The sequence below is a fragment of the Xenopus laevis genome, chromosome 3S (genome assembly GCF_017654675.1).
Source record: "Xenopus laevis strain J_2021 chromosome 3S, Xenopus_laevis_v10.1, whole genome shotgun sequence".
NCBI classification, from domain to species: domain Eukaryota; kingdom Metazoa; phylum Chordata; class Amphibia; order Anura; family Pipidae; genus Xenopus; species Xenopus laevis.
Genome location: NC_054376.1, coordinates 81,583,919 through 81,644,866, shown reverse-complemented (window position 1 = coordinate 81,644,866; position 60,948 = coordinate 81,583,919). Strand labels below are relative to the sequence as shown.

General features: G+C 38.3%; 2 protein-coding genes across 5 annotated transcripts; one reads left to right on the top strand and one right to left on the bottom strand.

Moving 5' to 3' along the window:
* Positions 1–405: 405 nt before the first annotated feature.
* Positions 406–33,080, bottom strand: LOC108713117 (kinesin-like protein KIFC3). Of its 4 annotated transcripts, none has more exons than XM_018255888.2 (14): positions 32,944–33,080; positions 26,654–26,880; positions 22,770–22,904; positions 22,617–22,679; positions 21,818–21,940; positions 19,391–19,504; positions 19,138–19,301; positions 13,336–13,978; positions 12,225–12,367; positions 7,043–7,103; positions 6,738–6,946; positions 4,298–4,484; positions 2,313–2,408; positions 406–747 (listed from the first exon to the last, which is right to left on the bottom strand). In XM_018255888.2, exons 1-14 carry the CDS (start codon positions 33,023–33,025, stop codon positions 607–609), a joined length of 2,388 nt encoding a protein of 795 aa, XP_018111377.1. In that variant the 5' UTR covers positions 33,026–33,080; the 3' UTR covers positions 406–606. The 4 variants fall into 4 exon arrangements, with proteins under 4 accessions (XP_018111377.1, XP_018111378.1, XP_018111379.1 ...); XM_018255889.2 differs by having other exon boundaries at positions 32,940–33,077; XM_018255890.2 differs by lacking the exon at positions 32,944–33,080 and adding an exon at positions 27,808–29,125.
* Positions 33,081–33,089: 9 nt separating this feature from the next.
* Positions 33,090–57,985, top strand: ifrd1.S (interferon related developmental regulator 1 S homeolog). Its single transcript, NM_001086507.1, has 12 exons — positions 33,090–33,319; positions 39,386–39,490; positions 39,905–39,986; positions 40,410–40,534; positions 47,668–47,825; positions 49,154–49,204; positions 49,282–49,445; positions 51,444–51,552; positions 52,509–52,643; positions 53,227–53,355; positions 54,742–54,837; positions 56,566–57,985. Exons 1-12 carry the CDS (start codon positions 33,286–33,288, stop codon positions 56,653–56,655), a joined length of 1,278 nt encoding a protein of 425 aa, NP_001079976.1. The 5' UTR covers positions 33,090–33,285; the 3' UTR covers positions 56,656–57,985.
* The last annotated feature ends 2,963 nt before the right edge of the window (positions 57,986–60,948 follow it).

Sequence of the window (60,948 nt, the reverse complement as noted above, 5' to 3'; positions counted from 1 at the left end):
ACCCCTCAGGGCAGTCCGCGCGCCACTTTGCGGCGCATATTCCCGGGCCAGTTCCTGGCTGCGCGGGCCCCGCTGCGTGTCCTGCGCCAGGGCCCGCCCCCCTCTAGTTCCGTTTCTGTCTATGGGTTAGTGAACAAGGGCAAATTGATAGTGCGGGGCGAAAATCTCCTGTGCAGGAAAAAAAACCTTAAAAAATTTTTGCCCGAAAACCATGGAATCTTTGGATTATTGCACGAAACCTAGCACAGATCAGGATATAGATATAACCTCAGCAGGTCTGAGATGCCAGATTTTCGGATTCAGACTTTTTCCATCCTCTGGTTATAATAAATCTTGAAAAATTTGATTTTTTTTGTTCCTCTAAAAATTCAGATTTTATAGTAAAAAAAACAATTTTTTTCGAGCTTCTGGCATTCGGACTTTAATAAATAACCCCCTAAATGTCAAGACACAGATGGATGGCAAATTGCATTATGATGAGTGCATTAATAAGTTTTACAGCTTGTGTCGCTGTCAAACATACAATAATAAATACAAACAATAATTTCATGTTACTACACTTGAGATAGTAATGTCACGAATATGTTAACTTTATCCATCGTGCAGTCATGGTCCATGATTGACATTGGTTGTTTGTTGCATAGGCTTGCCAAGCGCTATTTGCTGAATTGATGAGCCAAACTGAAGAGTGCTTATTGTTTCTCCAATATTTTTCATGTCAGGACTAATGTTCACGAACACACATGCCTAGAATATAAAAACGTTACAATGAGTACAGTTTGTTGAACTCAGCAAATGAGCAAACCGTTAACAGGACAATAAGCACCTCTGTTGAACATGAGCCAAGAAGCGAGACTTGTATATAAATAAATATAAACACTTATTGTTTTTTTCATTAAGAAAATCACTTTCCTTTATTCTTGTTTAAAAGGGGCAGAATAGGTCATGGTCTTGTTTTTACCATAAATCTCTACATTGGGGGGGAAGGGAGGGAGTCTTTTATACATGATAAAATCATTGTTTTTTGGCCCTAATAGACCAACTAATGCTTTGTGGGTTTTGGATGCAAGCGAGTCATGGACTCTCTTCTAGTCTCATATGAAAGCACTCTGTTCAAAAAAAACTGGACTGCTAACTCCTTTTCCCAGCACCTGAAATAATAAATTGGTATGGCTGCACCTCCCTGATCCATTCAGAATCATTGCAATTTGAGTATTTACATATTTAGCAAAATTGTATAGAAATATTGTAGGGCTGTAGAAAAGCCTTTTTGATCTCAAAGATTGCTACAATCAAAATGGCATGACCCTTAAAAATAATTGAAATACTCTGGTGCTAACTTACTAACATAAGTACTAAAATACCCCAGTGCACTATGTTGCCCTTCATTTAATCCAGAGTAGATTAATAGATTAGTAGTAGACATTGGAGTCTTTTGAAGTTTTTGCAGCTTTACAAGTAATGCTAATGGACATTCTTTTCCTGCGCTATTTTCAAACGTGTGCTCCATTATCATTAAAGGAACAGTAAAACCAAAAAATTAAAGTGTTTTAAAGTAATAAAAATATAAAGTAGTGTTGCCCTTTACTGGTAAAATTGATCTGTTTGCTTCAGAAACACTACTATAGTTTAATAAACTGCTTAGTAGCAATGGCGGAAATTGAAAAAAGGCTATATGGCACAGGATAATTAATGGATAACAGATACCATTAAGTTCTACAGACCTTACCTGCTGTGTAACTTTTCTCCTTTGAATGGCTGCCCCCATGACTACACAGCAGCTTATTTATATAAACAATAGTAGTGTTTCTGAAGCAAACACACCAGTTTTACTAGTGCAGGCAACACTGCATTATATTTTTATTACTTTAAAACAATTTCATTTTTTGATGTTACTGGTCCTTTAAGGCCTGGACTCTGTAATGTAGCTACCAATGGCCAATATAATCCTGCCTATTCCAGTCTGCTGTGGATTTCTGGTTCCAATCTCTGCTCCATTTATGCTTGCCTGTCCTGACTGTTTATTGGTCTCTGTTTTGCCTGAGCTTGCCCTAACATTGGATCATAACTGGAATTATTTGTACTGGACTGGTCAGTTTGAGTGATTATTACACTTTGTCACTTAAGCAAGGTTGCAGCAAACTGAGATCATCTACAGACATTACAGTATATAGACTCCAAAACATCTACACTCAGTAAGGCAATCCTAATAGTTAGTTTTAAAAAACCTTGTATTTGAAATGAATTATTTTAAGTTTAAAAAACCTTGTATTTGAAGTGAATTATTGTAAGAAAAAAAGATGATACTATACCTTAGCGTGACCACTGAGTGAGGGCTGAAGTAGATGAGTAAGTTTAGAATTTCGGTAGGGTACGTGCAAAGAGTTGTTCTTTAATGCTGTAAACACCTGGCAGTACACAGTTAACCAAAAAATTATACATTGAAGTGCAAGAATATTGACAATAATGATGGTGGGTGAAAATTACTGTCAAAACTAGAGCTGGCAAAAATAATTGACAATGCATATATTTTGTCAATTTTTTCAACAGGAAATGGAATCAGATACAGGAAAGCTCTACTTTACTGGTTCCCTGGACAAAATCTATTCACTATGAAGGTTGAGAAAGGTAAAGGAAAGCCATGTAAGGGCGAGTATTACCCTGGCACTGAGATTAAAAGATATCTGTATCATAGAATGCATTGATATTACTTTCACTTTCATGTGGAGGTGCAGAGCTTCAACTTCTAAATCCTCAATATGATAAGTAAATATAAAAATTTTTGAATTTAGAGCAAAATAGGCAAATCACCCTTTCACAAATATACCAATATACCAAGCATAAGAGCCTCTACATTTGTCTTAAATTCTAACAATACTGGTCAGAATTAAATATTTTAGTTTTAAGAAAGGCTAGGGACCTAGTCAGTCATTTATAATAAATATTATGATTTTTATAAGTCCTGAGAGTGCGGACCTTCTTGTAGTAGTTATGGATAATTTATTGGCACTGCACCCAGGCAAATTTAAGTAACTTTATCGAGAGTGCTGGCAACCCTTGTTTCTGCCTATGACTAAGTGCTGGGTAAGCATGAAACGCGTTAGGCGTTAGAGGGAATACTATACATGTTTTTTAACTACTGATGTGAATAAAATATATATTTTTTATTGAATAGCATGTCTTGGAGAAATTATTGAGATTCTGGCAACCCTTGGACTTATATATATAAGGGGGGGACAGGGGGGAGATTTGTAGGGGGCCCCGAGGGTATGGGGGGCCCCGGACACGCCACACTTACTTGATTAGCCAGGCCCCCCATCTTTCTCAGAGCTGCTGACTTCGGGAAGGCATGGACGTTTAAGGGGCCCTGGCCACCAATTTTCTTATAATGTGGGGGGAGGGCTGGCGACCAATTTATTTTTCTCATGTGGGGTCCTAGCCACCAATATTTTGTAATGGGGGGGCCCTGGCCACAAATGTTTTTTTTATGGGGGGCCCTGACCACCAATATCTTTTATTTTTTATTAACATGTGGGAACCCTAGCCACCAATATTTTTTTTGTTTTTTACTGTGTGGTGGGGGGGCGGACCTGTAGGGTGGGGAGGGCAGACCTGTAGGTGGGGCTTGCGGTGGTCGCAGCCCAGGGGGCCCAGGAAATGTTGTCGTATGGGGCCCTGTGATTTCTGATGGCGGCCCTGTATATATATATATATATATATATATATATATATATATATATATATATATATATATATATATATATATATATATATATATGTATGTATATCTCATAGGCTGCCAGAATGGTGAAAGAGTAGATTTTTAGATTACAAAAAAAATATAAAATCAGATTTTAACTGCTGTAACCTTTGATTTCTCGCTTCTTTTGGTCTATGGGCTGTATTTTTTATAGAGGTCAGCAAATAAATGTTTCTACCAATAACTAATTATACTGAAATAAACTTAGATAGCTATTTATTTAGTATATGATATGTAATAACTGCTGTTCACCCACAGTCCCATCTAACAGAGTTGAGCAGCCAAAATATCTGTAGCTGTAATTGAAAAAAACCTTGGTTTTAAAAAATATAGGCGGGTGAATTTGTTTTTTTTAATAACTTTTGTGTCACATGAAAAGTTGTACCATTAATGTGTTTTATTCAAATGATAAAAATCCTAATGAAATTCATTTTTATTCCAGGTGTAAGACAACAAAATGTGGAAATGTCCAATGGAGGGATGCTTATGCCTGGAGTAGCAGTGCAACTATACATGTTAAAAAAGGCAATGTGTTACCTGTCCCAGTGCAGTCAAAGATTTATTGATTGCTGCTGCCTCCATCAACCTCTGTCCTGTAGCTTCAGTCTTGGATATGCGCTCTGATCCAGCCAAGTCACAAAGTGTCAGAGCAGCAGTAGACACAACTCCAGAGATGCTGTCCACACCATGTACATGCAAGATCACCATAAGATGGGAGCGGGAGCTTGAGTAGCACAAACATAGTACTGTATATACCAGCAAATCATACAGATGAAATTCATATTCTATATACAATTTGTTCTGTCATAAGAAACATCAAAATTCCAACCAGGGTCAAAGTGGCTCACCTAGGTACCATGAGAAATCCCAGTGGGCCCTGCTGCCCCAAGCTTTTTCCCATGAGGGAAGGGGGTGGAAGTTGCTGGTGTGCAGAGACCTGGGTAGTGTGTCCTTGGGGTCATGTTCTCCAGTGTGTCGCAGATATGCTAATCCAACTATTAACAACTCAATTTTTTAACCTTTCCATTACATCAAATAGGTATGGAAAAGGGAGACCGCAAGCCCTCCATTGTACATTAAAATGGTAATTGGCCTTTAAGTAAATTTGCAACAGGTTTTCATTTTTAAATTTTGTATAGTTTTTTGTTTCATTTATTTAAAGGGATACTGTCATGGGAAAACACATTTTTTTCAAAACAAATCAGTTAATAGTGCTGCTCCAGCAGAATTCTGCACTGAAATCCAATTCTCAAAAAAGCAAATAGATTTTTTTAAATTCACTTTTGAAATCTGACATGGGGCTAGACATATTATCAGTTTCCCAGCTGCCAGTCATGTAACTTGTGCCTGCACTTTAGGATGTAACTACTTTCTAGCAGGCTGTTATTTCTCCTACTTAATGTAACTGAATCAGTCTCAGTGGGACTTGGATTTTACTATTGAGTGTTGTTCTTAGATCTCCCAGGCAGCTGTTATCTTGTGTTAGGGAGCTGCTATCGCGTTACCTTCCCATTGTTCTGTTGTGAGGCTGCTGCGGGGGGAAAGGGAGTGGATGATATTACTCCAACTTGCAGTATAGCAGTAAAGTGTGACTGAAGTTTATCAGAGCACAAGTCACATGACTGGGGGCAGCTGGGAAACTGACAATATGTCTAGCCCCATTTCAGATTTCAAAATTAACTATAAAAAAATCTGTTTGCTCTTTTGAAAAATGGATTTCATTGCAGAATTCTGCTGGAGCAGCTCTATTAACTGATGTGTTTTGAAAAAATCATGTTTTCCCATGTCAGTATCCCTTTAACTTTTTGTTCAGAAACTCTCTAGTATTGAATTAGCTATCTGGTTGCTAGGGTCTAATTTACTCTAGCAGTGGTTTGAATAAGACCCCAGAGTATTAAGAGGAGACAGTCTAAATAAAATAAGCAATAACAATTAACAATAACATTAAAATTGTAGCCTTAGAGAGCAATAGTTTTTTGGCAGCTGTGTTCAGTGACCCACAATTTAAAAGCTAAAAAGAAGCAAATGAGGAAGACAAATAATTAAAAATACATAATGAAGACCAGTTGCAAAGTTGCTAGGAATAGGCATTCTATAACTTACATACTAAAAGTTAACTTAAAGGTAAATCACCCCTTTCAATAAATTAGACACCTTTTTAAATGAGATATAAATACTAAAAAAAATGTTGGTAGTGTATTGTATTACTGTTTCAAGACATTCCTGCTTTAAAAGTTGTCTGTAGCATGTCCCCGTCTCAAATTTTGAGTTTGGACATCTTTGAGTGCCAGTAAGTGTGTTTTTGGTTGTTTTGAAAAGTTACAGTTATGGGATGGGAGAAATACTTAAACCATTTGGATAAAGGTTACTGTCACAGAAACTGCAAAGGTGAAAGCTTTTATTTTATTAATTGTGCCTTTAACTAGTATTTTAACACCAAACCTACTATTCTCATACAATCAGGAACAGACATAATGTTATTACTTCAGGTATGGAAATTAGATTCACTAAGTGGTAATATATAGGTACAGGTATGGGACCTGTTATTCAGAATGCTCTGGACCTGGGGTTTTCCCAGATAATGGACCTTTCTGGATCTTATTACCTTAAGTCTACTAGAAAATCATTTAAACACAATAAGCTTTAATTATATCTTTGTTAAGTACAAGTACAATTACTGTTTTATTATTACAAAGAAAAAGGAAATCATTTTTAAAAATCTGGATTATTTGTATAAAACTATAATAAAATTTGTCTACAGGAAATGGCCATCCCATATTTTGGAGCTTTCTGGAGAACAGGTTTATGGATAATGGATCCCATACCTGTATGTATAACCTTACAGAAGCTGCTATATTGCCTCTATTACCCAGCAGACATAACATGCCCAAATTCTGCATGGATGCTTTCTCTTCTTGCCCAGGAATATACATTTACACTTAAAATATTTAAGATTTTTTTAGGGTGTTTTAAATACCTTTCTGTGTTCATTTTAGTTGACGCCACTGTTCTATGTTTCTCACCAAGAGACATGGTTTTTTTTATGTCTTCTTCGGTTAGGACCTCAATTTCTGTCATGCCAGGAACTGTTACCACTTTTCCTTGAGATCTGATCTCCAGTTGAGAGTTGCCATTTTGTACAAGAAGATCCCGAAGAGTTTCATTGTAAATCTCCAGCATTGAAATCTAAATAAGTTAATAAGAACATGAGTCCAAAGCTGAACTGAAATCTATGATAAAGAAATGGCTATAAAGTTGTAATGAGTTATTTAAATTACCAACCTTAGTGGTATATCTAATTTTCTCCCGTTCTTGACAAATTCGTAGCAGTTCCCTAATAGATCTAATTAAAAACAAAAAATAGGGAAATCATTTTTCTATTTATGCTTACACCCGAGATATCCAATATTTATAGTTCTAGCAGTATAATCTCTCTTGTGGCCAAGGGTGTTACTATATTAGAAGCATGGTCTGTAACTGCTAGGGAGCCCAGGGGAAATATGGGGCACCATGGGACACTGACTGCTAAATAGTTTTTATATATTTTTATGAAAGAAGTCCTATTGCCAAAGTTTAGGAGGGGGTAAAAATGATTTTGCTCTGGAGCCCACTTCCTCCACCACTGAGGAAGTCATCAGACAAAATATGTCAGAGTTTGACTCCATCCAAGTCTCACCTTGGGCCTTGTGCTTTTATATGGTCATGGTGGCCTTGGTGACTTAAAATAAAATCCCTTTATTTTATAATAGGAGGTACATAATAGGGCCAGAACTAGGGGCAGAAATATTGAAAATTTAAAACAATAACTTAACATAAAATTGGAAATAGTTTTTCTTTTGTCTTTCTCATACTCCCAAAAGTTATATGATTTTATGTTTTTTAGCGAGCTAATGCTAATGTTTGCCATACACTGGGCAACCCTCCATGGGATCTGAGTGAACAGTCAACAAGGCAAAGTGATGGATTCCATACAACTAGCTATTTACTGGGATGGCAACATGCTATTGTTCTGTTGGCTGTTGGTCTGAATAATCATAACTGCAGGAATTAAGTTACTACTCCTTTCATTTACTCTTCTGATAATGCACCACTGACATGGTATATTGGCAGATGAAATCTCTGATAATTTAAACGGGACTGCCAGATGGTTTGCCGAAAATGACCTTGAAACAAACACATATGTCCCAATGTCCAGGGAGTACAGTTGAAATTGTTGAAACAGCCTGACAAAATCTTATTTTTCCTCCAGATCTAACAACACACAATTACAAATTAAATTGCTTTCAAAAACACACCAGCAAATTCTGTCTGATGCTTGGGTGATATGGACTACCGAGGAACTATGTTACCTCAATGGCAGGATTATAGCAAAATTATAAAGCAGTGCATGAATTAGCAATGTATGTGCATGGAGAGCTTTCCTCCAGCTTTGCAACCTTCTTGGCTCTTCTTCAGTGACTTGGGTGGGCTTCATAGATCTCATATGTTTCTAATTCACAAGAAAAAGCTCTTATTGGAATAGATCAACATTTTGTTGCTGATAAAAAAAAATACTGGACATGATTAGACCAAAAATACCAGATCAGTGCCAAATCATATAATAAAAGCAGTTATTGGGGCTGCTGCAAAAGCACTGGTCTGCAGCAGTCAGATCGAGGAAGGGATTAAAAGTACTGGTGCTTGTTTGTATAAACTCTATATGATTATTTTAAATATTTAAACTAGTTTTGTGCAGGCAACAACATAACTAAACTAGCATATAGTCATGGCATATAGTAAACGTTAAAGGGACTGTATACACCCCTTTTCAGCATTAGCTGAATAAATAAGGCTTGTGCTGAGCATATTGTTTGCCTACTGTTTTAATTAAGAAATGTCTGGCATGAAACAAGAATAAGAAGCCAATTTAGTTTAGTACTTCTTGACACTTTTGGTCCCAAAGAACTTCAGGGGCTAATTACCCATCCACTGAGAAGTCTCTGATAATAAACTGCTTAAAGGCTGAGTGAACATAGCCCAACTTGTGCTTTTGGCAAAGAAATAGGAAACTGTGCATTTTGAATGTAATGTCAACACAAGTTCTACTTATTGTGCTAATTTTTATCCATGGTGTTTTTAAGTGTATATTGTCCCTTTAAAGATACACAATGGGGCAGATTTACTTAGGTCCGAATTTTCGCTTCGGAAAGCTACGTCATACTTTGCACAACTACGACAGATGTTAATTAGCTATGACTACACGTATTCATCAAAAGGCAAAAAATTGTCTTGGCAAATGAACGCTGACATACTTTCAGTAATGAAAATTCATCAGCACAAAAGTTTCTTAGCGAATTTTCTGTAGCGTTATTTTCTTCATAGTGAAATTTGTTAACACACTTACGCTTAAGGTGGCCATACACGGGCCGATAAAAGCTGCAGACAGACCGAGTCGGCAGCTTATTGGCCCGTGTATGGGGGCCCCCGACGGGCTTCCCCGATCGAGTTCTGGCCGAAAGTCGGCCAGATCTCGATCGGATGGGATTAAAAATCCCGTCGGATCGCGACCGCATCTGTTCGTTGATGCGGTCCCGCGATCCGACCGCCCATTTGCATTCGCTTGGATCCGATCGTTGGGCCCTAGGGCCCCCGATCGGATCAGCCCGATATTGCCCACCTCAAGGTGGGCATATCGGAGGGAGATCCGCTCGTTTGGCGACATCGCCAAACGAGCGGATCTCTCCATGTATGGGCACCTTTACGTCATTTTAAATATGGCGGGTACATACAGGTCATATGTATGTATTTATTAGTGATGGTGAAATTGCTGGAAGTGGCCACTTATTATTAAAAATATCCAAGGAAAAAAAAGATCCTCTATTGTTCTAAAATTGAGCCTACCGTAAAACAAATGTGGCATGAGCTTCAAATGCCTAAAAAAGTGTAAATAATATATATTTAACAGTTACAACTTTTAAACAAAATCCCAAATCAAAATATGAAAAAAACTGCGTTTTTTCCTTTTTTTATGACTTATTTTAATACAGGATATGGTGTCACTGACATAGTAATGTTGAAGATGTAGCTTCATCTTAACAATTTGAAAGGTAGAACCAGGTGAATTAGACTTTAGCAAAAAGGGTAAAGTATTGAAAAGTTTACACTTTGATACATTTGCAAATTCGCCTGAGCAAAAAAAAACAAAACAAAAAAAAATTGCCCTTTAGTAAACGGGCCCTTATGTGACTGTCAGTATTCAAATTGTGTAGAAAATAGACTGACCTAAAAATGCCTTTATACTTTTTTTATATATGTAGCTTATTATAAGAGCCTAATTACAGCAATCTGTAACTCTCATTATTTTTCACAAGGAAGTAAAAGAAAAGCGTTTGTCTAAATTCTGTTCTGTTAACATTCCTTTCTCCTGAATAACAATTGCAGCATCACAGGCCCTGTTATACCTTACAGAAGCACACTAATGGGAATACATTAACAGATGGTGCTCCTGGCAACAGCAAAGCTAATGAGTCCTATGGCACCTTTTATATATTGCCTTGCTCTGATGAGCTGTGATTGTTATTGACGGACTTGAATTATGTATTTAACCTCTAGTGTGCTGCTTTCCATTAGTTTCATTTTTTTCAGAAGTCAGAATTTGGAAACTCATACTTCTAGTGGGATGTCCAACATGCTGCCCGCCAGCAGTGGGAGTTATAAAGCCCTTCATCTTCATCTGATGATTGGCTAAATTTGGATAAATGGAGTTCAGCTACAACTGTGGGTGCGAATAAAATGTAGTGCAGCTCCGCCATATTTTACACCTTTACCAGCTGTGTAAGAGTTGGTGCCTTTCCCCTCGTTCTTTAAAGCTCTAGACAAATGAACATGGCAATTCTTTGTTCAGAGCTGCAATTTTTAATTTTGTTATCCACGGCAACATTTTTATTTTTAACATACTACTTACCTAGATTTTTATAATATAAAGACATATTTATTAAAAGATAAAAAAGAGCTACAGTATTTTCCTTTTGGTAAATATGCCCCTTAAAATCTTAAAAGTACTAAGTGAACAGAGAGCTCCATCTGGTGACCTGTGGTGTGTATTTGATAATTTGATAATCATGTCTGCATGTAATCTAACTCAAACTGCTTGAACAAGGATGCAGAGCAAGTCACATCTGACTCCTCTTTAAGTAATGAATGCGAGTGCTTGCTATACCAGTGGTTTTATGACTTTTTTGGCTCTGGTTGCCTATGAAAGGGGTGTTTCACCTCTTTTAGTGTGTTATAAAATTGCAAATTCTAAGCAACTTTTCATTATTTAGTTTTTAGAGTTTTTTAATTATTTGCTCCTTTCTTCTGACTCTGTCCAGCTTTTGAATGGGGGTCACTGACCCCATCAAATAAATAAATGATCTGTAAGGCTACAAATTTAGTGTAAGTGTTAGAAAGCCCTATCTACAATAAAGGCTTTTAACTCTACTCTGTTTGGTGCTGTTAACATGAATCCTGTACACCACTCTATTTCAAATTGTAAAAAAGACTAGTTTGCAACTTTAACACCATCTTTCTGATGATGAAGGAGCTCTAAAATGGACACCGTATGTTGCTGTTATACTTTTGCTTCTATTTTATTCTGCAAGTGTGACTTTTAAAATATTTTTGTTGGAGGTGTTATAACTAATTTATAATGCACATTTACATGGCTATACCCAGCAAATGGTAAATGTATGGAGCCAAAAGGAGAGACTGCCCAACTAATATCTGGCAGGAACTGCCATATCAGGCAGGTGTAAAAATCACTTTGGGTGGGGATTGAATTGGGCCATTGATGTAGTCCCTTTTCTGATGAGAAAGGACATAGGACCAGGTTATGATCCAATTATTGTCTCTGGCATGGTTGATGGCTAACATTTCAGACATGTTTATAACTGTTGTTGTATGCCAGTTGTTACAAATCCTATCTGAAGCACTTATCACGGCCATTTCAAGCCCCTTGTCTTACTTATATTTTGGATCACCGTGACCCTCTCAGGGAGAATGGCAGGGCTCAAAGACATGTCTGTTTTTCTTATCTTAGGGATGTATTTTATATATTTTTTACCTGATGTAAACTAAATATATACCTTTTCTGTGCCCCTAGAAGAGACCACCCACTTGGCCCCCGTATGCCTCTGCTTGATCCTGCATACACCCATGTGCACTACTTGTGTCAATAATATTGCAAATTATTTCCAATATTTCCAATACTAACAAAGTACTATTCCTAAAGGTTCAGATGTACCCACCAGAATAAAGGGATGACCTGTTGCTCCTAATGACTTACCACCCTAGGTTGTCCCACAAACCTGAGCCTGTGCCTGATCTGATGTCCTAAATAGTAAGTTAGCAGTAACAAAAAGCCATACAACCATTGTTCAGTATCGTCAGTTGGTGTTGCTATAAAGCTATTAACAATAACATATATAATATAGTTTTATATTACCTGATATTTACTCCAGGTTTCTGTTCAGTACCCATCATGGTGTATGTCTTGCCAGAACCTGTCTGTCCGTATGCCAAAATGCAAACATTGTAGCCATCTACACATGACTTAATAATAGGGAGTGTCCCTTCAAAGACATCTTCCTACCAAAAAAAAGCATGCTGTCATTTCTTCATGTAAGCATGTACAGAAATAGAGAGATGTATTTATCTGTACTAATGCCCACTTAAGGCACAGAGTCAACCATTTTGCATATGCAAACATATTACTGAATTGCTGATTGCTATTTATAGTCACATCTTTTCATTTTATGCCTCTTGCCAAAACTTCCCTATAGACACATTTTGTAGTTCTGATACTTCTGCATAAGTGACTCCTCTTGCATTTCTCTCATCCTACAACACAGCTGGGGGATCACTCTGTTGGTTAACCTACCTCACCTCTAACCTGTCAGTCCTGTGTCCAGGAGTGTCCCAGTTCTAGAGACTGCCTGCCTACTTCTTGGATACATTAAAAGTAAACTTTCCAAGATATACTACACTGACAATTAGTATCTGCCTGCTCCAATCCTCTGCTAACAATGTTTCTTTCAGTATGTTTTATTCTTCTTTTCTGCTCATTGTTTCCAGAAGTAGTATTTGTAATTCTCCCATTACCTGCTCCCTGTTTAAATAACTTCATCAATTGTTCCTTATACACATTCCCATACCCCTTTTGTGTTTGCAGGCAGGCCAATGCCTTACCTGTCAGGGCAGATACCTGAAGGAGAAGAAGGGCCTGCATGCCATTGAAACCTCAATTTTACAGTTGTTTTCAGAATAATAGCAGTCCAAAATCAATAACCTGATTAATCACTGTTTTTGGTAGAAATTATATTTCTACATGGCAAATAATTTACTAGTAGGTGTAGTAGAGTAACAGCCATGACATACATACTGCTGATTAATCAACCAGCTACTCAGTCGCTAAAACTTGACATTTACATATTGACGTAATGCTGGGCTTTTCCAATAATCCACATGGATCTCCACATCTTATCTCTGTTTTTAAATTACCTTGTTTATTTGCAGAGTAGAAAATGTAGATCAAGATAAATATCTTGAATACTTACTTGAGAGCACTGTGGCAAGAACACCTGATCAAACCTAAACTTCTTTTTGTTTCCATTATTATTAACTAGAATGTCTTCATTGGTAAAGAATTCTAGATGATCACCCTTCTTGTCGTCTCTTCTACAACGGCAAAAAACACGAATATTTCCTCTGAGTTCTTGAAGTTGATTATACAACATTTTTCGCTCAAGAGATTCCCGTTGATATAGAGCACGTATTTCCTCCATTTCTTTGTTTGACCTATCCATGTTTTCTGTTGTGTTCTGAAGGTGCTTCAAATGTAGTCCAATCTCAGACAAGGCATTTTTAGTAACAGCTCTTAACTGCTTGTTACAGACATTAAGTTCACGAGATTCTTGCAAAATATTTAATAAAGATTCCTTTTTTAAAGTTAAAACTGTTTTCTCTTTGCTCTGAAACGGAGTATCTGACTTTTCTGTTCGGACTGCTTCTTGTAGATGAACTTCATGTTCTGCTTGCAGCTCTGTTATTTTTTTGTTCAAGTTTTCAGTACGATGGTTTAGATTAACTTTTTCTTCTTCTAGGTACTGGCATTTTAGACGAAGATTTACAAGTTCTCTCTCCCGATTCTGTAGCTTTTCATTTAAATTGTCAATAATTTTCTTATTTTCTTGGATATCTCTGTGGATAACAAACATCTTATTTTAATGACAGAAATGTATCATATTGGCATGAACATAGATAAGAAGTATACATATTTATTCAATATTAAATTCAAGAATTGCATTTTGGACCATATGTGGAACAAAACTTTAAAATACATATTATGCAGTCTTAAATTGTATCAAGTAATAACAGTAAAAACATGTTTAAAAACAAATTTTTGAAAAACAGTTAAAAAAAAAAATAGAAAGATTTGGAAAAAGTAATTATTTCTGGTAATTATTTCTGGTGTACTGTGTATTGGAAAACAACTGAAAAGAAAAAGTGTTAAGAAGGTGAATAACCCCAAACATTTGGACTTATTTATTGAAAATCTAATTTGTGAGGTCTTTTTTTTCTATTTCGAATAAACTCACATTTTAAAAAAACTCAAATATTTGAATTTGAGTTCAAACTTGTCAGTTTACAAGCTCAAAAAACCTCAAAAAATCTTGACTTGAAAAAATAGCTTGAATTTTTACCTAGGACAACTCCCACTGACTTCTATGTGAACAAAATTTGAGATGCTGAAGTTTTACATTCAAGTTTTTCAGGTTTTTTGTGCTTAATTTGAGTTTTAATAAATATAAATTGGGAGTTTTTGTACAAAACAATCATTCAAATTCGAACTTTGATAAATCACCCCAATTGTGTCAAGTCCACTACTCTCAGTTTGCGTTTTGTAGGCAGGCAGAGAGAAGTAGATTCCAGAATGTATTGTGCCTGTCAGTGCATCTACACACAGAAGCATATAGGATAATGATTCCCATACTTTTAATAACAATAATTGTTCAAAAAGATGTAATTAACAAACATTGAGCTCAATATGCCATATGATAGACGTGTTACAATGCACTATTAACATAGTCAACAATATAAAAAAAAAGGCTTCAAATGGCTGAGACTAATTTTACCATTTCAGTGTCATAGTCGGCTCTTTCTTATATGACCTGAATTTGAAGCTAATGATATAGAATCTACAGCACCAGAACTATGGTATTTTTATGCAGGTGCAGATGTGTTGTCTCTATTTATGGCCTCAAAAGAGATGACTGTATTTTTCATATGACTTGTGCTGGCCAGAAAATTTGCCTCAACATTCCTTGGCAAATGCCTATTGTAGCACTCCATCTGGCTGCAGCATATCTACAACCATAGGGGAAAATGCAGAATTCATAGCACTATGTCTTGATAGTGGAGATTAGTGCTTCCCAAACATGGGTCTGAACCCCACCCCGGGAGCAAAACTATAGAAGGAAGGGCCTGAAGGATAAAAAGGGTGATATTGAGAATTTTAGGAGACTGACTGACTGTGATGATATTTTTCCCAAAGCAGGACCCAACTTAATAATTAACTTCAGAGCAAGCCTGACTAAAAACTATTAGATTTAAAATACATCTATAAAAATATATTACATAAACCATCCCAAATGTACTGTAAAGCACTGCTTCATATAAATAAAGCCTATTCTTAAAAAATATACTTTTATATAGTATGTGTCATTTTAATTTTACCCTCTGGCTTGTATGAGGCATAATAGTCACACACAAACCAAGGGCACACATACATGCTAGTTTACACCAGCCAATGAATGGACAGAGCTGTGACTTTTACTCCCACACTTCCTGTTACAGTGAGAAACTGCATTATTTCCTGTCAATGGGTTCAGTGAATGAGAACCTAGAACATTGCAAAATGGAGACTCAAGGGAACATCTGTAAAAGAACATTATGTACTGTGCATGCCATTTTGATGAGACACTTTGATAGGTTACATGATGATATGAATTATTTGATGGTTAAGTATTTGTTCTGAAAGTATAATTTCCTTTAAATGCTTGCACTATTTGTTTCCACACCAAAACACCACTGCTGCACGAAGTTAAAGATATAAGGGCGATGCAAATTTCCATGTTTTTCCCATGATATAGCATCATTTCCTATAGTTTCAGTATACAGTAAAACCCTCATTTTACATCCCCTGATTTTAAGTTTTCCCTCATTTTACATTGTTGTTTTGTGGTCCCTTATAAATATTATGCATAATACATTTCCCTGATATTACATTTTCCTGGATTTTATACAATTTTTTTCTGGGGTTTCTGGGGGTTCTACTGTAATTGCAACAGTGCAGGATTTTGCAGCCAACATTTTGGAATTGGAATAGTGTATACAGCGTTTGCCGTTAAAGGGATGTGTGCATGTAACTCTTCTGTCACAAGTCGGCTGTGCCTTTAGACTGAACTCGCTGTGTAAACCCAGGAATTACTGCCATGTCGGTATGAGGAAGCTCCTGGATTCCACAAGGTCAGTAAGAGCACTTAAAGCAATACCGAGACGTTCCTATAAAAATCATAGGATCGTATCAGTATGAAGTATGTGCTGCACAAGGAATAGCCTCCCCAGCCCTGTGAACCTTTGTGCAGCCGACCGCCTCACACTAACGGATCTTCTGCGTTGCTTCAGTGACACTGGCCTGGGGGTGGAGCGATCCTTCCATAGGCTGAAGTCCTGTTTTCATTTGTAATTAGCCTATGGAAGGATTGCGTCGCCCCCAGCCCAGCGTCACTGAAACAGCAAAGAAGATCTTTTAGCAGTGTTGGAGGGTTCGCAGGGCTGGGGGCGGCTTTGAGGGGGGCTTTGAGGGGAACTATTTGGGGTGCAGCACATACTTGATACTGACACTTTCCTATGTTTTTTATAGGAATGTGTCAGTATCGCTTTAAGCATAATTCAGCAGACGAGACAGAACGGATGCAATGGGAAATGCAAGGAACGTCCCCAATACTGACAATCAGAGGAACTGTGAATGAGGTAAACTGTGAGTTAGCCAGAGGGGGGGGGGTGTAGGAAGTTTGTGAGCAGGTTGGGGTGGGGGGTGCGAGCAGCCTAGGGCGCACCATTTATAAATCTGGCCCTGAAGAACATGTTTGGATGCAAGTACCTATAATGCATGGTGTCGATGAACACATCTGTGTCCATTTGAGCATGTGCAGCTGCATTCCTATATAGTGTGACCCCTCAGTTAATTTTATGTTCCTTTTGTGTAATTTCTAGATCAAAGTCTTTCCTGTGTACAAACTGTACTTTGGTTTGCACATTTTCTGCAATGAGCCAATGATTAATAAATATGTTGTTCTGAAGGCATATTGTGGGCAAAAGTCCATGGGTACTGAAATAGCTCTAGCAGCTTCAGAAATATATAGTCTGCCTAACAGTTGATAGCTATATAGATTAGCAAACTCTGTGATCCCTTAACTGGACTTTAAATGGGCTATTTCATCATGCACCTGAAAAGACAAAATGCTAAGTCTTTAACTAACAAACACAAAGTAGTGCTACACAAACACTCTCACCCCTCTGTGACTCTGTCTGCCCAGGTCTGATTCATGTACAAGAAAATACTTCAGTAGCACTCCGATTATGGTGAAAAAATTGTTGCTTTATTCGTGCCTCAAGCTAAGCGACGTTTCGAGCTTTTCCAGCCCTCTATCCAGCTTGATAAAGGGCTGGAAAAGCTTGAAACATCACTAAGGAGCAAGGTAGGCGTCAGGTTTGACAACCTTTCCCTTGTTCCAACATGAAATTCCAGTTTCAAAACTTTCATCTGCGCCATGTTGGTGTGTACATGGTTAATGAGCAGATGAGAAGTGAAGATAAGCCACAGTGGTAATTTAGTTTGGTACATACAGTAGGCATGTGCAAATTATGAGCCAGTTTAAATTAGGTTGTTAATGTTTATTAAACATTCAAAATAAGTACAATATAAAATACCATAATTACAATCATTTTAAATGTTAAAGCATTTCCTTTAAGCAGTCTACAAATACTGAGATCTGATAGTGTAGTAGTTATGGGGATTTTCAACTAAATTTGCTTGCATTGTATTGTGGAAGGCCAAAAAACAATTGAAATTGGCAGGGTTTTCAAAATCTTGAAACCATTGGCAGGGTTTGATTTTAGGCAATAATCTGATACAGAGCTGTCAACTCTCCCATATTTACCAGAAGTATCTCTGATTTATATACAGGGCTTGAGCAGTATTGGGTTTTAATAGGAATGTAATGGGGCTAAAAATCTCCCAGAAAATACTCCAGTATTAGTATTATCTCGCATTTTAGGTCATGAAAATAATAATTTAGTTTGATGCCCTGCTTCTATTCAGTTATTTGACCCAATTACCTATCAATCAATAGGAATGTGTTGATGCACATAAACTTTTCTATACATAAGTTCTGCCAGATTACCCCTAGCCCAGTGGGTTCTGAGATCATTGTACCCAATCAGAGCCACAGGAGATGGAGTGTTGCCTCCTTTTTCAAGCTGGGTTGGAAGCAATGCAATCTTTTTATACAAATTAATAAAGTACTACAGCCTTTCTTTTAGGACCCTATTGCCTCCAGCCCAGTGTGAATGACAGAACAAGCTGTGGTAAGTACCACTGGGCTGTGGCATCTTGAAGGTACTTTCTACAGAAAGAAGATCAAGGCCATGCTTTCTTATAATAGTGACATGTTGTTATGAAGTTTTATAGGAACATATCCAGGGCCGGATTTACATAATGGGTGCCCCTAGGCCCACTGCCGTTCGTCGCCCCTGTCCTCTCTCCTTTATTCGAGGAAATTTTCATCAATGGGGATTGGCATATGGGAAATTAAAAAAATTATTGTATCTCCAGCGCATTCCCAGTGTTTTTGAACCAATGTGGGTGCGGTTGGGCAGCATGCTGCCCCCCTAAAATCCTGCCCAGGCCCGGATTTGTGGAAAGGCCACCTAGGCCTGGGATTTTAGGGGGGCGGCATGCTGCCCAACCACACCCACATTTGTTCAAAAACACTGGGGTTGCGCTGGAGAGACAATATTTTTTTTAATTTCCCGTGCGCCAATCCCCATTGCTCCTGTCACCCTGGAGGCGACAGGGGTGACGAACGGAAGTGGGCCTAGGGGCGCCCACCATGTAAATCCGGCCCTGATCCTGCCGCCCTAGGCCCGGGCCTAGGTGGCCTTTCCACAAATCCGGGCCTGAACATATCACTGTAAATATACTGTTGTTGCATTCTTGGGTTTTACAATGTGTTTCTAGCATTTGTAAGGAAAACGTTTTTTTCTACTTACTTATACAGTTATAAAGGGCTTACCGATGCAAAAACATTTGTTCAAAGTTTTGATTTCCTGATGTAGAATTCTCAAGGCTATCGCCGAATATTGCATAAAACACAGAAATTACTTCATCAGGATCATAATTACAGAGCCGAAGGGCTGCCATAATCTCTCTGTAATCTGTAAGTGCAGGTAAAGCTTCCTGTGTAGAAATTAGACAAGAGAGCAAAGGGATCATCAGTGTTACTTACACCACTTGTATCTTTTTTTATACCCATTTGCTGGTGTTACCTTCACTTGCTGTACACGACTTGTGGTAAAATCGAGGTTCATCTCCCACAATAATGGCAAAATAAGCCAAGCACCTGATTCACTGTCGAAATATCGGCAAACATTGGTTCTTTCCTATTAAACAGACACATTATTTTACCATTATTTTACCATATTTTAACAGACAGATTGATTTCCTATACTATACAAAAATGTGGTGTCATTAAGAAGATCGAAGGCTAAATAGAGGGAAATGTAAAGGCTAAGGCACATAGGCTATAGTGGCAGGATTGATTCAGGGGCCAACCAGCCAAGCACCACTTTCTGAGCACACCATTCCAAGGGGCGGCCCTTATTTTTTTAAAATGGCAATTTTCAATTTATGATTTCCCAATGGCACATACTAGAAAAGTATATTATTATGAAAATGGTTTATTTACATGAAGCAGGGTTTTACATAGGAGCTGTTTTATGCAATATCTTTTTATAGAGACCTACATTTTTTGGGCCGGAGGGGGGGTATAGTTTCCTTTAAGTATTTTACAGAATGGCAGGTTCTTGGCTTTTTAGTTGCTGTTCTTTTAAAAATGTTTTTTTTTAATTACTTGCCTTTTTTTGTCTCTTTTGGGTTTTTCAGTTGAAGGGTCACTGATGCCACTAGCCAAAACATAATTGCCCCATGATGCTACATTCTTATTGTTAATTTTGATGTTATATAACTGCCTGGTTGCTAGGGTAAATTTGACCTTGAAACTGGAGAGCTGCTGAAAAAAAAAAAAATGAACACATTCTGCACTTTGTTGATCCAAGTTTTTAGGTGATTAGTTCATGAATTGTGCTAATTCACAACTCTAGCGATTTATTGTAGTAATTTATTTGTTGCAATGAAACTAGTAATTAATCTGTAATAAAATATAGAATACTCTGGGGCCGATTTACTAACAAACGAATTGTGATTTTTTTTTCTATGAATTATGAAAACTTTGTGCTTTTCCTATATTTATAAAAAAAAGCTCTAAAAATTCAAGTGTAAAACCACGAAAGCCTTTAATGCCAAACTTCACCATAAAAAGTTGTCGAGGTGCTATAAAAGTAAATGGGAGATGCCCTGATCCTATTGGACCATTTTTACACAATCAGAATGTTATAGGCTTTCACATTTTTTTTGCTACAAATTGTCCAAAACACTCGGATTTTTAGAAGTTTCCATGTATTTTTTTGGGGATTTTTCAAAGCTTTTCTCAATTGTATTTTTTATAATCGGAGCTCTTAATAAATTCACGGACAATCATGGTTTTAGAGTTTGTGCGTTTAGTCGTGGTTTCAAAAACGTCTAAAACCACTGAAATCTGACCTTTAATAAATAAACCTCTATATGCTATATAGTATGGTATAACCCAATGTATTTATGGATGCATGACCCTGATGGCTGGATGGGACCTGTAGAAAAGGTTAATTTTTTTTCCTTTGTTGCTCTGCAATCACAAATGAAATATTTTCTGAATAGGGAAAAGATGTTTGATTTCAGAATTTGTCAGTTGTGTGTACTCTCATAGGCTCAGAAAAACATTTTTTTTCCCAACAGACCTTAGAGAGAACATTGCTACACAATGGAAAAGACGGATCATGTCTACTTAAAAAATAAGGGCATCAACTCGAGGGATGAAAGCATTATTTTGCCTCTTTAGATAGATCCGCGGTAAGACTGTGCAGTACAATTTTAATATGAGATGGAAATAGTGCAGAAATGTGTGATAACCTGCTGTATTTTAAAGCTTTTGGGTTTCCAGATAATAGGTTCCATAATGCAGGCACTAGATATGTTTATTCTCAACAGCCAATGATACAAAGTAGTGGACAAGGCAAATAGACTGAGCATAAAGAGTCAAATATTTGCATTGATTGCATACAGGTGGTGTCTATTTATATTATGTAAAATAAGGTGGGAGCAGCTACTAATCTTCCATTGTAAAATACTGTACATAGACCTTTCAATTGATTAAATAGCTAAGAAAGGGTGTATACTTAGTACTTAATGGGTTGCACATGACAGACCCTTGATACATTATAGGAAAAGTGAGTAAGAAAGCTAAACTATGAATTTATAACGTTTGGTAGTGTTTTATAGAGTGTTCAACAGTGTCAGTAAATGCAGTGAAAATGAAGTATTATTATTAAGATTTGACTTGGGGATTTCACTGGAAGCAGTTCATTATTTCAGCATAGATGTTTCGGCATCTATGAAATATACTGCAGATTTTAGGGAATTGAGAAAATAATATTCAGAAATAAAGCAGTTCTAACAGTTCCACAAACAGCTGCACAGTAAGTAGTAAAAGTAATTTACAGTAGCAATATGTGACACAAAAATAGCGTTATCAAGGGTATTTTGCCTTTTAAGGCTAATTCCATATGAAAATCTGTTTAAACATTAATTAGAAAAAATACCTCAAAAATATATGTCATAACCATTCCCTTTCCTGGTATGTAGAAAGAACTTGTACGCTCATTTTCCAAATAGCTAGGGACGCCATTAATATCTTGCTTGATGCCATCAGATTTTTTAGGTGTCTAAATAATACAGATCATATGATACATCATGAAAGAAAGAAATCCTAAATAGTGTAACACATTTTATATTTCCAAACAAAATGAAATGTAAATCTCCAAAAATATTTACCTATATATTAAATAAGCTATGTACTGTCTAAGAAAAATATAGAAAATATATGTGTAAGAGATTTCAGCAGACCTGATGCCACCACCCCTCACCCCCTTTGCTTACCTAGGGTGCTCACAATTGGTTAAAAGCATAGCCAAATCAATGAATACATTTCTGGTTGAAAAATGGAAATGAAGTTTTGAAGCTTCTATGCAGATTTTTGCCTCCATTTTTAGAAGTCCTTACAAGGTAAATCAGAAAAGGATTTTCTCATAGGGTTTAGGATGTGGGCAACAGTAACATGATTTTACTGTAAGGCTCAATTAATGACACTAGAGAATTTTAAGCATATATACATGATACAAATAATAACACATATAAACAAAATAAAATGAAATACATTTCAGTTATTCAGTCTCATTTAATAGGATTTGCTTGAATGAGAAACAGTAGATTTCATTGACAGGTACAAAATATGTTAGAATCAAAAAATCAAATTTCTGGATTTTTCAAAGACATTTATAAATTAAAACAATTGCATATCCTACAGACCTAAAATATACTGTAGTAAGACAAAAATAGTACCTGGTTTTGGGTGTTAATGAAGTTCCCTTCGCTATAAAGTTCTTGAGGAAATGGCACAATGCCCTTGATAATAAGATAAAATAAGCAGTTATTTCATCATGGAAGTAAAAGAACATGTGCAGAATAAAGCGGAATACCTGTCTATGCTACTACCTTTTCATCATCAAAATACATTCTTGTGCCGTTTTGAGTGAAACATGTATAAAGTGTTCCATTTCTGTGAAGAAAGCTCTCAAAGGTCAGCGACACATCTTCTGTATCCAGTGTGCTCTGCATTCCAGTAACAACCTTTGTACAATAAATGAGGAGAGCTGAGTCAACCAAAAGATACCTGGTACTATAATTAAAATAAAACGGCACTCAGGCTTTGGGAATTAAAAAAACAACTCTTTTTCCACTTTTAAGGGTAATGTCATATTGTTCATTTTGACTCCCGCTGCCTCTAGCAAAGAACAATGCCAGTAAATACCTATTGTGCACCATTACCCTTACTGTTTTATCTTGCCATTATTAAAGGGTAATTATCATGAAAAATAAAAGGTTTTGTGCCTAAAACATAGTGTAATGTTTAGCAAAGCAAAGTTATTTTTTAGGGGGTTATTTATCAAGGTCCAAATTTTTCGAAATATTTCTAACATAAAAATACGATCAACTCCAACTGCCCAAATGGACCTTATTTATCATTAAAAAAGTCAGAAAAATTTGGGTTGGGCAAAAATCTGATAACTTTCGAGCTTTGCCCGAAAAGTATGAATTGTTTACTTTTCTGCACATACTACAAATTTTTTTGCGTTTTTGGTTCAAAATCCCCGAAATTATTGGATATCAGTACGGACAGCAGCGCAGACACTGGGAACTTCCCCATTGACTTATACAGGACCTCGAGAGCTTTGAGATGCCGGATTTTCGGAGTCGGACTTTTAAAATCATCCGAAAAATTCATAGTTTTTTTTTGTCCGAAAACTACAAATTATTTGAATTTCGGATATTCGGAGCATAATAAATAACCCCCTAAATATTATTATTTAGTTTTAAAAAGGCTACCATCACTTTTGTTGTTGAATATGTATAATTAAAGTAAAGGCCTGATTTATTAAAATTTGGATTTCAATTTGTGTTTTTTTTTGTATTTTTCTAAAACGAAAAATTTGAGATTTATTCATTGTAAAAAACACAAAACTGTGCCAAGTGACAGCTGTCGTGGTCCCATAGAAGTCAATGGGAGCTGTGCTGACCCTATTGGACCATTTTTAATAAATTCAGACTTTTGCTGGTTTTCTGATTTTATTTCCCAAGAAATTGTCCTAAAAACTCAAATTTTTAGAGGTTTTCGTATTTTTATGGCATCATTCAGCATTATTTGCTGTTTATACTTTTTATATTCAGCTCTTTAAATAACTCTCATGGCATTTGTGGTTTTAGAGAAATACAGTTTAATACTGGTTTCAAAAACCTGTAAAACCACTAAAATGTTACCTTTAATAAATAGGCACCCAAGGGTTACATTTATTTCCTTCCCAAAGCAGCAAGTTTATAAAACAGCTTTCAGAACACAGTGTTCCAATATCCTAAAGGGATTATGTCATGATATTTATGGTGTAGTTTTTATTTCTAAATTACACTATAAAATGTTATTCTTGAATCAACAAGTGTGTATTTTAAACAGTAATTGATGAGTAGGCAGCCATCTCATGTGATTGATCTTGTGATTTCAGAAAAAGCCACCACTGCACAATACCACTGCTTTCAGATAAACTATTGTTTCTCGTACTCAGTGTAACTGGAGGAGTAGCAGTGTGACTTGGGTGATGACCAATGAGTGTTGATGAGTCTTGTGATAACTAATGAGTCTAGTTACATTCCTGTTGTTTTGTTAACAGGGTGCTGGGGAGAAAGGAAGGGGTAATACCACTCCAACTTGCTGTGCAGCAGTAAATGTAACTTAATTTTATCAGAGCAAGAGCCAAATGAATGGGGGCACCTGGAAAACTAAGAACATGTCTAGACGCATGTCAGATTTCAAAACTAAATATAAAAAAATCTCTTTGCTTTTTTGAAAAACAGATTTCAGTGCAGGATTCTGCTGGACCAGCATAAAAATACCCCAACATGTTTTCCCATGATAGAATTCCTTAACTTAAATCATCTGTTTTTCAACATTGCAGGATTTTCTTTTTCATCATAAATGCAGGTGCCATAAGACTGGCTGAGTTTCCCATTCCAGTGGATGGAAAGTGATCCTGAGTGAGAAACAGTGTTCTAGTTGTTGCCATAAGAAGGAGCAAATTAATGTCACATGTGCCATTGCTGAAAAAAGGGTTCATCGTCAGTGAGATAATAAAGTAATGTGGGTAGTAATGTAAGGGAATCCTGTTGTAATAAAAGTACCTGTGCGGCGGGGACGCCCGCCGCATGGTCCTTAAGCTTAAAGGAGCTGGCGTGTTTGCGCCAGCACGTTTTGGTGCGAATTTTGAACACTATTTAAGGGCCATTCATTGTACAGCCCTTTGCCCGTGATAGAACTTTGTTCTGTGGTTCCTGTGCCTTGTGCCATTTCCACTTATTCTGATTCTTCATGTTTGACCCAGCCTGTTCTGACTACTCTCCAATCTGTATCCTGACCCTTGCCTGCCTACGACCACTCTTCTAGCTTAACCCCTTGATTAACTAACCGGTTTCGACCCTTGCCTGCCTGACGATTCTGGTATCCGCCTGCCTCGACCCAGCCTGTCTGACCATCCTCCTGCCTAATCCTTTTGTACCATGACCTTCGGCCCAAAAAGACTCTGCTAACAGCCATGCCCCTTTGCCAGCCAAAACATCTCGCCTTGTACCTCTCGTTAAGTCCAGGTGTCACCCAAGTAAGCTGAGGGCTCCTCCCGAAGCCCAATGGTGGTCATACTACTGGTGAAGCCAAGCCGAGACCAGGGTACTTGGCACTTGTTCTGGTATTGGGTGCCGGTCGTGACACCTGTGTACGGCCTTTCTAAACTTTTTATCTCTCTGTCCTATTAATAACATTGGCATCAAGCATAATTTTCCAACTAGACCTGTAAATTATTTTCTAGGTGGCAACCCAAGCTGCACCTGACTAACTTCTTGAATTCTTTTTGTGTACTGGACTCAGTTAATTTTATAGACACAGCATTCCAAGCAGCAGGCCCGGAACTAGGGGTAGGCAGAAGAGGCACCTGCCTAGGGTGCATGATAGGGGACAGGTACCTGTTAAAGGGTCTTCTGCCTACCCCTAGTCCAAATTTGCTCCCCTCTGCCAATCTCCCCCTCCATCACTCTCCCCTTCGTCTCCTCTGTCACTGACTCAATCCTTCCTCCCCTGCTGCTCTCCCCTCTGCCACACGCCCCTGCCCTCCCCTATGCCACTCTCTATTACTGCACACATGTGGAGGGAGCATGGTGGCTGGTCAGGTTGCCTAGGGCACCTAGTCAGCTTGTAGCAGTTTATAGCAATACCATATTATCCCACAAATGCTGCAGTGATAAACAGGGAAACATCCTCTTTAATATCCAAGCACTGGGGTTGTACAAATATTAAAGGTATACAAAAATGACAAAAACAAGTCGAATTCTTATAACAGGAAAGGGAAAGTGTGATATAAAAAAAATATATATAATTCTTACAAATGTAAAACAATGCATACTATCTGAAGAAGATACCGGCAAAATTCATTCACTAAATAGTAAACAGATATTATTTATGACAATTATTACACCTTTGTTTATTATTTTGTTGTAACACTGAACTAGAAATATATCTTGCTAATTGTATTGAGTTTTGCAGGCAGGAATCTCCATTACTTAAGCCTACCATCAATCTGTATTACCCAACCTCCAGTAACTGTGGTTTGCAATACATTTCTATTATGCATTCATGAAAAATACAAGAGTTTTATTCTAAGGTACAATGCTCCTTGTCCATTTTTATGACTCAAGAATTATGTATATTTAATAGTTATCTACATTTGGAATAAAATGAAATGCACAGTGTTTTAGTATATTTTATATGGATGTAGCTATACCTCTGTTGTCTCTGGAGACTTATTAAAATGTTGCACCATCTGCTCAATGTCTTCTGCAATCTCCTCATCTTCCAAGTTTGATTGTCCCATCTGCTTTCCAATTGAACTGTTAGCTGGTAGGGTGGAAGCAGATCCATTTTGTGTAATGGCCTTTTCCTCATTATCTCTTGCTTTGTGTCTCTCGGCTGGATCGCTTTTAGATGCCCCAGAACCCATTTGCCTTAAAACTATTCAGACAAAAGCAGTCAATTATTTTTTGAAAGAATATGCAAAATGAATGTAAATGCCATTTAAAAGTCAAATAATTAACTGTATAGTGGAATGATGTATTATTTAATGTTTATGGTCTATGTCTAATCAACAGCAAAAAATGAATAGCATTTGATACTAATGCTTAAAATCCTGCTTCAAGGAAATCCCCATAAATAAAAAACCCACCTGCTTGATATAAAATATACACTCTCACAAAAAAAACCAGGAGAATCATCAGAAATGTCAAGTCATTGACACTTTCATCGCCACAATTGTTATCAAACTTGGCCATGTTTTTTTTTCATCTCATCATACTTTAGCCTGAGAAATGCAAAACTAATTTCAGCAGAAAATATGTGACCATGTGCAGTAAGATACTAGTTGAATTTTAGTTAGCGGACCCCTGTAAAAGCAAGTAGAGACTGAGGATGGTAAAGGTGGAAAGATGGGTGATTTCACAGCAGTGTCATAAAGTGTTTGGTGGCACTGCTCATGATGACACCATCTAGGATGTGATGCCATCATTTTTTATAAAGCCAATATCAGGCACTTTTTTCAAGGCTGACTTGACATAAAGCAAAACTTCACCTTGATGGAAGGTAGGAAAGACAGTCTGTATAAAGTCCATCAAAGAATGGAAGCATTCTGGAATACCTTGTAGTAATAGCATTGCTTTTCCAATTAATTGAGTGTGAATTAATAGCAAAGAAGTGGAATGAAATTCTCCTATCGCTTTACAAACAAACAGTATTAATATACATGTGATAATATAAATAGCTAAAATCAACAAAATGCTGAACTAGTTAAACAAATAAAGCAGACACAGTTGCAATAATTATTATTGAATTATAGAGTATTTGGTTTCATGCCCTTAAATATAATATGTATCAAAATGTGTTTACCTTGCAGCAGGATGTGTTCTTGAAAATCTATCACCGTTGTCTTTCTCAGAATAACTGATTATTATTAAGTTAATGATATGAGGAATAGAAGCAAAGTAGCTAAAGTAAAACTATATTAATGTGTCTTGCTATATGAAGTCTATAGGTATGTAAGCTGTCTGGTGTCTCTTTATGTATCTGACAATAAATAAGCTGCCTCCAGGGACACCTGGTTGCCTAGAGAGGAAAACTTTGTTAGTTGCACTGCTCCTCCCAGAAGTCACACAGCTGAACTAGGGAAGTTGTTTCAACATATAAATATCTGATTGTTGTACACAAGATAAAGATAAAGTGCCTTCTCATGCAGCCAAACATTTTGCTTTAAAGAAGTATTTACCCATGCATGCATTTTGATTTATGCTGTAGTACATGGTCAATGCTTTATTACGGCCCAAAAGCTGTGATTTTTAAAGGGGCATATAAAAGCAGATAACATGGTTGCAAATGTGCGTAGACTATATCTGCTGGTGGATACCACACTCTCTTGTTGTTTTCTATATCTGTGCAATCTCTATCATAAATGTATTTATCAGCCAGTGACTCACAGCATGACTTGACACATTTGCCAGCATTAAGAGGGCCACAATATCAAATGGTGCTCTGACCCACAGAATTAAATGGTATACAGTTCCCCAACAAAAAATGGCATAATAAGCTACAACCTTAGGTTGTTCAATAACACTCCTTCTCTACAGTTAAAAGCAGTACTTTATTTGTCCTTTAACATGCTTCCCTTAAGTTTTCATTAAGTTTACTTTTCTTTCTCTTGCTTTTCTCTCATCTTTCCACAGCCATATATCTCCCATGCCCTTTCTTTGCTGCCTCTTCCTATATTTTCCTATCTTTTTTTTTAATAGGAGAAAGAAAGAAGGAAAGAAAATGTCCATTGAACAGATGAACCTCGTCCAATGCTTTCTGAAGTCTGTTCTGCTCTTTTATTCTACATTCCAACTTTGACTCCTTCATCTCATTCAGTGTCTTACTTCTGCTCTTGCTTTCCCATGTTTCCACTCATTAGCAGGAGGGAGAACCATACCTAACCACATGTTATAAGCTTGCCAGATTATTAAATTAAATAGTTTGCTCACAATCGCTAATGCCAGCACCTAGAGGGAGAAAGGACTTTTTTGTGATCATGAGGTCTTCTCATATGTTCAAAATGTAGGTGTAACACAGGCGCAAGTACAAAGGTTTCTTTATGTAACACTCACAGTTAAAGGAATAGTAACACCAAAAATTGTAAGTATTTTTAAAGTTATAAATATATATATATATATATATATATATATATATATATATATATATGTAATGTACTGTTTCCCTGCACAGGTACAACTGGTGTGTTTGCTTCAGAATCATTACTATAGTTCATACAAAAAACAAGCTGCTGTGTAGTCATGGGGGGCAGCCATTCAAGCACAGGTTACATAGCAGATAACAGATTCACCTTGTAAAATTCCATTTTATTCTATTACTAAGCTTATCTGCTAAGTAACCTGTTGTAATGGAATCTGGCACAGATAACCAAGATGGTGGCTCCCTGGGTCTTCACGGACGCAGACGGATGATGTCAGCTTCTTCCCACACCCTGGTTGGTCGCCGGCGACGGAATGGACGTCGGCGTCAAAAATGGGCGCCGGCGTCCGTCGCACACGTCAGCGCGTCAGTCGCCGACGTCAGCGCGTCCGCGCGTACGTCATGACGCCGATGCATCCGAAATTGGCGCCAAACTTGGGCCTTTATAAGGGAACTCCGGACTGTAACCTGTGCCCAATTATAGGTTTAGTTTTCTACTCCTGGGTGTGATTCATTGCGAACTTCTTGTCTATTGTGTACCGACCCTTGCCTGGAATTCTCGACTTCGAACCTCTTCTGCCTGGACTGATCTTGTTGCCTGTTTTGACCATTCTTCTGTCTCATCCTCTACTGTACTGCGAACTTGGACATTGTTGTTTTCCTCCCTTGGTCCTCACTACTCCTGAGGCCTTTGGCCTTACACCTGTGCCTTTTTAGCTTGAATGGCTGTCCCCATGTCTACATAATATCCTATTTACATATATTATTGTTGTCTTTCTAAAGCAAACATAACTTGTATCAGTGTGTACTCAACTTTTTGAACTGGGGCGAGTCCCTTGGGCCTGGCTGAATAACTATATGGACTCCCGATTTTGAATTAAAATTTGTATCAGTATGTAGTCACAGTACATTATATTTTAATTACTTTAAAACAGTTTTATTTTTGGTGTTACTTTTCCTTTGAAAATTAGGTGTTTAGAGCGGAGTTTACTTCCAGGTTTTCACATTCATTTGTGTTCAGAATAATAGTAGCCCAACAACACTAACTTGATCAATCAATGTTTTTGGTTGAAATTATATTTATACATGGTAAATAATGTACTAGTAGATGTAGCAGAGTAAGAGAAAACCAACAGACCCAACAGTCAGTTTCAATACATCAAAATACTGGAAGATGACCTGTTGCCTTATGCCAAAGAGGAAATTCCTTTGAAATTGGGGTTCAAACAAGACAATGACCCCAAACACACCAGTAAACGAGCAACATCTTGGTTCCAGACCAACAAGATTGATGGACTGGCCAGCCCAGCCCGGACCTTAATCCAATAGAAAGCGTGTGAGGGGAAATCAAAAATACTGTTTCTGAGGCAAAACCAAAAATGCAGAAGAATTGTGGAATGTAACAGGTGCCAGAGGTTGGTGGACTCAGATGTAACACAGATGTACAGCAGTTCTCAGAAACACTGATTATACAACTAAATATTAGTTCAGTGATTCAAAGGTAAGCAAAGTTCAGTTTATACAGTGCATGGATACGTTTTTAAAGAAGAATAGACATTGCTATTTTTTTGAACAGCCTAATATTCCCTTTTCTTCACTTTCTGTAAAGGAATAACATAAATGTGATACCTTTATCGTCATTGTATTTACGAATTTGGGAATCACGCACTAAAGGCAGAATAACTGCAATTACATTTTATTGTGCGTCCACACGACATGTTTCGGGCACTAAGGCCCTTTTTCAAGTGAAGTAGGAGGCTAGGGACAGAGCCCCCAGGGAATCACTACTATGGACTACTAAAAGAGGATGGCTAATGTGTGTACGTTTATTGTTGGGACCTTTTTCATCATGTTTTGATTTAGAATAGAATGTGCAGTGTTCCCAATGTATTTGCTTGTATGTAAATAATTGCTATTATAAGCATTTTGAGTTTTATTCAATGTTTTGTACACGCTGTAATTATTCAGAACACCTTTTTATGTGTAAGTGATACTGCCTTGGAAGCAATCCCATTTGCACACAAAGAAAAAATTGTGTTGTAGTTTATTCATGAGTTGCATTGCACACTCCTTAGTAAGTGCCGAATATTATGCAGAAATTATAGGGAAAATGCTGCATTGCAGGCAAAAAAATGCTTCTGCAATAGCACTTTGCATTCATAAATGAGCCTTCCTGTGTAGGAACTTTTTAAAGGGGACCCATCACCCAAAAACAATATTCCAAATCCTATTTTATCATGTTAGTCAAGGAAAATGAACTTGAAAAAGGGCCTGTGACGCCCAAAACATGTTGTGTGGACTATAATAAAGTTGCACTTTAGCAGTTATTCTGCAAGTTTGTTCCTCTGTTCTCCGCTTTTGATTGTATACAAGATTTGAGGTGTGTGGACGGAGCACCTGTGAGACAGTTGGACTGGCTACATTGCTGCTTTCTACGTGTATTAAATACAAAGTGAAGAACTTTAATTACATTGTATAAATTATTTGAATCTTGTTTCCAACAGTCTGAAACTAATTCTAATTATAGAAGGCAGGCAGGAGCCATTTTGTGGACACTGTTATTAAGGCAAGCCTTGTATTATCTCAGAATCTTGTTTGTGCACCAGAATGGGGGGGTCTGATATCCATCCCCATGCCCTGGCTACACAATTAAATGGTTAAGAGAACTGGGGGAATGTGGGGAGAGCAGTGACATCTAGGAAGTGCTGAATGCAAAGTAAAAGTAATTGCTTGCCGCAAAGAGGAGGGGCAGGCAGGCGTTTGATTGACAGCTGAGATTTTAAATGAGTTTACAACAGCTATGAATACTTAAATAAAAAAAAACAATTTGGATTTCATGTTTAATTTGAAAAGGACTTTTATTATACAGCTGGGTGACAGGTCCACTTTAAAGGGATACTGTCATGGGAAAACATTTTTTTTTTAAAAATGAATCTGTTAATAGTGCTGCTCCAGCAAAATTCTGCACTGAAATCCATTTCTCAAAAGAGCAAACAGATTTTTTTATATTCAATTTTGAAATCCGACATGGGGCTAGACATATTGTCAATTTCCCAGCTGCCCCTGGTCATGTGACTTGTGCTCTGATAAACTTCAATCACTCTTTACTGTTGTACTGCAAGTTGGAGTGATATCACCCCCTTCCTTTTCCCCCCCCAGCAGCCAAACAAAAGAACAATGGGAAGGTAACCAGATAGCAGCTCCCTAAAACAGAGACGTAACTAGAGGGGGGCAGGCCCTGGCGCGGGACGTGCAGCCAGGCCTCGCCCCCTCCGTACGGCCAGAAAATCTGCAGAATAGAGTGGCGTGCGAGCGGCCGGGGGGCCCTGAAGGGGTGCGGGCCCTGGCCCAATCGCACCCCCTGCTCCCCCGGTAGTTACGCCACTGCCCTAACACAAGATAACAGCTGCCTGGTAGATCTAAGAACAACACTCAATAGTAAAAATCCATGTCCCACTGAGACACATTCAGTTACATTGAGAAGGAAAAACAGCAGCCTGCCAGAAAGCATTTCTCTCCTAAAGTGCAGGCATAAGTCACATGACCAGGGGCAGCTGGGAAATTTACAAAATGTCTAGCCCCATGTCAGATTTCAAAATTGAATATAAAAAAATCTGTTTGCTCTTTTGAGAAATGGATTTCCGTGCAGAATTCTGCTGGAGTAGCACTATTAACTGATGGGTTTTGAAAAAAAACATGTTTTCTGATGACAGGATCCCTTTAAGTTACTGGCCCTTTAACTCCATTCCCATTTATAAAATGGCCGTAGCAAGCTTCAAAGCCCAACATCTACGTACTGACTCGCATTAGCGGATTCGCTGGCTGGGTGTCCACCTCTGTGACGCGCGTCCCAACGTTTATAAAAGCTCGTGCGGCAACTCATTCCGCTTTATCCCGAGGTTTTCAGAGGTAAAATGTATCGTCTTCATTCACAGGCATTCACCGGAGTTTCAGTCACTTCTACATTCAGGCATTTCTACCCCGTTCCGATAGAAGATTCTAAACTGATTCCTGAGAGACGTTTTAGTAAAAAGTGTTATTCCATCGGCTGACTTTGACTCCAACTCGCGGAGAGAACCGAGAGGCCCGGCCTACAGCTATCCGGACAAACGAGAAGGACGGTAGTGGTGCGGCTCCGCAGGCATGCCGAAACCGAAGAGGAGTAACCGGGCCGCGGGTGAGTGCCCGGCGTTTGGGCCTTTAGTTGGGGGACCGCGCAGTGAATGATGGGAAACGTGGTTCACGCGCCCTTGTTATGCGTCGTTTGTTGGTAGTGACGCTGGGAGGAGAACTACAAGATCCTTGAGTATCCGCGCTCATTATGCCGGCACTCCTCTCGTGATGTATACGTCAGAGCACTTGTGACGTTGCATAAAGTAAATCCATTTGTATTACAAGGTGGGAGTAATACCGACATGGACTGGTCTGTAAAGTCCCGGCTTGTACAGGAAGCCTCCCTGAAGTCACGAGGTCACGTGTCATCCACCATATACACAACACGATGCTTAGTAATAAAACGACTGGCTTGTAAATGGACAGGCTGTAAAATGAGTCAGACTGCGGATCATTCTCTCGAGCGCTTACACGTATAAAGATTAGTTCTATTCGTTTTGCCATTGAGCCAGTACTGTGTGCTGAACAGCTGCTTACATTGCACACTTGTTTATCTGTAGGAATTGTTTCTATGTACAACACCCGCTAGTTGCTGTGTAATATGGACATTGCATCTGTGGCTACGGCTATAAGTTTGGCTGGTAACCCCTATCTGGGCTGAGCAGTCGTCTAATTGGTGGCTAAAGCTTGCTATATGTGTATCTGTATCAGATGTCTTTGGAAACTTCATTTGCTGATGCTCCATGTTGGGCAGTGCATAGGGTTGCCACCTTTTCTGGAAAAAAAAATACCAGCCTTCATATATATCTTTTTTCCCTTATTAATAACATTGGGATCAGCCATCATTTTTACTGGCCAGGCCGGTAAAATACGGCCAGGTGGCAACCCTAGCAGTGCATGGTGCACTTGCTGAAGTGAAGGGGAGCAAAGGACTAAACTTGGCTGTAGCATATAGGGATGCAACAAATCCAGGATTAAATCCAGCAAAATTCAGCCTTTTTCAGCAGCATTTGGATTCTGCCCAGCCGAACTGAATCGGAATCCTAATTTGCATATGCAAATTAGGGGAGGGAAGTCGCCTTACTTTTTGCCACCAAACAAGGAAGTAAATGTTTTCCCCTTCCCACCCCTGCAAATTAGGATTCGCTTCAGTATTATCTTTCACGAAGGATTCGGGGCTTTGGACTAATCCAAAACAGTGGATTCGCTGCATCCCTAATAACATGTATGGCCACTTGTTTGGTATCTGCTCTTTCAGCCTGCAGGCCCCATTGGTCAGGTGCTGAGGAGCACTAGCCCAGGCATAGGTACTATTAGGCTAAGGCCACACTAGGCGATAGCGCGGCGATTTGACTCGCGGCGACTTTTAAGCCGCAATCGCTGTGGAAACTTTTGCGCTGGCGTCTATGGGGAATCGCGAGCGTAAAAACACACGCGGCGATCTTTTTTCTATTGTCGCTCGAAATCGCCTAGCGAGGCAATTTCGAGCGACAGTAGAGAAAAGATCGCCGCGTGTGTTTTTACGCTGGCGATTTTTCGCGATTCCCCATAGACGCCAGCGCAAAAGTTTCCACAGCGATTGCGGCTTAAAAGTCGCGGCGAAAAGTCGCCGCGAGTCAAATCGCCGCGCTATCGCCTAGTGTGGCCTTAGCCTAACAAAGTAAAGAATGTGGTCCTTTCCTCCAGCAATAGTGTATGTATACTGATTTATTTATGTACAAAACCCCTAAAGGTGGCCATAATCGGACCAATAGAAGCTGCTCACAAACTGAGTTAGCAGCTTATTTGCCTGTGTATTTTGCCCGCCAACTGTCTTGCCTGACAGACATCTGCCGAAAAATCAGGCAGATGTCAATCCAACAAGTTTTAAAATTAAATCAGAGCGAGGTCTTCATCAGTTTAGTTGATTCAGTTCTCAATCTAATTGCTTGAATAGCTAGGCAAAGAATCCGCTCGTTTGACACGATCTGAGTGAGTCTATATTAAAAGTATATAGTAAGCTTAAGCGAGTATTGAATAGAAATTCTGCTTTATGTTCACAGGCAGATGTCAGGCTTGTTTGAAGTTGTCTGGAATGCTTTGTGTTATTTATTAGTAGAGCCTACTGCTTTCTGGCCCATAAGTCTTTGCTATGAGTAGCCTACATCCCACTATTATCGATATAGTATGTAGGCTTGCTTTTGCGTGGTATAGGCTACCCTCAACAATTCCAGTCAAAACTAAGCATGAAGCTTTTTCAAGCCATTCCCATAATGGTTATGCTTGTTTTATTGGTATAGAATTGGCATTAAAGCGTCCTGTCTGCTGTTGGCTGAAATGCCATTTGTTTTTAAAGTTAGCCTATGGGCAAATAGACTATGAATGCATTCGAATTTGTTACAGATCCTTCAAGATTAAAGGCTATATTTCTTTTACTTTTGTCTTCAATTCCCTATAAGCCACATTTCTAGTTCTGAATTTGAAAACAAAGTGAGGGCACAGGAGTCCAATTGCTAGACCAGATAAAAGAAACATGTTCAGAACTGAGTTAAAAAGCAAGTTGAGCAGAATGCACATATGCAAAAATATCTATGTTCTTGGTGCTTATGTCACAAACTAATGCTAATTTCTCTCCAGAGGAATGGAGAAAGGGTGCCAAAATGTTAGCAGGGAGAGTATATTGTCCACCACTGTGGTCTGTAAGATTAATAAATTAACAGGACCATATCTCTCCTTTTCAACATAAATTCAATGACTAGGGCTTTTGTTGATCATACAATCCTATTTATTTTTTCATAAGGTAGAAACAATTACCAGTGCAGTTTTTCCCTGTGTTATGGACTCCTGCTTACAAAACAGTCACAACAAAGGTAGATGGAAGGATTTTTTTTATTCTGGAAATATTTACCTTGCAAGAAACAAATTAATTCGCTTCAGTTTCCCTGTTTAGCTCAATAAACCATAGATGTTTAGTGATTAAAATAGTCAAAACTGTTAAACTCAAGCCCTATTCATTGTACTTAAGATTTTAAAGGGGAGGTATACCCCTCCGTTCAACATATTACCCAGAAAAGTCAGCTAATTGTAATTGTTTGCAAGACATTTCTTTGTAAAAATGTCAAAGAAGGAATTTTCATGACATTATCTGGGATTGCAGCATGGTAAAGGGCACCTGTAACCCTAAAACTGTTTCTCCCACAGAGATGCAGACTAATAGTCTCCACACTGCAGTTGAAGGAAATCTATATAAAAAAAATTTTTTAATTCCCCTGCTAGTGTGAGAGGCCATGTTGTGTAGTGCTCATATGCTTCTGATATATACTCATATACTTGCATGTGCCCCATCATGGCCAGCATTGGGACCTTCTTCCTAGTGTGTACAGTCTAGCACTGGCAGCGGCAATTTAAACAAAAAATAAGCTTCCCCCAGTTGGGGTGCAGTCTCTTATTAGCCCTAAACTCTACTGGGAATTATTTAAGGTGACAGGTGCCCTTTAAGTGTTTTACGTGGAGAAGTAGGAGGGCCAAATATTTTCATGCACTTTATTGCTCCCTGCAGAGATTTCCTATGAGGGAGAAAAAGCATCCTGTTTTCAGGGCACATAAAACAATAACCGGAATCTTTCAGTTCTTTAAATGCATTTTGCCCACTGCCTTGCAACATTGTTTCAGTACTCTGCACTAGAAGCACAGCAAACAAACTGGTATAAGCTGCTTAGAAACATTTAAAACTCGTTTGTTTGAAAAATACATAAAATGTAATTATTTTACTGTGAAAATCAGCTTTTCAATGGAAACATTTCTGTTTTTGCCACATTTTTCTTTGCTGAAATATTTGCAGATCCATTGCATTAAGCTTGATCTTTTGCATTAGGCCTCTGGTTTTGGAGGTAAAATTAAGTCTACAAGTGATTGGGCCTTTGTTATATTGGTTTTTTTTTTGGTTTTATCTAACTTTTGAATTGACTTCTACAGGTAGGGGATCAGTTATCCTGGAACCTGTTATCCAAAAAGCTCAGAATTACAGAAACGCTGTCTCCTATATACTCTATAAAAAATCCCTTTCTCTGTAATAATAAAACGGTACCTTGTCCACCCCCGCAACACCATATATTACTTATAATTGCCTACAAAATTAGGGATTTTATTTATCCTATATGTCTCCTTTAAATGATTTTCTAGTAGACTAGTGGTATGAATATCCAAATTACGGAATGATACGTTATCTAGAAAACCCCAGGTCTTGAGCTTTCTGGATAACCGGTCCCATACTGGTACTAATCTTGAGGCCTTTTATTTTTAGTTGCTTGGTTGCTAGTCTGTAAAAATACCACTTGTTTTTGCAAACTGCTACATTGGTCAGAATGTGCACTGCATTGCTGTCAACTCAAAAAAGTGCTGTCAATCTAACTATTAGATGAGTCAGCTCTGTTCACATTTGAACATTGTCATGCTTATTCACTGTGTGCCCTTGATGTAATGCTGATTCACTATGGGTTTGTTCTACCTCTTATCTACTTAAAGGAACAGTAACATCAAAAATAGTTTTAAAATAATTAAAAAGCACAGGTTACATAGCAGTTAATAGATGCACTCTGTTGAATCCCATTGTATTTCTCCTTTTTTTTTAGCTTGAATGGCTTGCCCCCATAGCTATGCAATAGCCTATTTACATAAACTATAGTTGTCTTTAAAGCAAACACATTTTTTACCAAACCATAGCAACACTAAATTTTATTTACATTTTTTTTTTTTAAATATTTCGATTTATTTGGTGTTACTGGTCCTTTAAGTCAGTGTTGACTGTGGTACAATTGGGCCTGAGAGACAAGAGGTTACCATAGCTCCTAGCCACTGATGCTGATGTTTATCCATAACAGCATGATTATATCATGTTTTTATTTACTTTGCTATGTAGTGTGCATTATAAATTTAATTTTAGTTTCAAAAAACACACAAAGGATACCCTTGGTAATTGGTTATGATTTTATCCTTTAGATTAGAAAGCTCAGGTTCTCCCCCCCCCCCCAAAAAAAACCAAACCATGTATAGTTTTTCTAGGTAAACTAAAAACTCCCCCGAGGAAATGCCCCTAAAACGAGCGAGCACAAAATGTTCAAAGAACGGCTGGCACTTAAAGGGTTAATAGAAATACAGCAACGCACCTATCTGAATTGCACTGTGGCTGGCACATGACACAACTTGAATTCTTAAGTGATACCCATTTGCAGACATTTTTTTTTCTACATGTATTGGTATAGGTTACCCAGAATGTTTGACCTGGGGCAGTCCATATAATGGTTTTTTGTGTAATTTGGATCGCCATACCTCTACTAAAATAATTTAAACATTGTTTAAGCCCAATAGGATTGCTTTGCCTCAATAACGATTATATTTTTGTTGGGATCAATTAGTATATCTTAGTTGGGATCAAGTACAAGTTACTGTTTGTTTATAGAGATCAAGGAAATAATTTGTAATTTCTAATTGATCCCAACTAATGTAATTAAACCTTTTATGGATGCAAATCAATCTCATTTGGTTTAATTCATGTTTACATTTATTTTTTAGAGTATAAGGTATGGAAAACTCCAGGTTCCCAAGCATTCTGTAGAACTGGTTCCATATCTTTTAATAATAAGAGTTTGAGAAATGGTTTTATCTCTAATTGTAAAGCAGCATAAAACATGTTCAGTTTGCAGTCATCAAACAGATCATTGTCCATTTTGGTTACCCATATTGTTGACCAGAATACAGAGCCTCAATGTAGGTTGACAATCCACATAGGGGCTACTAAATGGCCAATCACAGTCCTTTTTTGGCACCCCAGGAACATTTATCGTGCTTGTGTTGCTCCTCAACTCCTTTTACTTCTGAATGTTGCTCACAGGTTCTAAAGGTTGGGGATCCCTGATTTAGACTGTGGGGTGGGGGTGCTGTCTACATATGAAGTCCCCAGCAAATAGGTAGGATATAGCCCTTTGGTTATAATTCACAGAAGCCATTCATTTGGTCCCATACATGGGTCAGCACCCAATATCTGTCTCTGGTTTCTTTTTTGAGGCTGTATCATGGTATTTAGTAGCATTGGAATAGAAATCTGTGATGACATTTATAAATGTAAGCACATTAATGTATATTTACCTTGTAGGTGGCCAGCACAAGAATGTTCAAGCATTTAGCGATGATGATTCCTCCATAGAAACCATGAGCCACTGCAGTAGCTTCAGTGATGTTGCCAGCTTTGCTGAAGATGGTAGGTTGGCTTATTAGCTGCTTAAGGCTAATGGCACACCAGGCCAATCCACTCCCATCTGCTCTGTGGACACACAAAGTGGAATTAAACACCCATCATTGTACTTCTACCACAGAGCAGATGGAAGCAGATCAGCTTTTTCTCCACCTGCATTTAAACACAGGCAGAGAAGCTGCCTGTGTGGCTTTAGCCTAAGGCTGAGGGCACACACGATGCAGTCTGTTCTTTTCTTTTCCTGCATTTTCCCTGCAGGTGAAGAGAAGCCAATATGCTCCAATCTGTTCAGCTTTTCCATAACACTGACAGGCACAGTATTGGCCTGTGCTGACTACAGAGACTGTGCCTTGTGTTGCCCTCAGCCTAATGTTTTGGTTTGCTAAATTTTTTGTAACCTATCCCTTATGCAACTGACAGGTACAGAGGTGGATGAGTTTGCTGCCCAAGAAGACTTTGAATACAAACTAAAAGGATTAATTGACCTAACAATGGATAAAAGGTAAGCTATTTTCATGAGCCTAAAACTTCATTATGGGCTGTTTTGCTTTTACTGTTAAACCTAAAAATGGGCAGAAATACTATGTATGTAAAAGTCCCCAGGTTCAGTAATGGTCCAGACCTTTAATTTTGCTCACAGAAGCTACTTCTGCTATCTTTTTAGACTTTATTTTGAGAGCAAGTGGCACTCCACATGCTTATTGTGCAGTTCAACTGGCTCATCTAGTGTTAGTCAAAGATCATAAAAACACTGGTGGTGATGCAACAGAACTAATTAGTCTGTATCCATGCAACCAGGCCTCTTTAGTCTGATTATCTGATTAAGGTTTTTTGGTCTGTGCCCCCATATCCAAAGGAGTTGCTAGTGTCTTGCTGAATGTTTATCTTCTCAAATTTTATCTCTAACTCCCAATTTTTTTGACAGTGCAAAGACGAGGCAAGCTGCCCTGGAAGGTCTGAAGACTGGATTGTCATCTAAGATACTTTATGATTTTATTTCGGAAAGAAGAATGACCTTAACAGATAGCATTGAACGCTGCCTGAAAAAAGGTAAGATATATTAACAGGTACTGAGGTTTTGCAGTGTAGGTTTAACCCTTTGCCTGCCAAGCACGTACGGCGTACGTGCTGGCAGGCAAATGCTCAGGCTGCCAAGAACGTACATTGTACGTTCTTTAGCAGCTGAGCGCTCTCTCTGCTTCGGCGGCTTTTGCCGCCTCCGCAGAGAGTGGGGAGAGAAGACAGCCCCCTAGGCAACGAGGCTGGGGGGCTGTCAAGTCGGATCTGCGACTCGATTGTCGCAGATCCGACTTCAAAGTAGCAGACGCATCGCATGGAGCGTCTGCTACTACACTCACCTTCTTCCTGCCTGCAGAGCCGCCCACGCACTTCCTGCTGCGCAGCAACTCTGCAGACACGCTGCCAGGACTCCTCCAAAGAAGACAGCGATTCTCCTGCTCCAAAAACGGTAAGTGCACGTTTTTTTACACACTTACCTGCACCTACACATACTTACAGTACATTTATGCATTTTAGTAAAGATTGGAATTTTTTTAAATTTTTTTTTTTTAATTTTAGCACACTTGGTCCCTTTTGTACAGTTATTTACACTTATTTACACTTATTTACATGTATTTGCACACTCAGATAACTTTTATTAGTGCACAAATATGTATACACAAACAGGTGTTTTTTTTTTTTTTACGAATTCATTATACTGTTATCTTTTGTTTTTTTTGCCTAAAAACGTGTTATTTTGGCAGCGTGACTATTGGATAATCGATTTCGGCCACTAATTACGCTGTCAGAACAATTATTTTGTTATTTCATTGATTTACGCTATTTTTGTGGTTTTATTGCAATTTTATCCCTGCATTATTGTTCCCTATGTATCTTTAGTATCGTTTTGCTGTTTGGTGCTTTGGTATAGAAAGATAGATTTTACTTAGTTTGATCCGCCAAAATATGTGCTTTCCAAAAATATATGGGTTTCTGGGGGTCTTTTTACAGTTTGGGGGTCTTACGGCACATAACGTACAGTTAGGGTTCTCTTTTCTGCAGCTTAGTTGGCTAGCGTGAAAATTCATAGTTACGTTTTTCATTTGGGGTCCATACACAACACATACTTTGGTAAATCTATACATATTGGGCATCAAACTATTTATTAGACCTCTGACGTCCATATTTAGAGAGATTTTTCTTTGTACGTAAAACATTGTGTCCGATAAATGCGGCAAACTGCAACATTTTTAGGCGATTTTCAGAAATGTTGTAAAAACCTATATGTTTAGAAAAGCTTTGCAGTTTGGTAGTTTCGTGTAGAAAGACGTCGTTATCTTTGTTGGAATCGGCAGAATGTGTACTTTCCAAAAATGTATGGTTTTGGGGGGTCATTGCTGTTAGGAGGGTCTTGAGGCAAATAATATGAAGTCAAGGGTCTATGTTCACAGAAGGCGAATGGGCAGCGGAGAAAACTCATATTCACTATTTTTATTTGGGGTCCGCACATGCCAGCTGCCTTGGTATATCTATGCATATTGGGCATCAAACTGTTCAGTAGACCCTTGGCATCAATATTTATGGTGTTTTACAATTGTATGTAAGAAATTGGGTGAGATAAATGCGGCCAATTGCAATATTTTTAGGCGATTTTCAGAAATGTAAAAACAGTTGCTTTTATCGCCAAATTTAGGAAAGGCTTGCGACTTGGTACTTTGGAGTACAAAGACATGCATACCCAATTTGGATTCGCAGGAATGTGTACTTTCCAAAAATATATGGTTTTATGGGGTGAACGCACTTTTTTCTACCTTTGCCCCCCCCAAAACAATGTAAATGTGTTGATTTTGCAGTACCTGAAATGACAGACCATATGGGGGTCTTTGTTTTGGGGCCCCTATACGCCACGTGCTTGGGTACACCTATACATATTGGGCATCAAACTGTTCAGAGGACCCCAGGCTTTCATATTTGGGGTGATTTGTCTTGATACCTAAAAGTATGTGGGTAACACAATGCTGCAGGGTCGAAATTTTGAAGTCATTTTTGGAAATGTCCCCCAAATCACCAAATTTAGGAATGGTTTGCGGCTTGGTACTTTGGAGTACAAAGACATGCATACCCAATTTAGATCCGTGGGAATGTGTACTTTCCGAAAATATATGGTTTTCTGGGGTGAACTTACTTTTTTCTACATTTTCCCCCCTCAAAACAATGTAAATGTGTTGATTTTGCAGTACCTGAAATGACAGACCATATGGGGGTCTTCGTTTTGGGGCCCCTATACGCCACGTGCTTGGGTACACCTATACATATTGGGCATCAAACTGTTCAGAGGACCCCAGGCTTTCATATTTGGGGTGATTTGTCTTGATACCTAAAAGTATGTGGGTAATACGATGCTGCAGGGTCGAAATTTTGAAGTCATTTTTGGAAATGTCCCCAAAATCACCAAATTTAGGAATGGTTTGCGGCTTGGTACTTTGGAGTACAAAGACATGCATACCCAATTTAGATCCGTGGGAATGTGTACTTTCCGAAAATATATGGTTTTCTGGGGTGAACTTACTTTTTTCTACATTTGCCCCCCTCAAAACAATGTAAATGTGTTGATTTTGCAGTACCTGAAATGACAGACCATATGGGGGTCTTCGTTTTGGGGCCCCTATACGCCACGTGCTTGGGTACACCTATACATATTGGGCATCAAACTGTTCAGAGGACCCCAGGCTTTCATATTTGGGGTGATTTGTCTTGATACCTAAAAGTATGTGGGTAATACGATGCTGCAGGGTCGAAATTTTGAAGTCATTTTTGGAAATGTCCCCAAAATCACCAAATTTAGGAATGGTTTGCGGCTTGGTACTTTGTAGTAGAAAGACATGCATACCCAATTTAGATTCGTGGGAATGTGTACTTTCCGAAAATATATGGTTTTCTGGGGTGAACTTACTTTTTGCTACCTTTGCCCCCCCCAAAACGATGTAAATGTGTTGATTTTGCAGTACCTGAAATGACAGAACATACAAGGGGGGGTCTTCCTTTTAGGGCCCCTATATGCCACGTGCTTGGGTACACCTATACATATTGGGCATCAAACTGTTCAGAGGACCCTAGGCTTTCATATTTGGGATGATTTCTCTTGATACCTAAAAGTATGTGGGTAATACGATGCTGCAGAGTAGATATTTTGAGGTGATTTTTGGAAATGTCACCTAAATCACCAAATTTAGGAATGATTTGCGGCTTGGTACTTTGGCGTAGAAAGACATGCATACCCAATTTGGATTCGTTGGAATGTGTACTTTCCGAAAATATATGGTTTTCTGGGGTGAACTTACTGTTTTCTACTTTTGCCCCCCCCAAATCGATGTAAATGTGTTGATTTTGCAGTACCTGAAATGACAGACTATATGGGGGTCTTCATTTTAGGGCCCCTATATGCCACATGCTTGGGTACACCTATACATATTGGGCATCAAACTGTTCAGAGGACCCTAGGCTTTCATATTTGGGGTGATTTGTCTTGATACCTAAAAGTATGTGTGTAATACGATGCTGCAGGGTAGATATTTTGAGGTGATTTTTGGAAATGTCACCTAAATCACCAAATTTAGGAATGATTTGCGGCTTGGTACTTTGGCGTAGAAAGACATGCATACCCAATTTGGATTCGTTGGAATGTGTACTTTCCGAAAATATATGGTTTTCTGGGGTGAACTTACTGTTTTCTACTTTTGCCCCCCCCAAATCGATGTAAATGTGTTGATTTTGCAGTACCTGAAATGACAGACTATATGGGGGTCTTCATTTTAGGGCCCCTATATGCCACATGCTTGGGTGCACCTATACATATTGGGCATCAAACTGTTCAGAGGACCCTAGGCTTTCATATTTGGGGTGATTTGTCTTGATACCTAAAAGTATGTGTGTAATAAGATGCTGCAGGGTAGATATTTTGAGGTGATTTTTGGAAATGTCACCTAAATCACCAAATTTAGGAATGATTTGCGGCTTGGTACTTTGGCGTAGAAAGACATGCATACCCAATTTGGATTCGTTGGAATGTGTACTTTCCGAAAATATATGGTTTTCTGGGGTGAACTTACTGTTTTCTACTTTTGCCCCCCCCAAATCGATGTAAATGTGTTGATTTTGCAGTACCTGAAATGACAGACTATATGGGGGTCTTCCTTTTGGGGCCCCTGTATGCCACGTGCTTGGGTACACCTATACATATCGGGCATCAAACTGTTCAGAGGACCCTAGGCTTTCATATTTGGGGTGATTTGTCTTGATACCTAAAAGTATGTGGGTAATACGATGCTGCAGGGTAGATATTTTGAGGTGATTTTTGGAAATGTCACCTAAAGCACCAAATTTAGGAATGGTTTGCGGCTTGGTACTTTGGCGTAGAAAGACATGCATACCCAATTTGGATTCGTTGGAATGTGTACTTTCCGAAAATATATGGTTTTCTGGGGTGAACTTACTGTTTTCTACTTTTGCCCCCCCCCTAACGATGTAAATGTGTTGATTTTGCAGTACCTGAAATGACAGACTATATGGGGGTCTTCCTTTTGGGGCCCCTGTATGCCACGTGCTTGGGTACACCTATACATATCGGGCATCAAAACTGTTCAGAGGACCCTAGGCTTTCATATTTGGGGTGATTTCTCTTGATACCTAAAAGTATGTGGGTAATACGATGCTGCAGGGTAGATATTTTGAGGTGATTTTTGGAAATGTCACCAAAATCACCAAATTTAGGAATGATTTGCGGCTTGGTACTTTGGCGTAGAAAGACATGCATACCCAATTTGAATTCGTGGGAATGTGTACTTTCCGAAAATATATGGTTTTCTGGGGTGAACTTACTGTTTTCTACTTTTGCCCCCCCAAAACAATGTAAATGTGTTGATTTTGCAGTACCTGAAATGTCAGACTATATGGGGTCTTCCTTTTAGGGCCCCTATATGCCACATGCTTGGGTACACCTATACATATTGGGCATCAAACTGTTCAGAGGACCCCAGGCTTTCATATTTGGGGTGATTTGTCTTGATACCTAAAAGTATGTGGGTAATACGATGCTGCAGGGTCGAAATTTTGAAGTCATTTTTGGAAATGTCCCCAAAATCACCAAATTTAGGAATGGTTTGCGGCTTGGTACTTTGGAGTACAAAGACATGCATACCCAATTTAGATCCGTGGGAATGTGTACTTTCCGAAAATATATGGTTTTCTGGGGTGAACTTACTTTTTTCTACATTTGCCCCCCTCAAAACAATGTAAATGTGTTGATTTTGCAGTACCTGAAATGACAGACCATATGGGGGTCTTCGTTTTGGGGCCCCTATACGCCACGTGCTTGGGTACACCTATACATATTGGGCATCAAACTGTTCAGAGGACCCCAGGCTTTCATATTTGGGGTGATTTGTCTTGATACCTAAAAGTATGTGGGTAATACGATGCTGCAGGGTCGAAATTTTGAAGTCATTTTTGGAAATGTCCCCAAAATCACCAAATTTAGGAATGATTTGCGGCTTGGTACTTTGGCGTAGAAAGACATGCATACCCAATTTAGATTCAGGGGAATGTGTACTTTCCGAAAATATATGGTTTTCTGGGGTGAACGTACTGTTTTCTACCTTTGCCGCCCCCCAAAACGATGTAAATGTGTTGATTTTGCAGTATCTGAAATTACAGAACAAACGGGGGGTCTTCCTTTTGGGGCCTCCTATGCCACGTGCTTGGGTACATCTATTCATATTGGGCATCAAACTGTTCAGTGGACCCAGGATTTTATATTTGGGGTGTTTTACATTGATACCTAATGATGTGTGGGAGATATGTTGCTGTAGAGTGGAAGCTTTGAGGTCATTTTTCAAAAAATTCACCAATTTCTATAAAACACTATAACTTTAGGAAACAATTGCAACTTGGTGGTTTGGAGTACAAAGATATTTCTACCCATTTTTGATTCACCAGAATCTGTTCTTTCTAGTAATGGGTAGTTTTCTTGGGTAAACCTACTGTTAGTGGAATGTTTGGCCTTGAAATCAAAAGTATGCCGTTTGGGGAGTGTTGCTTTGGAAATTTGGTTGTGTACTGCTTGTAGATTTTGAGCTATACAAGTGAGAAATCTCCATAAAACTATATATATTTGGTATTGTCGCGTTCAGGAGACATAGACCTTTCTAAATCAGCTGTGTTCTCGTACGTAAAATGAATGATGTTTCTGATATATGTGATTGTTCTTCGTGCAACATGATTTTTTTCATTTTATTTGACACTTAGAATCCAATATTTTTTTAGAGAAGTAGAATTACACCAAAATTCTTGCATATTGTGAAAGTTCAGGTTGTCCTGAAAAAAACAATATATTGTTTTCCTGGGTTAACTAAAAGACCACCCCAGGAAAGGCCCTTAAAGTGAAAGAGTGCAAAATATCTAAAAACTGCTTGGCAGTAGATGTTCGCATCTAGGACAAAACGGCTGGCAGGGAAAGGGTTAAAGTTTGTTTCCTAAATCAGCAATAACTCAGTTTAGCTATAGCATGGCCAGTACAGGCAGGTTTGCAAATTGTCTGGTAAGGACCACATCAGCATCGATACAGCAGTCCTTGTCGAACTGGTTCCATATAGGTTGTAATCAATGTTCCCTTTAATTGCTTCTTGGTCATGTGCAAAAAAACATTTGTGCGGTTTTTAGAATGGTGTGCACTCTTCAAAATTGTGTTTTCACACAATTCTTTGTGCGCTGGCCTCAAAATTCATCTGCAAGTGCACAGCTTAGAGGGAACAGTGGTCACAGAGTATGATCCGATCGTTGCCTTGGATAAACTCCATTTGGCCCTGCATGTGAGTGGCAAAATCAGTCCCAGAATTTGGAAGGGATTTTACCCAATTTGTTGCCAGTGACAAATGTTCTTTTTTTAAAACTCAAAGATGCAACTATTTACAAACCCCTGCACAGTTTTCTAAATTTATTTTTGTATTCCGCATCCTTAACCAGAGAAAGTAGTTGGATAAAATTGTACCACACAATACTGAATATAGCATTTGTAAGAGCATGCAGAGTATTCCACTATAAACTCTGATGAAAAAAAAAAAGTCAGAAGTTCATAAGGCCGTTTCATTAAAGTGAGAAGCTAATCCTTAAATCTTATCCGTTTCCAGGGAAAAGTGAAGAGCAGCAGGTAGCAGCAGCCCTTGCTTGCCTCCTTTGTTGTCAGCTTGGATCAGGAATTGAAAGCGAGGAAGTATTCCGAACCGTTGCTCCAGTTCTAAAAACCATTGTTTGTGATAGGAGTGCAAACACACAAGCACGGCAAGCTGTAAGTATCTGAAGCAGATGGCTCTTATTTAATAGCTGCAACTCCAAGGCAAACGTGATTTAAAAGGGGAGGTTTGCTTGTAAAGAATATTGTATACTTTCAATTTATCTTAATTTTTATAGTAAATGTCATTTTTAATATGGGGGTTTAGATCACTGATCTCGGCAGCAACCAAAATTTCAACTCTTAACATTCTGTGTAATATATGGTGCTGACAAGTGGACCATTGACCCACTCTACATCTTGAAGTGCCATTTGCCCTATAAATTATGCATTGTGCTGGTCTCTGTGGTTGATGTTTAGTCGACAGGCGACTAAATCTCCCCTCTAATCGACTCATCTTTGCGGCGACCAATCTCCCCGAATGTCTTCCCTCTGTCTTGTGCTGGCTATAATGTAAAGTCGCCTGTGGCATGGTACACGCGGCGCTCCGTATTCCGAAGTCGTCCAAAGTTTCCTCGTGGGGCGACTTCAGAATAAGAAGCACCGTGTGTGCCATGCCGCCGGCAACTTTTTGTTATAGCCGGCGCAAGACGGAGGGAAAGTGTTTGTGTAGATTGGTCGCCGCAAAGACGCCAGGCAACTAATCTCCCTGAATCGCCCAGTGTGCCCCTACCCTATGGCTTTCTGATCTATTTATCTAGTCACAAATAAAGATTATCTTAAATGTTTCTTAAAACCTGTACCTAGATGAATAAAGGTTTTATCTTTAAGATTTTACACTCCTGTTTAGACCATTAATTATGAGTGCAAATAACTCTTATCTTGAATTGAAATAAATCTCTATCATGTTCTTAGTACTATCATATCACAATGATACACCCATCATGTCTGACGTTTAGCATTATTTACTTAACATATTACATCTGCCTAGTGTGTACTGTCTTGTCCCTGCACTATGCTGTCCTGTCTTGCAGGAGTTGCATATTTTTGCACTTGTTGTCTGCTACATCTATGTTGTGTGTAGCACCATGGTCCTAGAGCAGGGATCCCCAACCTTTTGAACCCGTGAGCAACATTCAGAAGTAAAAGGAGTTGGGGAGCAACACAAGCATGAAAAATGTTCCCGGGGTGCCAAATAAGTGCTGTGATTGGTCATTTAGTAGCCCCTATGTGGATTGTCAACCTACATTGAGTTTCTGTTTGGCAGTACACCTGGTTATTATACAACCAAAACATGCCACATGTTGCTCACGAGCTACTGGTTGGGGATCACTGTCCTAGAGGAACTTTGTTTCATTTCACTGTACAAACGTATATGGGTGAAATGACCATAAATGACAAAACTCTTGACTATATTTGCCTAAATATATTCTTTACTTCAACAGTGTGCTACATATCTCGGACTCTGTTGCTTCATTGCTACTGATGATGTTGAGGTAAATGTCTTTTGTATATGAATCGGGTAGGACTGCTGGCTTTCTTTCTTTTTTTATTTAATTCCTTATCTTATCAGGATTTATACACCACAATGGAGTGCATGGAGAATCTGTTCACAAAGCAGTATCATTCAGAGGGTGGAGCTGATAACTGTTCAGCACTTCACATCCAGGCTCTCCAATCATGGACCCTTTTGCTGACGATCTGCCATAACAGTGAAGTAAAGAAGAAACTTGACATGTAGGTACATTATCTGGTAAATATGTAATACACTTAATAGTAAAGTACAGCAATCCATGTAATTTAATTCCTTGCAGTGATTAAGGACTGCAGTAATACTGCATTGGAGGAATTTTAATTATATATCTTGCATTCGGTCTCACTTTAGGTTTGATCTTCCTCCTTTTATAGAAATTGACTTGTGGTTCAATTTTAATAAGCTGCAATTGTGGTTATGGAACACTTTGTGTATAGGAATGATGACCATCAAAACAAGGCATTAAATGAAATGCCACTATAGAGGCAACTCTTTAGATTTACCATGTTCTGTGCAAATACTACAACTATACCAGTTGTGAGGAATTGCTTTTAAGGTAGTGGAAGCTCCTTTTAAAACAGATTAGAGACAGGCACATAGGGTTTCAACAAGATCTTTGCTTGTGTATTTATTAGTGTTTAGAAGAAAGCAAATTTAATATTTCTGAATCCTCAAAAACCTAAAATTGGCAGTCTTTGTGGCAAATAATCTGTCCTCAAAGGACACACAGCCACATTTGGGCGAACTTATCCTGTACAACCAAATGAAAATTACTCTGTCCTTTTGACAGTCCCTGTGCTCACACAACAGCAACTTGCTCGTCTTTTGAGTAGCATATAGTACAGTCCTTGCTACCAGGGACACATTAGCATTTGGAAGGCGCACACCCTGTGGGCCATGCTGAGGTGCTAATCCAAGGGGGGCTGCCTCCTGATAGGTATCATATAAATAAATATATGGATTGCACACTCAGACTTGTATAAAGTCAAAATTTATTATATCCTATCAGTAAAATTAGTGTTTAGAAGAAAGCAAATTTAATATTTCTGAATCCTCAAAAACCTAAAATTGGCAGTCTTTGTGGCAAATAATCTGTCCTCAAAGGACACACTGCCACATTTGGGCGAACTTATCCTGTACAACCAAATGAAAATTACTCTGTCCTTTTGACAGTCCCTGTGCTCACACAACAGCAACTTGCTCGTCTTTTGAGTAGCATATAGTACAGTCCTTGCTACCAGGGACACATTAGCATTTGGAAGGCGCACACCCTGTGGGCCATGCTGAGGTGCTAATCCAAGGGGGGCTGCCTCCTGATAGGTATCATATAAATAAATATATGGATTGCACACTCAGACTTGTATAAAGTCAAAATTTATTATATCCTATCAGTAAAAACTTACAACATCGCAGAAAACCCAACTTGTTTCGACCACCGCAGTGGTCTTAATCAGGGGCAAAAAACGTATAAATACAAAATGAATCAAAAAGTTTACTGATATGATTTAATACATTTTGGCTTTTTATACAAGTCTGAGTGCGCAATCCATTTATTTATTTACTTGCTACCAGGGAATCCTGCCTCTTTGCAAAGTTCCTCTGTCACTAAGAAGCAACAGTTTTAGTAAAACGTTACATACACCTACTTCTGTCTCTCCCACTGGCCTGGGCAGGTGCATGCACAGTAAAGCAAAAAAGCCATCTGTGCCTGACCAGAACAAAAGACAAAAGTTGCAACGAAGTCTAAGAGCTTCTATAGAAAACCCCAGACCAGTGCAGTTTTTTTTTTTTTTTGCAAACAAGCACCTGAGGTATCTGGTAAGATGGGGTAACCACTGGGAATTTCCTAATATTTGACACCCTGATGATTAGTTTATCCTATAATGAAACCTACACAGTCACTTTATTTTGCTCATGAATCTAACTGGTCAATACTCACTGAGTGGCAATTCTTCACATTGTGTGTTCTGTTACAGTTTCACAGGTTGCATATCCTGGAAAGTGTTACCCTAAAATGTTGTACTGGGCTCCAGGGTTTTTAGTGTGGATGCAGTGAACACTTTCTTCTACATATACTTACCCATTTTATATAGGGTAGAAATTGGCTGTTGCGTTTAAAGATGTGCCTAGAAATTACATGAGTGTTTGTGGGGTTTTTTTTATAGATCAATGCATGACTAACTGGATTGTGTGCTTTTCAGACATCTCCGTAAACTTCCACGTCTGTTAGCTTGTTGTGAAGTGAATATGAGAATTGCTGCTGGGGAGACTCTGGCCCTCTTGTTTGAGCTGGCACGTGAAGCAGATGCAGTGAGTAAATAAGGAACATTTTTACTTTTTTGTTTGGGACTAATCTGAAATATATCAACATAATATCATATCAAACAAATGCTTTAAATATATCCAGAGAAGAGACTACTAGCTTATTTTGGTATCCCTTAATGATTTTTTAAAATTTATTGCTAGTAGTGTAAATATACATTATGCTCTGCTGCTAAGCAATGGTTTTGGCTTTCATATCGGGAATGCCGTAGATGGGAAGGCAGTTACTAATAAAGATGCCAAATTAATTCAGGGCAACCTGCGTAAGCTTTTTCCTAAGGATACAGGAAGGATAAGAGTAGTTTAAACATGCTTCCTGTTGATTATCCTTCAAAAGAGAATGTGTGAAATCCCCATAGTTCTTCTTTAGAATTCTGTAGCAGCCCATGACCTCCATAGCCCTTTATCAGTTAAGATCCGTTTACTCTAAAGATACCCCAGTGGATTTCCATATTTTCTGCAGATTCCCAGCACATGTTCTGGGCATAGCATCTGTCGAAAAACTGAGTGGGTTTTTGCACAAAAATGTGCGGTTGGAGTAGATGGGTATTTTCAATGCCAGCGGATAAAATGTTCCATTACCCTTAGAGGTGCTGTCTGAATTATGTTATACCTCACACTTGAAAGCCCATTAAAAGAAATAGCTTAGCATGAGGGATTGTAAACCTCTTGTCTCAACCTACATATAGCTTTGTTGATGCCATGTCCTTCAGTAACTCAAGATTTTAAATATATTTTTGGAGCATGGAATGCCCAGACCGTTTTAATTACTAAACAGCATACAATACGCTTGTAATTAAATAGAATACTGAAATTTAAAGTGACAAGTTCACTTTCAGGTGCTACACATTACTGTAGCATGGTTAAACAAGTTTGCTGTATGCATTAAATGAGAAGTGAAAACTTCTGTTTATAACTTTTGTACTTTATTCTCAATTGCTCAGGATTTTTATTTTGAAGATTTGGAACCCTTGACACAAACATTGAAATCTTTGGCTACAGACTGCAATAAACACAGAGCAAAGACAGACAGAAGAAAGCAGAGATCTGTTTTTCGAGATGTCCTTCGAGCTATAGAGGTAATATTTATTACAATATTCCTCAAAATACGTTTTATCTACTACACAAGTGGTCTCCACAGAACCCTATGTGAAAGCCTACATTGCAAAAAAGGCTGATTTATAAAAATGGATCTCAACTCAAAAATGAATTGGCATAATCTTGGTTAACTTCATCTGAGCACATTTCAGTGTACATTTCTTTTGTGTTTTCTGTGATATTTAGCCTCCTAAAAGCAAGATTGGCTCAACAGCTATTTAAAGGTCCAGAGTTTCAATGATCCTAACATTCTTTGCTCTCCCAGTACTTTTACACCTCATGTTACATTTACTGTGGTTTGGGTTTACAACCCCCTTTAAAAGCTGAAGCAAACACTACAAGGTCTAAATATTTGTGCACAAATTTTTGGCCCATCGACGTCCTTGAGATTAAGTAGTAAACCTACTCAAGGGATACACACCTTTTTGTAACAATGTATGCATATTGCTAGAAGGTAGTAATGCAATCTTGATTTTTTTTTTTTTTTTAAATTACATTTTTTGTGTGTGTAAAATATTCTGATACTGAACAAACCTCCAGTAAACATTTTCTATCCTTTTCTAGGAAGGGGACTTTCAGCCAGAAATGATAAGATTTGGAAGGGAACGCATGCATATAGACAGCTGGGTTAAGCGGCTTACATATGGTACCTTTAAGGAGCTTTTTGGATCTGGAATGCAGTTTCACCTTCTGGTAAGTTTACAAGTTAGAGCTGGTTTACATATCCTTATCTTCATCCCTTTTGAAACTATTGGGGGCAAGGAGTTTTTTCCTGTGCTAAAATGCACCACTGAAGGTGACCCATCTCCTGAAAATACTTTCCCACTGTGGAAAAACGTGTTACTTGGTTTTCCAAAGTCACGTGTTTCCCTCATGAGGCAACTGAGTGACTATTAGTCGAGGCAAAGCCTATATTGACTTACATTGTTGCTCATGTTAAAGTGTTTTCAGGAGACAAGACGCAGCAAAGATTTTACCATGGCCAGCAAATCTCCCCATGTGCCATCAAACTTAGCAGAACATTAATCTAAGACAGTGATCCCCAACCAGTAGCTCGTGAGCAACATGTTGCTCTCCAACCCCTTGGATGTTGCTCCCAGTGGCCTCAAAGCAGGCGCTTATTTTTGAATTCCAGGCTTGGAGACAAGTTTTGGTTGTATAAAAACCAGGTGTACTGCCAAACAGAGCCTCAATGTAGGTTGACAATCCACATAGGGGCTACCAAATGGCCAATCACAGCACTTATTTGGCACCTGAGAATTTTTTTATGCTTGTGTTGCTCCCAATCTCCTTTTACTTCTGAATGTTGCTCATGGGTTCAAAAGGTTGGGGACCCCTGATACAAGATGTAGAAGCAGATATGGTTAGCACTTTATTTGATCACAATTTTGCAGGGTTACTTTGCTGAATGAACATGCTAACCTTACTTCTGGAGCCAAAATGAATCTCTTAATGAAGATAAATGAGTAAACTGAATACATATTTGCCATAATTAACCCTGGAGCCCTGTATGGCTGCCTATCGTCTCCTGCTCCACCCAAACCCTGCCCATTGTTACTATCCAGGACTCTGGCTGGATTGCTGAGTCTCTTGCCACCCATGAAACTGCAGATAGTCAGGTTGTGTGAAGATTTCTTGGGTGTTTGTATACCATTCCAAGGAATCGCCAACCATTTTTTTTCTTTTACAAAAAGAAAATGGAATTCTAAGCAACTTCCCAATATACTTTAAACTGTGATTGAGAAGTTGTGTAAATGTAGTTGCAACTGAAAGCAGTGCTTGTTTATCCATTTTCTTTGGTTAAAAAGTCAAGTTTTCCTTCAGGTCTGTAAAATTGTCAGACTGTTTCAGGAGTCTTGAGTAATGCATAAAATAGAAATAGCTGGATCGATACTGCTTTCTAAAGCAATTCAACTTACAATTTACTTTGAAGCCATTAAATGTGTTTTTATGTATACTGAGAAACTGCTTAGCATGGTTTATTAATAAATTAAGTTTATTGGGTAAAGGTCACAATAAGTTTATAATCCACATGATTACATGGTTTTCTAAGGTTTACACGAATTCCTTTCTCTCTAGACAAATGTATTTCTGCGCAGTATATTTGAGCTTGGCCCACCGCTGCTGCTGGATACTGCCACTATTAAAGCAATGAAAGTATCCCGTGAGGAAAGGGTATGTCTATCAATGAATAGAGTTTGTCTGTAATAGAAACTTGTTGCTGTTTTTGTGTAGGCTTTGTACAAAGTTTTTCCTGGTCTGTAGAAGAGAAAATAGAATGCTAAAACACAATGACACATTTTAAACTTCCATGACCTTGTACTAGCATGGTAAATTCCAGTTCAATGCAGAAGTTTACTTTAATCAGACCTCAAGTAGCAGTTTTATTATGTTGGTTTAAAAACCAACATTGTTTTTTGACTTTACTTATTCTTCTGCTTATTCTTAGTGCCCCCATTGTTTTAAATGCTTTTCCTACAGTTTTAGGGGTACAACACCCAAACTCTCACACTTTTTTGTGGAGCAGGTTGCTTGTGCTTTTCTTTGTGATCCTGTTCTTTGTCTAATTTAAGGCAGCACTCTGAACAACCCAATGGGAAAATTGAATCTGCTGCACAGTATTAATGCCACGGTCCCCAAACTCCTCAGTTGTTCACTGGAGGACTCCACTGGGTGGAGCCAACAACAGCCAATCAGATTGCATTCAGGGACTTCAAATGTTTTTTTCAAACCAACATAAAGTTTGTTCTAAAACTTCCCTTTCTAGTTATCCAATAGGTTCTCTTCTAGCCCACCCAATAATTTTGCACTGTAAATCCAGTTTCCTCAAAATAAGTGTGGAACACAGGCTTTGTACTGGTGAGCACTCTTATGTATTGGGAGTATGACGTTTCCCCAGACAGGCAACATTTCATTAATGGGGAAGTAAACCTTTCAATATACCTTCAATGCATAATGCTTGTTCTGAAAATGCCTTACCTATTTTAACTAAAAAATCCTCCAGATTACAGGGGGAGTTTGTCTTAAAACAGTGATCCATTAGTGCTTTAAAATTGGAAGTGGTGCAAAACTTAAAGGGGTGGTTCACCTTCAAGTTAACTTTTAGTATGCTACAGAATGGCCAATTCTGATCTCTTCAATTGGTCTTCATTTATTTATTTTTAGTTTTTTATTTGCCTTTGTCATCTGACTCTTTCCAACTTTCAAATGGGGATCACTGACCCCATCTAAAAACAAATGCTCTGTAAAGCTACATTTTTTTGTTATTCGTACGTTTTATTACTCCTTTCTGTTCAGATCCTCTCATATTCTAGTATCTTATTTAGATCAATGCACAATTGCTAGGGTAACATGGACATTAGCAACCAGTATGCTGAAACTGCAAATTGCAGAGCTGCTGAATAAAAAGCTAAACTCAAACCACAAATAAATTAAAACCAATTGCAAATTGTCTCAGAATAGCACTATGTACATTATACTAAAAGTTAGTAAGGTGAATAACCTCTTTAAAAAAAACAGTTTAAAGCATAATACATGTCCTTTTATTCACACTGAACAAAGCTGTAAATAGTTGTATACGGCTTCTTTAGAATTGCTTTCTTTCTCTGATAAAACATTGTTCTTATCCAAACTACCTTATGTTGCTGCAATGCTTTGTACTTAAGGTCCACAGAACAATGCAGGACATTGGTAACTAATACCAAGAGCCGCAGAATGAATTTCTTCTGTCAAAATATTTCCAGTTTTATTTCACATATGGCCAACTGTATCATTTTAACGTGTCCTAAAAGGATAAATGTAATGTTTTTAGTATACTTGGTGCTTAGAACCTAACTTGCACTATAAGTTGCTGTGCTGCTGACTGATCTGCATGCATAACATTCCCTTTTTCCTTTCCATCAGCACTTGAACAACTCTGCTGCATTCAAAGCTCGAACAAAGGCAAGGAGCAAACTGCGTGACAAGAGAGTTGATGTCGGAGAATTCTTCTGAATTAGTCAGTGTAGTTCCTGCCTACTACACAAGTGCAAAACTAAATGTTGTTCTTCTAGTTACTGGGAAGTGTAGTGGGCATGAGGATAAAATGTAGATGTGGTGTTTTCAGTTTCTCATTAGCAGAAAATAGCAGTTCAGTAAGCTATATTTATACAGTATCAAAGTATAAAACTTTTTAATATACCCTATAAATTGTGTAGTGACATAGTATTGAATTTCATGCAAACAAATCTACCAGCACTTCTATTCTAACAATCCTTACTGATATTAAGGCAGTGTTAGCGACTTTTTCTACTGTGTAATGAAATTTGCTGTGGTGTCTTGATGATTCCCTTTGTCATCAGTGTGCCGGTGTATCTTTAATTTTATTTGTTCCTGTCATTTGTTTAGTCACACAGAACCGATTAATAATCCAGCATAAAATCAAGTTGTTCTATATAAACTTTAATAAAATACTGCTTTGTTATTGCTTTGTTTTGTAGATTGCTTGATGCATGCTTATTATAAGGTTTTCACTGCAGTTTTTAGCATCTGTAATTGAGAAATGTTTACAGAATGTGATCATTTTTGACCTTGTGTGGTATTTTTGGTTTGTACACTGAATAATGGGTAGGAAACCATCATGTATTGATCTAAAATGTTGAATATTTCAGGAATGTTTAATGAAATGTTTTTAACTATTTATACATTTTTGTAAAATGGCTGTTCCCAAGCTATTGATCTTTTACCTTGCACCTTTTTAAGGTCTTATGAGACATGCACAGAATTATGCCAATCCACTTTACCCTATAATAGTATGCTTATTTGCCTTTAATGAATGCAATTATTTGCAAACTTGCCCGTGTGTTTTATATAAGCCATCTCTTTAAAATATTTTAAGCTTTATGTTAAAGGAAAACTATACCCCTGCACAACCTAAATGTCTATAAAAATATATCTTGTGTAAAGCCCTGCTTCATTTTAATGCCACTTATAATATGTGCAGTTTCATAATCCTAAATCGAAAATTGCTATTTTAAGAACTAGGGGTCTCACTGGGGTCCTACGATTCAAAGTTCACACAAACTATATTATGTTGGGTTAGATGCACCAATTAACACAGTTTGGCATTTTGCTTCCACACTTCTTCCTGTTAAAGATGCAGTACTTCTGGTCAGGTGATCTGGGGGAACACAAAAACCATAAAAACATAGGGCTCGAGGTAAAGGGCAATATTTAAATATATATTTCAGTTTGGGAAGATTCTTTACACCTGACGAAGGGGCACGCCCCCGAAACGTTGTATTGTTGGATTGACATTAAACACGGGAGCAATCCCTTGAGCATGCTACGTGTGCTGGAGTTATTTTATGCTCATTAATGTTGGAGGGGCCGTCCTCCTATACCCCAGGCACCGTACGTAATTATTGGGAGAGGCCAGGTGTGCGTGTGCGACTCCTTTGCCTAATAAGATTCTTTACAATGTCATTTAGGCATTGGATAATATTTAGGCAATAGATAATATAATATAAACTAAGCATTCGTTCCTTGGTATGCTTCCATGGCTTTACAAAGTACATTTTTGAACTAACTTTTTCAGATATTTTGGCCACTTGGGTCTTGATTATGAATGAGCACAACTGAATGTAGATACTTTACCTAATGCACATTTCATTACAAGGGTGAAATGTGAGGAATCAAATCCCATTTTCAGTTGTTATAAGAGCTTATTTGAACAGCAGCAGCTCCCATGATCTATATATGCTGCAAGGGACAGGCCAATGGAACTGGAACTCAGAAAACCACCTGAACTGCTAATGGGATACCACCCATTTTGTAGCATGTAGACTAATGGTTCTTTTACCTCATGTTTCTTTGCAATACAAAAGGTTTACATGAAGAGCAGAGTCCCATGTTTTTTTTTGTTTTTTTTAAAGAAGGAAAGCTACTGAGGCAGTTTATTGCCAATAGATAAGCCACAATAGTGCAAGCTATAACTATATTTACTCTGTAGAATGTTTTACCATACCTGAGTAAATGGCTCTAGAAGCTCTCTGTTTAGGATAGCAGCTGCCATATTCACTTGGTGTGACCTCACATCTAGCTTAAGTTTCCCTGCTCACTCATAGCTCTGGGCTCAAATTACAGCAGGGAGAGGAGCAAACTGAGCATGCTCAAGCCCTAACACGAGGTTTAAGCTGAAAACAGTAACTCTGATACAGAAGTCCATGTGTACACAATAGATGGAAAGAAGACAATGTGGTTTGGTATAATTTTTCCAATGACTGCTTCCTTAACCAAGGTTCTCATGGTGGGTTGCAAGTCCTTTACGAAGGGTCAGATTTTTCCAGAGTCTAATTTCGAATTTGAAAAACTTCAAAATTAGCATTTCAAAAAGACCAACCGAAATTAAATTGAAGGTTTTTTTGTGCCCAAATAGGTCAGTTTCCTATCAAATAGGTCCGTTTTCGATTGAATTCGAAACATACGAATCTAAGTAATAGCGCTTTCAAATTGTACTATTCAAAGTCACCCATAGCCTAAAATAAGCAATTGGCAGGTTTTTGATGGCTAATGGTCGAAGTTACATTTTTAAAGAGACAGTACATGATACATTTTGAATTTTCTAACATTTTTCAAATTTGAATCGAATTTGCCCTTTTCCCTAGTCAAAGTACACAAAATTAGCTTGAAATTTGAATTTTTTTAACTCGAATATTCACTTTGACCCTAAATATCTACTACTGACCTATGATCCCTCAGCCCATGTTTATTGGGGCTTTTAGGTATGATCCTTAAGGAGAAGGAAAGGTCTGATGGATGGGGTAGTGCCTAATGCAATTATTTCAAGACCAAGGACTTTAATAACGATGTCACAGGAGGAGTGATGTAGGCCTTCAGTAGTTTAATGATCATCCAACCTTCCTGCAGATGCATAAAGACTTTCCACTGGGTCTGCTAAGGCAATCACACGGCTAAACAGATCACTTATCTCAATGGCAGTAGGGTGAGATGCTAAACTGGGAGTGTTCAGTCTCCTGAAATACACTGCCTCATCCACAGGGCATGCACCACACTGGCTCTCAGTCCTCCCCTCTTCTATACTGGTGCATAGTATGTAAGTGCAGACTTAGTCATAACAAAAGACATCTGTTTTGAACTGAAACTACCAGGTGTTAGAGTGGATATAACCATTTGTTAGCTGCACAATACAATTACCTGCTTCAGTCAAGCCAATAAACTTTTTTTTTTTTCATTGCATGTTTAGTACATGGTGCCAACAGTAAGCTGATAAACATGGTCCTCATCTAAAAAAAAAAAAATTGTTATGCTGTCTGTGTTTGTGCCATGCAGAACTCAAGCAGCTATGTTTAAGACGATCCCTAAGCAGCCCGGACCACACTGAGCATGTGCACAGTCTTAGTCTTTCAAAGATGTTTAATAAAGTTACAAGATGACAGCCCCCTGTAGCCAACTTTGAAAACATAAATTGTTTGTTTGATTAGGCTTGTGGTACAGTAACTTCATGTTTATATTTAGTATATAAAAAACAGCATCTCTAGCCTTATTCTATTTTAGACTTTACATGCCCTTTAAATGTTAGTTTATTGGTGGGGATGTAATGTCTTTCTAGCACTGATTACATTACATATAGTTAAGCATTTCCATGTACTATACATGTGCTTTTATAAAGTTGATGTAGAATTGTAATGCTTTTATTGGTGACTTTGTATAGGCTGCCTTTAGTTTCAGTCCTGAAGGACAGTAAGAGCCATAGCCTTGCATAGCTACAGCCCGTCTCTCATGTATCAAACCACCTTCATTTTGTGTTGTGTTGATTCAAGTGATAAAGTAGCCCCTCCCAGGACTTCATTTTAGGTTTTCAGTAGGATCATTAAAACAAAAAAAGGGTTCTTGCTTTTGGGTGAGTAGGGAACTCCCTGTTCTGCTGTGCCATTAAATTGTCCAAACATGAAATGCTGCTATTTAAAGTTCCACCCTTTGTCTCATAATAGTTTATGTGCTTGTACACACACACACACACATCATCCAGTGAATAGACAGAGGTGAGCTTATTACTCCTATTTACTGTACATTTTATTTGTTTTCCATCCTTAGCACACGTCAGGAGACAAACTGAACGGTTATGTCTTATGTGCCCCCTTTCATGTTGCTGACTGGTCACTGACACTTGCCTTTTGTTACATAACCCCCCGCAGAGCCTCTTTGATTAGTTGATCTGAAATGGGAGACTTCAGTACAAATACATGTTTTTCAATTGCATTCTATTTTTAATAGTTACTTTAATTT

Coding starts and splice junctions, on each gene's coding strand:
- LOC108713117 (XM_018255887.2), bottom strand. CDS start 27,197: ATGGCCAAGTTTGATAACAATTGTGGCGATGAAAGTGTCAATGACTTG. Junction 22,680..22,769: donor TGTATTTTGATGATGAAAAG/GTAGTAGCATAG, acceptor CTTATTATCAAG/GGCATTGTGCCATTTCCTCA. Junction 748..2,312: donor CACTCAGTGGTCACGCTAAG/GTATAGTATCAT, acceptor TTTATATTCTAG/GCATGTGTGTTCGTGAACAT.
- ifrd1.S (NM_001086507.1), top strand. CDS start 33,286: ATGCCGAAACCGAAGAGGAGTAACCGGGCCGCGG. Junction 39,987..40,409: donor GACCTAACAATGGATAAAAG/GTAAGCTATTTT, acceptor TTTTTTTGACAG/TGCAAAGACGAGGCAAGCTG. Junction 54,838..56,565: donor AAGTATCCCGTGAGGAAAGG/GTATGTCTATCA, acceptor CCTTTCCATCAG/CACTTGAACAACTCTGCTGC.